The sequence below is a fragment of the Cynocephalus volans genome, chromosome 2 (assembly GCF_027409185.1).
Source record: "Cynocephalus volans isolate mCynVol1 chromosome 2, mCynVol1.pri, whole genome shotgun sequence".
Lineage (NCBI taxonomy): Eukaryota > Metazoa > Chordata > Mammalia > Dermoptera > Cynocephalidae > Cynocephalus > Cynocephalus volans.
In genome coordinates this window covers 219693034-219765122 of record NC_084461.1, presented here as the reverse complement: position 1 = coordinate 219765122, position 72089 = coordinate 219693034, and the positions used below count along the sequence as shown (strand labels likewise).

Genomic DNA, 72089 nt, shown 5'->3' with positions numbered 1-72089 from the left:
CTATAACATTCTACTTCTCTTTTGGTTAATGTTAACATGCTATACATTTGTTCTCATCATTTTACATTTAATCTATTTGTGTTTGTATACTTAAAGAGTGTTTCTTGTAAGGCATCCATAGTCTTTTATTCTTATCCACTCTGGCCATATCTGCCTTTTAACTGAAGTGTTTAGGTCATTTACATTTTATGTGTATATTGTTGTGGTTAAGTATGACTACATCATCTTGCCAAATATGTGTTGGCTCATCTGTTCTTTTATCCCATTGTTGTCTTTTTCTGCCTTCTTTTAAATTAATTGAAATTTTTTTAGTAATTTTATTTTTATTACTTTATTGGTTTATTAGCTATCACTATTTGTTTTGTTATTTCATTTTCCACTTAAAGGTTAATACGTTAAACTTATCACACCTAGCATCAAGTGATATTATATAACTTCACATGATATATGAACCTTATAATATCTCTCTCCGGCTTTATGCTATTATTGTCAATCATTCTATTTTATGCATGTTATAAACCTCAATATACATTGCTATTATTTTTATTTAAACAACCAATCATCTTTTAAGTGAATTATTCAAATAATGTGGTAGGCTGAGTAATGGCCTCCTATCTTAGTCATTTTTGTGCTGCTATATTCTCAGGACACCTGAGAATTGATCATTCGTAACGAACAGAAATGTATTGGCTCACAGTTCTTGAGGCTGAGAAATCTGATATCAAGGTGCCTGCATCTGACAAGGGTCTTTTTGCTGCATCATTACATGGTACAAGGCAGGAGGGTGAGAGAAAGCAAGAGAGTGCCAAAATTGACCTTTTACAATGGTACCAATCCCACCCATGAGGGTGAAACACTCGTGACCAATCACCTCTCAAAGGCCCCACTTCAAACATTCAAAACATAGCACCTCTCAAAGATTTCCACATCCTAATCCCCCAAATCTATAAACATATAACCTTACATAATAAAAGAAAATTTGCAGAAGTGATTAAGTTAAGAATCTCTAGATGGAGAAATTATCTTAAATTATCTAGGCGGGCCCAATGCAACTATAAGGGTCCTGATGAGAGGGAGGTAGGGATATTAAAGTAAGCAGTAGGAGAAGTAAGGAGTGAGGCAGAGGTCAGGCGAACAGATACTATTTCGCTGACTTTCAACATGATGCAAGAGGCCACAAGCCCAGAAGTGCAAGCAGCTTCTAGGAGTTGGAAAAGGCAAGGAGACAGATTCTCTCCTAGAACTTAGAGGGGAAACAGACCAGTAGACCCATTTTAGACTTCTGACTTCAAGAACTATAATACATTCATTTTAAGCCACTAAGTTCAATGGATATGAATAATCTAAAGGAAGAAAAATCCTATATATTTAATCATATAGTTGCCCTTTCCAGTGGTCTCTATTCCTTTCTGGTGATCCGGATTTACATCAGGTAATATTTTTCCGCTGTCTGAAGAACACCCTGCAACATTTCACATAGTGTGGGTCCACCGCTGATGAATTCTCTCAGCCATTCTTAAAGTCTAAAAATGTCTTTATTTCACCTTCATTTCAAAAGCTATCTTGTAGGGTATGAAATTTTAGGTTAAAACATTTTTTCTTTCAGTACTTTAAAGATGTTGCTTCACTGTTCTCCAATAAAAAGTCCTTAGCCCCCCTACGCTTTTCTTGGTATATAGCATGCCATCGTTACTGGATACTTTTAATATTTTCTCTTTATCACTGTTTTTAAGCAATTTGATTGCGACATGCCTTGGTGTAGATTTATTCATGTTTCTTATACTTTGTGGTCATTGAGCATTTTGGATCTGTGGGTTTATAGTTTTCATTAAGTCTGACTCTTCTTAACTTTTTGAACATAACACAGTTATAATAACTTTTAATTTTATCTTTTTCTAATTCTGCCACTGACGTCAGTTCTGGGCTAATTTTGATTGATTGGCTGTTCTCTTTGTCTCTTCACATGTTTACTAATTTTGCCTAGGAATTATAAATTTTATCAGTTTGGCTGGTAAGAACAGGCAGTATTCCAGGCCCTGTGTTAGTGCCAGGCACTTTTACTGCTAATAGTTTCTGATGATCCTTTCCTTGGCCTTAGATAGTTTATTCACACATATGTGCTTTTGTTGTATCTACAAGTCTCTGAGTCTCTTTTCATTCTTCTGTTTTTCATATTGATTAAATTCTATTAACATTTATTTAAGCTCAGTAACCTTTTTTCCTTCTATTTCCAGTATGAGGTTGTAGAGTCCTAAGTTCCATTTAGTTGCTTATTATTGTTATATTCCTCTGCTTATTTCCCTGTATATTTATTATGCCTATGCATTATAGTTTTTACCTTAGGTATACTTTTAATAGTTTTTTAGAAGTCCTTTTCTGCTTATTTCAACATCTGGATCATCTAGTGTTTGACTTTTGTTGACTGCTTTTTCTTTTGACAATTGATTATAGACTCTTTACTTTTCTAGTGATTTTTATTCGGTACTGAATATTTGTGGATTACACATTGGCGAGACCGTGGATTCCACTGTTTTCTACTGAAAAGTGTTGGCTTTTATTCTAGTATGGAATTAATTTGGTTTGACTGTAACTCTAATATCTCTTTCATGATGGGCAACAGCCGAATTGCTTCAGTTTCTTATCCTTCTGTTTGGGACTTTATTCCCTGTATGTGCTGTATAGGGGTCAACCAAATATTTTGGTGGAGTTAATATGCAGATTTTGGGATTCCCCTGTGACATCATCTTTTCAGGAATTTCTGCCATAATTTTCCTGCCATCCTGGTAGCCCTAATCTTTGTTCTCTGACTCCTCAAATCAGTACAACAAAGATTTTTTATAAAATTTCTTGTTGACCTAGTGGGGAGAACTGGAATGTGCCATGTGTGCCATCTGGTAAATATATACCTAATGTATATAAATGTATATATGTATATATCTGTATCTATGTCTGTATAAAATTCTCAGTGCCATTCCTTTAAGTTTCTACTTCCCTTCAGTTTCTACACACATTGGTAGGATTAATCCAACTTAATCTCTATTACCATTACCAAAAGTAGAATGCCATTCTGCCAAAACTGAGAAATCCAGTTTCAATTTTCAGCTAGTCTGTTCTGTGTTCTTTTCTGCTACACTTTCTTACATATCTTGCACAACATCTCAAATTTCTATGAGATTGTTTATTTATTAACCTATTTTTTCCTGATTTTAGACATTCAACTGAACAATAAGTTCTCTGTAATTTACTAGCCAGATTCACACACAGAACAATCAGTCAGAACTTTAAACAGTATAAATAGGAGTGATAATGCTTCTTTTACCCTACCTGGATCCAACTACTCTGCTATCCTCTGCAGATTGCTTTACACTTTTGAACAGCTGCTTGAGATATACAAACTAACCCTCCTACCCAATTTGTGTGATTAATGTGTAAAGCAACGACCCCAAATAAAATAATAAATACATACAAATGCTATATCACTCATTTTCCTTATGTTATTAATGACATTCAATTCGTGACATTATATAATGTGCAAATTAATTTCAGGAAGTTTTCACGAGATACCATTTACTGCATGTGGAAAAAGTATAAAGAAATCCATATTTGTTGTTATACTAATACAATTCATGGCTGCACTGTACTTTTATTATATATGCAGCATATTGATCCAATTATAATCTCAGGAATTTAACAGAGCTAACATACCTAAAAATATGGCACAGTAAAATTGTCAAGGTGTGATACATTTCAAGTTATTTTGTAGTTCTGTGAATAGACCGCAATCTTAAATGGAGTTGAAACCCAATATTGGAATATGAGGTGCTATAATAGTCACATTCCTATGTCTTTTGATCTTATTGTGTGATAAAAAATTTTAGAAATAGAAGGGGTCCCTTCTACAGACTGACAGCATCTGAAAAGAGGATTAATGGCAGAGTTTTTTCTGCTCTCTAAAGTAGACTCAGCTGTTGTTCAAACAAAGTTTTCACGTGCTTTATCTTTTCTGTTCTGTGATATTGGGGAATAGTTAATGAGTATGAAAAGAATAGAAAAGACTTCCTCAACTATATCAACGATGTCCAGTTCAGAGAGGATGTGTTCCTGTCCTTCCTGATCCTGTAAGCTGTCCTCAAAGCCACCTGAGCCAGATTTCACTGGGTGTAGTGAGTACAAACACTGAGCTTATAGTTTTTCCTTTATTTAGTAAAATAGGAGCATGACCAGACTGTGAAAATCTGCAAAACAGATGTTCATTTATGTTTATGAATTTTATTTCAGAATTTATGAGAATGGTTAATCTGCCCTGTTTATGAAATGAGGCTTAAAACATTTAATCCACCCAACAGCTGAAGCTGGACACCTACCCCCTTCTACTCACAGAAAAATAAAGAAACAGTTGGTTATTTTTAATAGTCTTATTGTCTCCAGTCTAGCATAACCAATAACCTTACTGATTGTTTTCATTCCGGGAAAAATAGCTAATAGTACACAGACACAGTGGGGAACAAGGATTAGTCAGGCAAACCCATCTTCTCAGAAGCTCTTGAGGGAATGAGTTTTGAAGTATCTCTCTGGATATTCCAGAGGTCAAACTCTTAGGTGTGCCTGTTACATCTCTTTTACTAAAATATTTTTGTTCAATTTCTATACTGGTTTTGACCATAGTACAATTGACTAAATATGTTGTAATACACTATTCAACATGATGCTTTCAAATACAGAGATGGATGCTGTTATAATTCTTAAATGTAGAATTAGTAAAATGTATTGAAATTATATATGACAATGTTTTCATTTTGTAGGATAATCCTTAATTCTTGTTTCTGTGAAATCCTTTTGTGACTTTGCAAACAAAACATGTTTCTTCTTCATTCTGGTTTCTTTGAATTTTCTACTTTTTTATGAACATGTAGTATAATATATCTCAATATGAGCCTTAATCTTCATGTCCAGAGTAGCATCTAGGCTTTCATTACCTTCTATCTTTTTGCATGTATTTAGTGTGACTTTGATATAATATGCCCTCTATTTTTGTTTCTAGCAAGTCATATTTAATTGTTCCAATTTTTTTTTGAGGGCATTTAAAAATCAATGCCTCCTCTATGATCCCTTCCTTCCTTCCTTCCTCTCTGTCTTCCTTCTCTCTCTCTCTTTTTATATTGAAGTCTTTATTTTCTTTTAAAAGAGATATAAATTTAAAGAAGGAGTGAAAGCAGCCCTGAACCACCTCCACAGGTAATCAAAGTTTTGAAACTTACACTCTTTAATACTTTTATAATGTTACCTCATATATAATATTTCACATTGTGTGTATGCTTGTGTATTTTCCTGTGCATAATACTGTATTGTATATTTTGAAAATTTATACAGATGTGGAATAGACGGTCCCCAGCGTCACTCTCTCCCACAGATCAACAAATTTACAACTATAAAAATGTAACAACAGCCAAGCTGGAGCCACTGGAGCTCAGGGGAAGAGGAGGAGCGACCTACAGACTTCATCAGGGTGGGAGAAACCACGAAGAGAGAAAGAAAAAAACTGCTCAGAGTGTTTCAGGCCATGGCCACTTTAAGGCTGGAGCTGCTGAGTGCATGGAGCAGGAGCCAGCTGAAGTGGCAGCTGTGCCCTTCAGATGGAGTTACTTGGAAGTGGCAGGAAAGAAGAGGGTCTTGGTGGCCCCCAGGAGAGCAAGACCACTAATAGGGTTCTTGTGGACCCATGCGGGAGTGAGGAGCCAGAAGAGCTGAAAAGGGGGAGCCTTTCAGAGGCCAGTGAGTCATCGCAAGGGACCAGTGCAGGGCCCATCCCATGCGAAATGTTTGGAGCACAGGTGGTAGGGGAAACAGGCCCACCAGGAGAACACTGGGGCACAGCAGGGACAGCCAATCCACCCGCCAATCAGCGAAGGACCACTCAGAGGAGACTGGTCAGGAATGCAGAATTGCATGGGGTGCAGTGAGATGAAAAAACTCAGGCCCTAGTGAGAGTTTCTATATAACCCAAGTGCACCGGGTCTCTGGAGAGCCGGAAGTACCTATAAGGTCAACCATTAAACCCTGAGCTGCACAAAAAGCCTTCCCTATGGAAACAGCAGCAAAGCAGCAATTTAGCTCAACAACACAGCTCAAGTACTGGTTCCCACAGGAAGTTCTCCTGCTTTAGAAGTAAGCAAAGGACAAAAAATTTGTTCTGGCCCAGGCACACAACCAGCACCTTGGGGCCCTGCCCAGAGGCCTGGGGCATAGATCTGGGGACAGACACCCTGCCCACAACCAGGCACACTGCCAGCACCAAGGAGCATGCCAAAAACATCACCTCCATGCGGGTGGCCCACCACAGGCACCACAGTAACCACAGCTACCTCAAAAGTGGCTTGATGTTACAACCACCGCACAGATGGTCCACCAGCCGCTGGAGTGCATTGACACAAGAAGAGTCACCAGCAGAGACCAAAGAAAAGAAGAGAATGTTTCTCTCCACAAAGCCCATTCCAGCGTGACAGAAGAAGTAGCTGCTCTATGATAATATTGGGGGACCTGAACACATTTCTCAGCATTGGACAGATCATCTAGGCAACAAATCAACAGAGTAACCATTACTCTTTCAGAAGGAGAGAAGAAATCTAGGGTTATCAGAGGTGGGAGTGGGGAGAGAGAGGGGTGTAGAGAGAGATTGGACAAGGGGCATAAAGAATAAGTACAATTCATAACAATATACATACTAGTAATATTGATTTGATCCACATATGTCAACATCGAATCCCCAAAATATGTATAATCAATTCTAATTCAATAAAAAAAAGAGAAAACACACACAAAAAAGAAAATTTATTTAAATGGTATGGCACAGTACATCACATTAGCAACTTGTAATTTGACAAAAGAAAAAAAAAAACATTTTTTTTTTGAGATTTATCTAGTATGAGTCCTGAAACTCTAGTCCTTTAATGCTCTCTAGCAGGAGTCTTCAAATTGTGATCCATAGATATTCTACCATCAATAACATTATTATGTTGTCTTTCCTAAACATAACCCTCCTGAGAATAAATCTTTGGTTAAGGTCAAAATATGTCTTTGTCAATCAACTTCCTCCTATTTTATAAAAGAATTACCGGCTATGGTGTAGAAAAACAATCCTGTTTTGAATCTTCTGGTTTCATTTCTTTCTTTTCAATAACTTTGAAGAAACTAATCAAGCTGTCAGCTATGAGATAACTAAAAGTAATGACTGATGACAAACTACTGTGTCATTTCTGGCATATGACTCAGAGGAATTCAAAGAATGAATTTTCTCCCCATTGCTATGTCATGCAGCCTTTGTAGGTAACTGAGCCTTAGTGCTCAACAGGCAACGAGCCCCAACAAGGTGGATCAAGTCAGGGCTAGAAAGCTCTCCAATCCCCTCTCCAATCCCACTTCTGATGTCAGTGAGTCCTGGGGAGAAGGTGAACCTCCCACACCCAGCCTACAGCAAGAAGACTGAAGGAAGCAGAATGGAACAGTGGTCACTGTCATTTTGTCCCCTCCTCCAACCACTGACCTCAGCAGGTACAACAAGAAAGCTGAGACCCCAATAAAACCTAGCATGAGCTGGAGGAAAGAGTTGGATTTGGAGGGGGAGTCAACACTCAGCTTATACCCTTCCTGTTGTAATGAGTTACCACTGCCAGCCTGTACCAGTAAGGCAGGAGGGTGGGAGGGAGCCACTTATCCCTCAGGGATTTTCCACTTCTTCTTTGGAGTCAGTAGAGCCCAATGGGTAGTTAACATCTGGTGCCACAGATAACAACAAATCGGCATGAGTCATTCCTCTGCATCGACCATCCCTGGTGACACAGGGACCCAGCAAGAACTGATCTTACAACCTCACATGGAGGTGAAGATGTGGTATAAGTCAGTGCTCCACATCTGAGGTAGTGGGTGGGGCCCAGAGAGAAGCTCATGCACACACACACCTGACCAAAGTGCTAAACCTCAACAGGAGAGATTTCCTTCCCAAAAGTTTGTATTAACTAGACTACAGAATTTCATAATATATTATCCAGGGGCTGGAGTGTTAGCTCAATTGGGTAGAGCATGGTGCTGATGACACCAAGTTCCAGGGTTCCATCGCTGTACCAACCAGCTGCCAGGAAAAAATAAAAAATGAAAAAACATAATATATTATCCAAAGTGTCCAAGATACAAGTGAAAGTTAATTGTCATATCAAGAACCAGAGAAATCACAAATGAATGAGAAATGATGACCAATAGATGTCAATACCAAGATCAATTAAATGTTGGAATTATCTGACAAGGATTTTACAGTAGTCATCATAAAAGTGATTTGACTAGTGATTATGAATTCTCTTGAAACATGAAGAATTAGAAAATCTAAAGAAAAGAATAGCAGTTGAAGCAAAAAACCAAGTGGAAATTATAGATTAAAAAATGCAGTGACCGAGGCGGCGGGATCCAGGCGCTGCGTTAGCTGCAGCCTGGCACCAAAGGGGTGGCCCTGGAGGAAAGCAGACGTAGTGGCCCTGGTGATTATGGACCCGGCCAAGGTGGTGCTGCAGGAGAAAGCACTTAAGTTTATACTGCCTGCCACTTTCTGCCTTGAATAGAAGCAGCCTGAGGCCTGTGCCAGATGCAGCTGTCCCAGAATCTTTTGGTGACCACATGAAAAGACCTGAAGGAGACTTCTGATGACACTGAGACCCCCTGAGGAACACAGGATGGTGCTACTGATTTTCTTCTTGGGGTCCTCTGTCTTCCTCATGGAGCCCTGAGAGTTGCATCTGAGTCACGAGTGGGCCTCCTCAGAGCACACAGAACAGGGAGAAGTCCTGCTCAGGAAGTGAAAGCTCAACAGAGATCACACACCCTGTGGTACGTGATCCACCAGCCCAGCAGAGTCCAAGCTGACCAGAAAGGTGGCTCCCCGGAGAGGCCCAAGACCCGAGGCAACCATACACACAAGGCACTAGAGGCCAACTGAGCAGTCACAGAGGTAGCCATACCAAATTGGCAACCACAGCAACATCTTAGTTAGTCATTAGTCTCAAACCGGTGTACTATAAAACCCCATGCCACAATGAATAAACATCAAAAAAAAGATACCAGAAATACAAAAAATCAAGAAAGTACACCACCAAAAGTGAATAAATCTCAAACTCTAGATCCTATAGAACAAGAAGCCCTTGAAATGACTGACAAGGAATTTCGAGTGATAATTCTAAGGAAACTGAATGAGATCCAAGAAAACTCAGCTAGACATCATGATGAAATGAGGAAAAGTATACAGGATCTGAAAGAGGAAATGTACAAGGAAATCAATGTCCTGAAAAAAAATGTAGCAGAACTTGCCGAACTGAAGAAGTTATTCAGCGAAATAAAAAATACAATAGAGAGTTTAACCAGCAGGCTTGTCGAAGTTGCAGAGAGAACCTCTGAACTTGAAGATGGGCTGTTTGAAATAACACAAGCAGACAAAAAGAAAGAAAAAAGAATCAAGGACATTGAAGAAAATCTGAGAGAGATATCAGACAACATTAAGCGCTCAAATATCCGAGTCATGGGTATTCCAGAAGGGGAGGAAAAGGGAGATTCCATTGAAAACATATTCAACAAAATAGTGGCAGAAAACTTCCCAGGTATAGGAAAAATCACAGGTCTTCAGATCCAGGAAGCTCAATGATCTCCAAACGTATTCAACCCAAAAAGGCCTTCTCCAAGACATGTTATAGTCAAATTGACAAAACTCAGAGACAAAGAGAGAATCTTAAAAGCTGCAAGAGAGAAGCGTCAAATCACCTATAAGGGAGCCCCAATCAGGCTAACATCAGACTTTTCATCACAAACCCTAAAAGCTAGAAAGGAATGGGATGATATATTCAAAATACTAAAAGACAAAGATTGCCAGCCAAGAATATTCTACCCTGCAAGGCTATGCTTCCGAAATGAAGGGCAAATAGTATATTTCTCAGACAAACAAAAACTGCGGGAGTTCACTACCACACGACCACCCTTACAAGAAATCCTCAAGGGAGTACTGGGTTTGGTTCCTGAAAAATAACTACCACTGCCATAAAAACCCAAGAAAAATCTAAACCCGCTAGTATAATAAAAATGGTATTCATTAAGAGAAAACAAGCTAACAAAAACACTATCTACAACCTAAGGAACCAACAAACACAGAAAACAAACAGTAAATCAGAAAGCAAGGAACAAAAGACACCTAAGACAACCAAACAACCAATAAAATGCTAGGAATAAATCAACACCTTTCAATAACAACTCTTAATCTAAAAGGCTTAAATTCCCCAATCAAAAGACACAAACTGGCTGACTGGATCAAAAAGGAGGACCCAACTATATGCTGCCTACAAGAGACCCACCTCACCCATAAAGATTCACACAGACTAAGAGTGAAAGGATGGAAAAAGATTTACCATGCAAACAGAAAAGAAAAACGAGCTGGAGTAGCTATTCTTATATCTGACAAAATAGACTTTAAACTAAAAACCATAAAAAGAGACAATGAGGGACACTACTTAATGATAAAAGGACTGATCCATCAAGAAGACATAACAATCATAAATATGTATGCACCCAATGTTGGAGCAGCCAGATTTATAAAACAAACTCTAGTAGACCTAAAGAAGGAAATAGACACTAATACCATAATAGCAGGGGACCTGAACATCCCACTGTCAATATTAGACAGATCATCTAGGCAAAGAAACAGTAGAGAAACACAAGATCTAAACAAGACTCTAGACCAATTGGAATTGGCAGATATCTACAGAACATTCCACCCAACAACCTCAGAATATTCATTCTTCTCATCAGCACATGGATCATTCTCCAGGATAGATCACATATTAGGTCACAAATCAAGTCTCAATAAATTCAAAAAAATTGGAATTATCTCATGTATCTTCTCAGACCACAACGGATTAAAACTAGAAATTAATAACAAACGAAACTCTGGAAACTATACAAACACATGGAAATTAAACAGCATTCTACTTAATGACATATGGGTCCAAGAAGAAATCAAGCATTGAAACTAATGAAAACAATGATACATCATACCAAAACCTGTGGGATACTGCAAAAGCAGTATTGAGGGGGAAATTTATTGCATTAAACGCTCACTTGAGAAGAATGGAAAGATGGCAAGTGAACAACCTAACACTTCACCTTAAAGAACTCGAAAAACAAGAACAATCCAAACCTAAAGTTAGCAGACGAAAAGAAATAATTAAGATCAGAGCAGAACTGAATGAAATTGAAAACCAAAAAATAATTCAAAAGATCAACGAATCAAAAAGTTGGTTTTTTGAAAAGATAAATAAAATTGACAAACCATTAGCATGGCTAACAAAAAAAAGAAGAGAGAAGATCCAAATAACAAAAATTAGAAATGAAAACGGCGATATTACAACTGATTCATCTGAAATACAAGGAATCATTGGAGACTACTATAAACAACTATACGCCAACAAATTTGAAAATCTGGAGGAAATGGATAAATTTCTGGACACACACAAGCTCCCAAAACTGAACCATGAAGACGTAGAAAAGTTGAACAGATCAATAACAATAAAGGAGATTGAAGCTGTTATCAGAAGGCTCCCAACAAAGAAAAGCCCAGGACCAGATGGATTCACAGCAGAATTTTACCAAACATTCAAAGAGGAATTGACACCGATTCTTTACAAAGTATTCCAAAAGATTGAAACAGATGCAAATCTCCGAAACTCATTCTATGAAGCAAACATCATCCTGATACCAAAACCAGGTAACGATGTAACCAAAAAAGAAAACAACAGGCCGATATCCTTGATGAATATAGATGCGAAAATCCTCACTAAGATACTAGCAAACAGAATACAGCAACACATACGTAAAATTATTCACCACGATCAAGTGGGATTCATCCCAGGGATGCAAGGTTGCTTCAACATACGCAAATCAATAAATGTGATACACCATATTAATAAACTCAAACACAAGGACCATATGATCATCTCTATAGATGCTGAAAAAGCATTTGATAAAGTTCAGCACTCATTCATGACAAAGACCGTCTATAAGTTAGGTATAGAGGGAAAGTATCTCAACATAATTAAAGCCATATATGACAAACCCACTGCCAATATCATCCTGAATGGGGAAAAGCTGAAAGCTTTTCCTTTAAGAACAGGAACTAGACAAGGATGCCCACTCTCACCACTCCTATTCAACATAGTGTTGGAAGTACTAGCCAGAGCAATCAGAGAAGAGAAGGAAATAGAGGGCATCCAAATTGGAAAAGATGAAGTCAAACTGTCCCTGTTTGCAGATGACATGATCCTATATATCGAACAGCCTAAAATCTCTACAAAAAAACTGTTGGAATTGATAAATGATTTCAGCACAGTAGCAGGATACAAAATCAACACACAAAAATCAGTAGCATTTCTTTTCTCCAATAGTGAACATGCAGAAGGAGAAATCAAGAAAGTCTGCCCATTTACAATAGCCACCAAAAAAATAAAATACTTAGGAATTGAGTTAACCAAGGAGGTAAAAAATCTCTATAATGAGAACTACAAACCACTGCTGAGAGAAATTAGAGAGGATGCAGGAAGATGGAAAGATATCCCATGCTCTTGGATTGGAAGAATCAAAATAGTGAAAATGTCCATACTACCCAAAGTGAATACAAATTCAGTGCAATCAAAATTCCAAAGACATTTTTCTCAGAAATGGAAAAAACTATCCAGACATTTATATGGAACAATAAAAGACCACGCATAGCCAAAGCAATGCTGAGCAAAAAAAATAAAGCTGGAGGCATAACACTACCTGACTTTAAGCTATACTACAAAGCTATAAATAACCAAAACAGTATGGTACTGGCATAAAAACAGACACACTGACCAATGGAATAGAAAAGAGAATCCAGAAATCAACCCACACACTTACTGCCATCTGATCTTTGACAAAGGCACCAAGCCTATTCACTGGGGAAGGGACTGCCTCTTTAGCAAATGGTGCTGAGATAACTGGATATCCATATGCAGGAGAATGAAACTAGACCCATACCTGTCACCGTATACTAAAATCAACTCAAAATGGATTAAGGATTTAAGTATACACCCTGAAACAATAAAACTTCTTAAAGAAAACATAGGAGAAACACTTCAGGAAATAGGACTGGACACAGACTTCATGAATACAACCCCAAAAGGACGGGCAACTAAAGGAAAAATAAACAAATGGGATTATATCAAACTAAAAACCTTCTGCACAGCAAAAGAAACAATTAGCAGAGTTAAAAGATAACCAACAGAGTGGGAGAAAATATTTGCAAAATATACATCTGACAAAGGATTAATATCCAGAATATACAAGGAACTCAAACAACTTTACAGAAAGAAAACAAGCAACCCAATTAAAAAATGGGCCAAAGAGCTAAGTAGGCATTTCTCTAAGGAAGATATACAAATGGCCAACAGACATATGAAAAAATGCTCAACATCCCTCAGCATCTGGGAAATGCAAAGCAAAACCACACTGAGATACCATCTAACCCCAGTTAGGATGGCTAAAATCCAAAAGACTCTGAATGATAAATGCTGGCGAGGTTGCGGAGAAAAAGGAACTCTCATACATTGTTGGTGGGACTGCAAAATGGTGCCGCCTCTATGGAAAATGGTATGGAGGTTCCTCAAACAATTGCAGATAGATCTACCATACGACCCAGCTATCCCACTGTTGGGAATATACCCAGAGGAATGGAAGTCATCAAGTCGAAGGTATACCTGTTCCCCAATGTTCATCGCAGTACTCTTTACAATAGCCAAGAGTTGGAACCAGCCCAAATGTTCATCATCAGATGCATGGATACGGAAAATGTGGTACATCTACACAATGGAATACTACTCAGCTATAAAATCGAATGAAATACTGCCATTTGCAACAACATGGATGGACCTTGAGAGAATTATATTAAGTGAAACAAGTCAGGCACAGAAAGAGAAATACCACATGTTCTCACTTATTGGTGGGAGCTAAAAATTAATATATAAATTCACACACACACACACACACACACACACACACACACAAACCGGGGGGGGGGGGAAGAAGATATAACAACCACAATTACTTGAAGTTGATACGACAAGCAAACAGAAAGGACATTGTTGGGGGGGAGGGGGTAGGGAGGAGGGAGGGAGGTTTTGGTGATGGGGAGCAATAATCAGCCACAATGTATATCGACAAAATAAAATTTAAAAAAACATTTATATGATGAAAGTCTTCCTAAAAAAGATTTTTTAAATGGTTATTTTGTTATTTTAAAAAAATTCTTATATAAAAAATAAAAAATGCAGTGACCAAAATAAAGCACTCATTAGAGAATATAATCAATGAACTGAGGACAGACATAGAATTAAACCAATCTGAATGAATAAATAAACGAACAAACAAAGTCACAGGGACATGTAGGACAAACCAAAGAGCTGACATTCATATTATCAAACATCCAAAAGGGGAGATGAGAGAGAATGGGACTGAAAAGTATGCAAAAAATAGTGGCTGAAACTCCTCAAATTTACCAGAAGTCATAAATCTACAAACTCAAGAAGTTAAGTAAAACCTAAAAAAGATAAACCCAGTGATATTTATACCATGCTACATCATAATTAAACCCATGAAAATTAAAGGCAGGGAAAAATCTTGAAAGCAGTCAGAAAGAATTGCTATATTATAGTAGAACATCATTTTGAATGACTGAGGTTTCTAATCCGAAACAGTGGAGTTGAAAAGACAGTGGCAAAGCACTTACAAGTACTAAAAGGATAGACTTGTTAAATGTGAATTTTGTACCTGACAAAAACATCCTTCAGGAAAGAAGAGGAAATAAACACACAGACAAAGGAAAAGTTAGAATATTTGTCACTAGTAAATTTACTCTGAAAAAACATGACTACAGAAAGATCATCAAAATGAAACAAGAAGGGTTGGAACTTCAGAAAGGAAAGGACATTAGCCATTCTACCTGGGGTGAGATGATGTCTCAGTGTGGTTTTGATTTGCAATTCCCTGATGCTGAATGATATTGAGCATTTTTCATTTGTATGTCTTCCTTTGAGAAACTTCTATTCTGCTCCTTTGCCCATTTTTCAATCAAGTTACTTGTTTTTTTTTTACTGTTAAGTTGTTTGAGTTCCTTTTATATCCTGGATATTAACTGTTTGTTGGATGTATGGTTTGCAGACATGTTCTCCCATGCTGGATGTTGTCTTTTCACTCTGTTGATTGTTTCCAATGCTGTGTGGAAGGTTTTTAGTTTGATGTAATCCCATTTGTTTATTTTTTCTTTTGTTGTTTGTGCTTTTTGAGTCTCATTCATAAAATTTTTGCACAGTCTTACATCCTGAAGTGTTTCCCCTATGTTTTCTTCTTAGAATTTTATAGGTTGAGGTCTTATTTTTAAGTCTTTAAACCATTTTGAGTTGATTTTGGTACATGATGAGATGTATAGGTCTAGTTTTATTCTTCTATACATGAGTATCCAGTTTTCCCACTACCATTTACTGAACAAGCTGCTGTTTCCACAATGTATGTTCTTGGTCCCTTTGTAGAAGATCAGTTGGATGTAAGTATGTGGATTTATTTCTGAGTTCTATATTGGTCAAAGTGTCTGTATTTATGCCAGTACCATGCTGTTTTGGTTACTATAGCTCTGTAGCATAATTTCAAGTCAGGTAGTGATAATTCTCTGACTTTATGTTTTTTCCTTTGGCTATTCAGGGTCTTTTGTTGCTCCATATGATTGCTAGTGTTGCTTTTCTATTTCCGTGAAGAGTGTCATTGGTATTTTGATAGGATTACGTTCAACCTGTAGATCACTTTGGGTTGTATGGACATTTTCACAATGTTAATTCTTCCAATCCAAGAGCATGGAATATCTTTCCACCTTTTTGTGTCCTCTTTAATTTCTTTCTGTAGTGATTTGTATTTCTTGTTGTAGAGATCTTTTACCTCCTTGGTTAGATTGATTCCTAGGCATTTTTTGGTTTTGGTGACTATTGTAAGTGGTCATGCTTTCTTGATTTCTGTTTCTGCTACTTTGTTATTGGGGTGTAAAAATGCTACTGGTTTTTGCATGTTGGTATTGTATCCTGCAACGTTACTGAAATTGTTCATTAGCTCTAGTAGTTTTTTGGTAGAGTCTTTTGATTTTTTTTCTATATATAGGATCATGTCATCTGCAAACAGGGACAGTTTGACTTCATCGTTTCCAATCTGGATGCCCTTTATTTCTTTCTCTTGCCTGATTGCTCGGGCTAATACTTCCAATACTGTTTTAAATAGGAGTGAGGAGAGTGGGCATCCTCGTCTTGTTCCTGTTCATTCAGAAAAGCATTGGCAGTGGGTTTCTGGTATATGGCTTCTATTGTGTTGAGATTCTTTTTTCTTTTTTTTTTTTTTAATTTTATTTTGTCGATATACATTGTGGCTGATTATTGCTCCCCATCACCAAAACCTCCCTCCCTTCTCCCTCCCCCCCTCCCCCCCAACAATGTCCTTTCTATTTGCTTGTCATATCAACTTCAAATAATTGTGGTTGTTATATCTTCTTCCCCCCCACCCCGGTTTGTGTGCGTGCGTGTGTGTGTGTGTGTGTCTGTGTGTGTGTGTGTGTGTGTGAATTTATATATTAATTTTTAGCTCCCACCAATAAGTGAGAACATGTGGTATTTCTCTTTCTGTGCCTGACTTGTTTCACTTAATATAATTCTCTCAAGGTCCATCCATGTTGTTGCAAATGGCAGTATTTCATTCGTTTTTATAGCTGAGTAGTATTCCATTGTGTAGATGTACCACATTTTCCGTATCCACTCATCCGATGATGGGCATTTGGGCTGGTTCCAACTCTTGGCTATTGTAAAGAGGGCTGCGATGAACATTGGGAAACAGGTATACCTTCGACTTGATGATTTCCATTCTTCTGGGTATATTCCCAACAGTGGGATAGCTGGGTCGTATTGTAGATCTATCTGCAATTGTTTGAGGAACCTCCATACCATTTTCCATAGAGGCTGCACCATTTTGCAGTCCCACCAACAATGTACGAGAGTTCCTTTTTCTCCGCAGCCTCGCCAGCATTTATCATTCAGAGTCTTTTGGATTTTAGCCATCCTAACTGGGGTTAGATGGTATCTCAGTGTGGTTTTGATTTGCATTTCCCGGATGCTGAGTGATGTTGAGCATTTTTTCATATGTCTGTTGGCCAATTGGATATCTTCCTTAGAGAAATGCCTACTTAGCTCTTTTGCCCATTTTTTAATTGGGTTGCTTGTTTTCTTCTTGTACAGTTGTTTGAGTTCCTTATATATTCTGGATATTAATCCTTTGTCAGATGTATATTTTGCAAATATTTTCTCCCACTCTGTTGGTTGTCTTTTAACTCTTTTAATTGTTTCTTTTGCTGTGCAGAAGCTTTTTAGTTTGATATAATCCCATTTGTTTATTTTTCCTTTGGTTGCCCGTGCTTTTGGGGTCGTATTCATGAAGTCTGTGCCCAGTCCTATTTCCTGAAGTGTTTCTCCTATGTTTTCTTTAAGAAGTTTTATTGTTTCAGGGTGTATATTTAAATCCTTAATCCATTTTGAGTTGATTTTAGTATACGGCGAGAGGTATGGATCAAGTTTCATTCTCCTGCATATGGATATCCAGTTGTCCCAGCACCATTTGCTGAAGAGGCAGTCCCTTCACCACTGAATAGGCTTGATGCCTTTGTCAAAGATCAGCTGACAGTAAGTGTGTGGGTTGATTTCTGGATTCTCTATTCTATTCCATTGGTCAGTGTGTCTGTTTTTATGCCAGTACCATACTGTTTTGGTTATTATAGCTTTGTAGTATAGCTTAAAGTCAGGTAGTGTTATGCCTCCAGCTTTATTTTTTTTGCTCAGCATTGCTTTGGCTATGCGTGGTCTTTTATTGTTCCATATAAATGTCTGGATAGTTCTTTCCATTTCTGAGAAAAATGTCTTTGGAATTTTGATGGGGATTGCATTGAATTTCTATATCACTTTGGGTAGTATGGACATTTTCACTATGTTGATTCTTCCAATCCAAGAGCATGGGATATCTTTCCATCTTCTTGTATCCTCTCTAATTTCTCTCAGCAGTGGTTTGTAGTTCTCATTATAGAGATTTTTCACCTCCTTGGTTAACTCAATTCCTAAGTATTTTATTTTTTTGGTGGCTATTGTAAATGGGCAGGCTTTCTTGATTTCTCTTTCTGCATGCTCACTATTGGAGAAAAGAAATGCTACTGATTTTTGAGTGCTGATTTTGTATCCTGCTACTGTGCTGAAATCATTTATCAATTCTAGCAGTTTTTTTGTAGAGGTTTTAGGCTGTTCGACATATAGGATCATGTCATCTGCAAACAGGCACTGTTTGACTTCATCTTTTCCAATCTGGATGCCCTTTATTTCCTTCTCTTCTCTGATTGCTCTGGCTAGTACTTCCAACACTATGTTGAATAGGAGTGGTGAGAGTGGGCATCCTTGTCTAGTTCCTGTTCTTAAAGGAAAAGCTTTCAGCTTTTCCCCATTCAGGATGATATTGGCTGTGGGTTTGGCATATATGGCTTTAATTATGTTGAGATACTTTCCCTCTATACCTAACTTATAGAGGGTCTTTGTCATGAATGAGTGCTGAACTTTATCAAATGCTTTTTCAGCATCTATAGAGATGATCATATGGTCCTTGTGTTTGAGTTTATTAATATGGTGTATCACATTTATTGATTTGCGTATGTTGAAGCAACCTTGCATAACTGGGATGAATCCCACTTGATCGTGATGAATAATTTTTCGTATGTGTTGCTGTATTCTGTTTGCTAGTAATTTAGTGCGGATTTTTGCATCTATATTCATCAGGGATATTGGCCTGTAGTTTTCTTTTTTGGTTATATCTTTACCTGGTTTTGGTATCAGGATGATGTTTGCTTCATAGAATGAGTTTGGGAGATTTGCGTCCGTTTCAATCTTTTGGAATAGTTTGTAAAGAATCGGTGTCAATTCCTGTTTGAATGTTTGGTAAAATTCTGCTGTGAATCCATCTGGTCCTGGGCTTTTCTTTGTTGGGAGCCTTCTGATAACAGCTTCAATCTCCTTTATTGTTATTGGTCTGTTCAAATTTTCTACGTCTTCACGGTTCAGTTTTGGGAGCTTGTGTGTGTCCAGAAATTTATCCATTTCCTCCAGATTTTCAAATTTGTTGGCGTATAGTTGTTTATAGTAGTCTCCAATGATTCCTTGTATTTCAGATGCATCAGTTGTAATATCGCCTTTTTCATTTCTAATTTTTGTTATTTGAGTCTTCTCTCTTCTTTTTTTTGTTAGCCATGCTAATGGTTTGTCAATTTTATTTATCTTTTCAAAAAACCAACTTTTTGATTCGTTGATCTTTTGAATTGTTTTTTCGTTTTCAATTTCATTCAGTTCTGCTCTGATCTTAATGATTTCTTTCCGTCTGCTAACTTTAGGTTTGGATTGTTCTTGTTTTTCTAGTTCTTTAAGGTGAAGTGTTAGGTTGTTCACTTGCCATCTTTCTATTCTTCTGAAGTGAGCGTTTAATGCAATAAATTTTCCCCTCTGTACTGCTTTTGCAGTATCCCACAGGATTTGGTATGATGTATCATTGTTTTCATTAGTTTCAAGAAATTTTTTGATTTCCTGCTTGATTTCTTCTTGGACCCATATGTCATTAAGTAGAATGCTGTTTAATTTCCATGTGTTTGTATAGTTTCCAGAGTTTCGTTTGTTATTAATTTCTAGTTTTAATGCATTGTGGTGTGAGAAGATACATGGGATAATTCCAATTTTTTTGAATTTATTGAGACTTGATTTGTGACCTAATATGTGATCTATCCTGGAGAATGATCCATGTGCTGATGAGAAGAATGAATATTCTGAGGTCGTTGGGTGGAATGTTCTGTAGATATCTGCCAATTCCAATTGGTCTAGAGTCTTGTTTAGATCTTGTGTTTCTCTACTGATTCTTTGCCTAGATGATCTGTCTAATATTAACAGTGGGGTGTTCAGGTCCCCTGCTATTATGGTATTAGTGTCTATTTCCTTCTTTAGGTCTAATAGAGTTTGTTTTATAAATCTGGCTGCTCCAACATTGGGTGCATACATATTTATGATTGTTATGTCTTCTTGATGGATCAGTCCTTTTATCATTAAGTAGTGTCCCTCATTGTCTCTTTTTATGGTTTTTAGTTTAAAGTCTATTTTGTCAGATATAAGAATAGCTACTCCAGCTCGTTTTTCTTTTCTGTTTGCATGGTAAATCTTTTTCCATCCTTTCACTCTTAGTCTGTGTGAATCTTTATGGGTGAGGTGGGTCTCTTGTAGACAGCATATAGTTGGGTCCTGCTTTTTGATCCAGTCAGCCAGTCTGTGTCTTTTAATTGGGGAATTTAAGCCTTTAACATTAAGAGTTGTTATTGAAAGGTGTTGATTTATTCCTAGCATTTTATTGGTTGTTTGGTTGTCTTAGGTGTCTTTTGTTCCTTGCTTTCTGATTTACTGTTTGTTTTCTGTGTTTGTTGGTTCCTTAGGTTGTAGATAGTGTTTTTGTTAGCTTGTTTTCTCTTAATGAATGCCATTTTTATTATACTAGCGGGTTTAGATTTTTCTTGGGTTTTTATGGCAGTGGTAGTTATTTTTCAGGAACCAAACCCAGTACTCCCTTGAGGATTTCTTGTAAGGGTGGTCTTGTGGTAGTGAACTCCCGCAGTTTTTGTTTGTCTGAGAAATATACTATTTGCCCCTCATTTTGGAAGGATAGCCTTGCAGGGTAGAGTATTCTTGGCTGGCAATCTTTGTCTTTTAGTATTTTGAAAATATCATCCCATTCCTTTCTAGCTTTTAGGGTTTGTGATGAAAAGTCTGATGTTAACCTGATTGGGGCTCCCTTATAGGTGATTTGACGCTTCTCTCTTGTAGCTTTTAAGATTCTCTCTTTGTCTCTGAGTTTTGCCAATTTGACTATGACATGTCTTGGAGAAGGCCTTTTTGGGTTGAATACGTTTGGAGATCGTTGAGCTTCCTGGATCTGAAGATCTGTGATTTTTCCTATACCTGGGAAGTTTTCTGCCACTATTTTGTTGAATATGTTTTCAATGGAATCTCCATTTTCCTCCCCTTCTGGAATACCCATGACTCGGATATTTGATCGCTTATGGTTGTCTGATATCTCTCTCAGATTTTCTTCAATGTCCTTGATTCTTTTTTCTTTCTTTTTGTCTGCTTGTGTTATTTCAAACAGCCCATCTTCAAGTTCAGAGGTTCTCTCTGCAACTTCGACAAGCCTGCTGGTTAAACTCTCCATTGTGTTTTTTATTTCGCTGAATAACTTCTTCAGTTCAGCAAGTTCTGCTACATTTTTTTTCAGGACATTGATTTCCTTGTACATTTCCTCTTTCAGATCCTGTATACTTTTCCTCATTTCATCATGATGTCTAGCTGAGTTTTCTTGGATCTCATTCAGTTTCTTTAGAATTATCACTCGAAATTCCTTGTCAGTCATTTCAAGGGCTTCTTGTTCTATAGGATCTAGAGTTTGAGATTTATTCACTTTTGGTGGTGTACTTTCTTGATTTTTTGTATTTCTGGTATCTTTTTTTTGGTGTTTATTCATTGTGGCCCGGGGTTTCACAGTCCACCGGTTTGAGACTAATGACTAACTAGGATGTTGCTGTGGTTGCCAATTTCGTATGGCTCCCTCCGTGACTGCTCAGTTGGCCTCTAGTGCCTTGTGTGTGTGGTTGCCTCGGGTCTTGGGCTTCTCCAGGGAGCCACCTTTCTGGTCAGCTTGGACTCTGCTGGGCTGGTGGGTCACGTACCACAGGGTGTGTGATCTCTGTTGAGCTTTCACTTCCTGTGCAGGACTTCTCCCTGTTCCGTGTGCTCTGGCCCAGGCTGTTAGATCGTGCAGTAGTGACCCCACCGGGTGTGTGGTTTTTGTCGAGTCTCCGCCTCTCTGGCCGCATGTCTCCCCACTCTGTGCGCACTGTGCTGGGCTGGGGTGTGTCTTCTGCACCCCTCATCTAACAGCTGGGCCTTCAAGACCCTGCTCGGCACCGCCTCGCCCAGGAGGTCTACCTGGTTTCTGCTGGGCACAGACGACCGGTCTCTCTGGGTGCCTTTGTGGCACTATGTAGATCTTTCTCGGGTCTTGTTCACCTTTGTATCCCCCCAGTATAAACCGAGTCTAGCGCCCACCTGCAGCCTGGTCTCCGGCAGGTTCAAGCGGACCTGGGAACTCTCCTACCACACTATTCCCAACCAGAAATTCGTTAGGCTTTTTTCCAAACTGGTGGCCGCACAGATGGTATCTGCCTCCCAGTAACAGGGAGTTTACCTGGGGCCAGTGTCCAGGGTATGGTGGAGTGACAGTCGGCCCGCCCGTACTTCCTTGCCCTCCCGAAACTGGCCCGGGACACCCTCCGCCACCAGCCCCGCCAGAGAACCGCGGAGGGAGTGGGAGCCAAGGCCGGTCCGCAGGCTCCGGAAAGCCTGGCGCCAGGCCAGCAAGTGGGAGGGCTCAGTGATGGCCGAGCAGGGCGGAGCTGCCCGCACCTGGGAAAATGGAGGCAGCACCGGCGGTGAGTGGGCTGGTGGTGCAGGTGGGAGCCGCGTGGGCATCCACCCCCGAACAGAGCTATGCCAGGGATCACTCACAGTGCTGTGCCAGGTCGGGTGCTCGCTCTCTGTCTCTGGTTTGCCGCCTTTCCCAGTTCTCGGCCGCTGCCGCCTCGGGCTGTTCAGTCGCGGCGCGGCTCGGGCGCTCCCAGGAATCTTCTTTAATGCTGGCCTGAAACCTCGAATCCTGAATAGGGCAGCTGGCCGCCTTCAGCGCGGCCCCGGCCTCCGGGATCCTGGCTGCATCCACAGCAGCCCTGGCGCCGTGTTCCCTGTTTCGAGACTCGCTTTTGCAGCTAAGAAACAGTTCTTTTCCTGCTCCACACTTTAAAGCTGTTGTCTGTAAATGAGGCAGCCTCTCCTGCCGGGGGCAAAGTGGCGGTCACCCCCCACGACCGGTCAGCAGCAGCAGTCCTCCCTTAAGAGATGGCGAGAGGAAGGACCACAAGTTTTCCGGCTGCCTGAGTCCCAGTGGCCGCCTTTTCCACCTCAGCTACTCCACGCCAGCCGCCGCAGCCGCCGCCATCTTGAAAAACTCAAACCAAACACATGTCCTTTCTAAGCATTCCTGTATTAGTCCGTTTTTGTGTTGCTATAACAGAATACCTTAAATTGGGTAATTTATAAAGAAAAGAGGTTTATTTGGTTCACGATTCTGGGACAGGTGCATCTGCTGTTGGCCTCAGTCTGCTTCTACTCATGGCGGAAAGCGGCAGGCAGCAGGGGGTACAAGCAGATCACATGGCTAGAGGAAGCAAGAGAGAGAGGGGAGATGCCAGGGTCTTTTTTGAGATTCTTTTTTCTATACCTAATTTGTTGAGAGCCTTTATCATGAAAGGATGTTCAAATTTGTCAGATGCTTTTTCTGCATCTGTTGGGATAATCAGATGGTTTTTGTCCTTGATTCCGTTGATGTGGTGTATCTTATTTGATGACTTGTGTATGTTGAACCATCCTTGTCCCCCTGGGATGAATCCCAAGATGGTTTTTGTCCTTGATTCCGTTGATGTGGTGTATCTTATTTGATGACTTGTGTATGTTGAACCATCCTTGTCCCCCTGGGATGAATCCCAATTGATCACAGTGTATAATCTTTTTGATGTGTTGCTGTACTCTGATTGGTAATATTTTGCTGAGGATTTTTGTGTCTATGTTCTTCAGAGATATTAGCATGTAGTTTTTTTATGTTGCTATTGTATCTTTGTCTGGTTTTGGTATCAGGGTGATGCTGGCCTCATAGAATGAGATTGAAACAGTGGCCTCTGTTTCAATTTTTTGGAATAGTTTGAAGAGACTTGTTATTAATTTCTCTTTAAAGGTTTAGTAGAATTCAGCAACACCATCTGATCCTGGGCTTTTCTTTGGTGGGAGACTGCTGATTACTGCTTCAATCTCATTGCTTGTTATTGGTCTGTCAAGGTTTTCTGTTTCTTCTTGGTTCAGTCATAGTAGCTTGTACGTGTCCAGAAATTCATCCTTTTCCTCCAGGTTTTCATATTTGTTGTCGTATAGTTGTTTATAACAATCTCTAATGATTCTTCACATTTCTGTGGCATCAGTTCTAATGTTTCCTTTTTCATTTCTGGTTTTTGTTATTTGGGTCTTCTCTTCTACCTCCTCCTCTTCCCCCTCTTCTTCTTTATTGTTAACCTAGCTAATAGTTTGTCTATTTTGTTTATCTTCTCAAAAAACCAACTTTTTGTTTCATCGATCTTTTGTATCATTTTTTGGGTCTCTATTTCATTTAGTTCTGCTCTGATCTTAGTTATTTCTTTCTGCCTACAACTTTTAGGCTCAGATTGTTCTTGTTTTTGTAGTTCTTTGAGGTGTAATGTTGGGTTGTTTATTTGAAATCTTTTTATTCTTTTAATGTAAGTGTTTATTGCAATAGACTTCCGTCTTGCTGCTTTTGCAGTGTCCCACAGGGTTTGGTAAGATGTGTCTTCATTTTTGTTAGTTTCAGGAAATTTTTTGATTTCCTGTTAATTTCTTCTTGGACCTATAGGTCATTCAGGAGCCTGTTGTTTAATTTCCACGTATTTGCATAACTTGCAGAGTTTCACTTGTAATTGATGTCCAGTTTTGATCTGTTGTGGTCTGAAAAGATTCTTGAAATGATTTAGAATTTTTTTTAACTTGCTGAGACTTGATTTGTGACCTAAAATGTGTTCTATCCTAGAGAATGTTCCATTTGCTGGTGAGAAGAATGTATATTCTTTAGTTGTTGGATGAAATGTCCTGTAGATATCTGCCAGGTCTAGTTGGTTTAAAGTGTAGTTTAAATCCTGTGTTTCTCTGTTGATTTGTTGCCTAGACAATCTGTGCAATGCCGAGACAGGGGTGTTCAGGTCTCTCCCTCTTATCATATTGAGGTCTATTTCTTTCTTTAGGTCTAATAGTGTTTTCCTTGCATATCTGGGTGCTCCAGTGTTGGGTACATACATATTTATGACTGTTATGTCTTTTGCTAGATAGATCCCTTTATCATTATAAGTGGCCTTCATTGTCTCTTTTTATGGTTTTTGGTTGAAAGTTAATTTTACCAATATAAGAACAGCTACTCCTGCTTGCTTTTGGTTTCTACTTGAATAGTATATCTTTTTCCATCCCTTCACTTTTAATCTTTACAGGAAAGGCGAGTCCCTTGAAGATAGCATATAGTTGGGTCTAGCTTTCTAATCTGATTGGTCTATCTTTGTCTTTTGACTGGGGTGTTTAATCCATTTCCATTTAGGGTTGTTATGGACAGGTATTGTCTTACTCCTGGTATTTTATCACTTTTTGTTTAGCTGTTTTAAATATCTTTTGTTCCTTTCTTTTGCTCCTTTCATCTTGAATGTTTGTTGGGTTTTGAGGTGATAAGATTTATTTATTTTCTCTTTCTCATTTGCATTTTTGTTTTATCGCTTGGTTTTGTTTTTTCTTTTTTATTCATTGTAGTGGTTATCATTTTTTGTATTCCAGATGCAGGACTCCCTTGAGAATTTCGTGGTCTGGTTGTGTGGTGCTGAACTTCTGCAGTTTTTGTTTGTCTGGGAAATACACTTTTTCTCCCTCATTTCTGAAGGATAGCTTTGCTAGATACAGTATTCTTGGCTGGCAATTTTTTTATTTTAGTACTTTGAAAATATCATCCCATTTTCTTCTGTCCTGTAGGGTTTAAGTTGAGAAGTCTGCTGTTAGTCTGATGGGGGCTCTGTTATAGGTGACTTGATGCTTTTCTCTTGCTGCTTTTAGAATTCTCTCTTGGTCTTTGAGTTTTGCCAGTTTGACTACAATGTGTCTTGGTGAGGGTCCTTTTTGATTGAATCTGTTTGGGGATCTTTGGGTTTACTGGATCTGAAGGTTTGTTTCTCTCCCTATACCTGGGAAGTTTTCTGTTATTATTTTCTTGAATAGGTTTTCAGTGCCTTTTCCTGGCTACTCCCCTTCTGGAATACCCATGATTTGCACTTAAGGTTGTTTGCTAGCTTTCTTAGATTTTCTTCATTTAAAAAAAATTTTTTTTTGGTCCACCTGGGTTATTTCTAAAAGACCATCTTTGAGATCTGAAATTCTTCTGTTTACTCTAGCCTGCTGTTCAAGCTCTCTGTTGTGATTTTATTTCATTGAGTGAATCCTTCAGTTCTAGGAGTTCTGTTACATTCTTTTTTAAGATATTAATCTGTTTGTAAATTTCCTCCTTTATATTCTGGATACTCTGTAATTGAGTCTTCTCTTATTTCTTTGAGTTTTCTTAAGACCATTGCTCAGAATTCCTTTTTAGTCATTTCAAGTGTTTCCTTCTCTAAGGGATCTGGTACTTGAGAATTACTGTATTCCTTTGGTGGTGCCATATTTTCTTGTTTGTTTGTATTTCTAGTATCTGTATATTGATGTCTGGTCACCTGATAGAGCAGGTTCTGCTTCTATTATTCTGGAGTGGAATAATACAGGCTCTTTTTACAGGCTCCACTGGTGACTCTCCTTGTGTCAGTGCAGCCAAGTGTGTGGCAGGCTGCCTACTGGGTGGTCCTGGCTGCTACTGTGGCAGTGAACTGTCCTTGTGGCACCAGGAGCTGTGGGAGTGGCTGTGGTAGATCACCAGCACAGAAGCAGTGTTTTTGCTCCTGTCATGGATCACTCTCCTCCTTCTACTTGGATGAAGGGATGGCGGCCCAGGAGCCTCTGTCTGGATCCCAGGTCCTGGGTCCTGTGAGGATGTTTTTGGATGATATTTGTACTTAAATTGGGGGGCTTTGTATAAAGCAGATTGCCCTGCATAACGTAGATTGCCTTCATCTGATCAGTTGAAGGCCTGAATAGAATAAAAAAGCCATGCTTGCTTAATTGATGTAGCTTTTTAAAAATTAAAATGTTTATTTTGATATAATTGATGATTCACATTTGATTATAAAAAATGAGAAAGAAAGATCCCTTGTACCACTTATTTATGCAATTTCCTCCAAAAAATCAGATCTTGCTATAGTACTATAGGACAACCAGGGATATTTATGTTTATACAGTGAAGATACGGAACAGTGAAGATACAGAACATTTCCAGTATTACATGTTCACTTCTAAGTGGCAAAGATTTTGTCAGCATCAGTGTTTGCCTGTGATTTTTTTTAGTTAAATTTGTCATGCCTTTATGGAAAATTTTTCAGAGTTTAGTTGACAGCTACTTACTTTTGTTGTTATGACTATTCATCCCCCTACCCAATTTTTATGGATGTTTTAGTAGGAAATTAGGAAGAGATAAACCAAGGATTAACTTAGATATCATCTTAAACAGAAAGTCTGTACTGATATTTTAGTTCAAAATAAGCAAATTATTAGCATACAGAAGGATCCTTTAAATTTCTGTAATATTTCTAATGTTTAACAGTTTAATATAATAAGAGGTTAAAATAATTTTATATATTATTCCAGTAATTTTTAAAGGCATTGTAGGCATTTAAAAAATCTCTAAGACAATTGAAGGCTGTTATTTTTATTTCTGCAGTGAATATAACATCTTTATCTTTTGTGTGAACAATCTAGTTAATTATATGGTTTTCCATCCTTAAATGCTACCATTATTATTATATTTTTATTAATGTAGAGCAAATTGCTCAGCTTAGATTGTAATGAGTTGAATTATTATTGGAGCCATAGAGAATTGGACAGTCGGAAGTCATAAGCTAAATGACTGTGGGGAAAAATAATGTCATGTTGCTTAATGAGCTCATGTTACAAAGTGGTTTCTTTAGCTTCATGATATACAAAGATACACACCACACAAATTTGTTTAATTTTCTGCAAGACAGATTTCTAAAGAGAAATGTTTAAAAGTGCTTTACCAGTAGCATAGCTGGTGAGGCACAAAATGGATTCCATAAAACAAACAAAACAAATTGGAGTAACTGGGAAACTTATCCAGAGGTCAGTGCTGGCAAGTGGCAATCAGGCATTGCTAAGATTCTCAAAGAGTATAGGAGGTTTAAGGAAATAGAGAAGGCCATAATGACATTTTTAGAAGTAAAATATATTTCATAAAGAAGTAGCTATCCAATTGAATGTCTAAAATGGTTTTAAACTCTTTTATTTTTAAAACATTGTAGATTTTCAAGCAGTTGTAAGAAATAATACAGAGATAGGCAGTGTAACATTTATCCATTTTATTTCATAGGTAGCATCTCGCAAAGCTACCTTACAATACCACAGCCAGGATACTGATATTTACGCAATGAAGATGCAAAACATTTCCATCACTGGAGGATTCCTCATGTTGCCCACTTAGAGTCTTGCCCACCTCACTTTGCTCATCCCATTTTTGATCCCTGGTTAATGTTCTCTGCAGTTTTGACACTTTCGGAACTTTACATAAATGGAATCATTCAGTATGTGACATTTTTTGATTGGTTTTCTTTCACTCGCATGATTCTCTGGAGATTTATTGAGGTTGTTGTATGTATCGATAATCTGTTACTTTGTATTGCTGAATGGTATTTCACTGCATGAATGTACCAGTCTGTTTAACCATTCACCAGGTGATGGACATTTAGATTGTGTCCAGCTTTTGACCATTACAGAAACAAAGTTGTTATAAACATCTATGTATAGGTTTTTGTGTGAACATACATTTTCATTTCTCAGGAATAACTGCCCAGTAGTGCAATGTTTTCAGACGTACTGTTGTTACATGTTTCATTTTATAGGAAACTGCCAAGATGTTTCCTAGAGTGCCTGTACCATTTTATATCCCACCAGCAAAGTGTGAGTGATCTGGTTTCTCTGCATCATTACCTGCATTTAGTGCTGCCACCGATGATTCTATTATCCATCCTGATTGGTTTATTATAGTGATATTACATCGTGGTTGTAATTTGTATTTCTCTAATGGCGAATGATGCTGAACATTTTTTAACAAGCTTATTTATGTTCTTTTAATGTCTTAATGAAATGCCTGATCATCTCTTTTGTCCTTTTTGTAACTTTATTTTACTTTTTTACTCGAGTTTTGAGAGTTTTTAATGTATGGTTAAGTACTAGTCATTTGTCAAATAAGTGGCTTGCAAATATTTTCTCTCAGTCTATAGCTTGCCTTTTCATCTTCTTAATAGGATATTTTGCAGAGAAAAAGTTTGAAATTTTTATGAGGTCCAATTTATCAAATTTTCCTTTTATTGTTCATACTATTGGTATCAGGTCTATGAACTCTTTGACTGGTCCTAGATCCTGAAGATTTTCTTCAACGTTTATTATTCAAAGTGTTTTAGAAATTAAGTTTTTCCATTAAGCACATGCATGATGCATTTTCAGTTTAATTTTTGTATAAAGTGTGAAGTTTAGGTCAAGGTTCTTTTTTTTTTTTTTTTTTTGGTTTATCAATATTTCTTTTGTATAGCACCATTGTTGAAAAGGCTGTCCTTTCATTTAATTGCTTTTGCATCTTAGTCAAAAATCAATTGGGCATGTTTGTCTGTGTCTGTTTATGGGTTCTCTAGTCTCTTCCATTGATCTAGTGTCTTACACGCTATATTTCACACAATCTTGATTGTGCAGTTATATAGTGAAAGACTCCCGCAGTGGGTAGTCAGTCAGTTCAGGGAGACCCTCCCAAGGAACAGCGAGACCACGGCTTCGGATGCAAAAACAAGAGGTTTATTGAACACACAGGTACCCGGGCGACTCAGTCTTTCGAAAGACTGGCGCGCCGAGTAGAGCTCCTGGGTCCTTTTTATAGCAAAAAGCGCGGGTACAGAAGCGAGAAGCAAGGTAATTGGTTAGTTTAAATCAAGCCAGGGGTGAACTTCGGTCAAGTGGGAGTCCTTGAAACAGCTGAGGGGCACTCTTGAAACTTTAACTGACTTGTCTATTTCTGGGAACTATCCGCCCTTTGCCTCGGGCCGGGGCCCAGGTGCATAACCACAGATATCCTGTTTGACTCTGTTCCCCTTGTTTCTTAACTTGACTTTTTGGCTGTATTTTCCCTATACCCTTGTAAAAAGCACTTCCTTCATTCCCCCATTTCTCTTGTGGATCGCTCTAATCTTAGAGCGGAATTAAAAGTTATCTTCGCCATTTAAGGTTTGGTATTTTTGCCTAAGGACCAGAATCTTAACTGCACTTACCCTATCATTGATGAATTGGACTAGTCTATTGATGACGTAGGGCCCAAGGGTGAACAACAGAAGGAGGAGTAATAGGGGCCCGGCGATGGTTGACAGTAGGGTGGTCAACCAAGGGGAGTTATTTGATCTGGTTATAAGCATTTTCATAGTTTGAGTCAGGAGGCCTGACTCTTTTAGAGGCCGGTGCATCAATTTCTGGAATATCCCAAGCCTCGAGACCCGCCGCCAGGGCACATATATCAGGGGTAAGGGAGGGCCACCAAGTCCAAAGGGGGTGGACTTCTGTCTTGAACCAGACAACCTTTCCAGTTTGGGACAGTACCTGCCAGGTGAGGGTGTTGGGCTGGTTAGGGTTATTACTTGGTAGGCTTGCTCCGCCGCCGCCGAATGCGCAACTTAAGAGGATTATCAGTCCTCTCCAGCTCCCAGGATTCATCTGGTACGGAGGGTGGCGCAGGCTTGAGGTGAGAAGCATGTACCCAGGCTGCAATGCCATCAACTTTTACTGCGGTCGGGGTGGTCAGCAATACCAGATACGGGCCTTTCCACCGAGGCTCAAGGTTGCTGGGTCGATGGCGTCTGACCAGCACTTGGTCTCCGACCTGGAACGGATGAGGGATGGCCACGGCACCTGGCTCGTATACCTCCTTGATCTGGTCCCAGATCTGGGTTTTTACAACTTCTAAAGCCTTTAAGTGAGTAAATAAGACAGGAAGAAAGTTATCATCGGGACCCAGTGTTCCTCCCAACTCAAGTATGGGGGGGGGTCCCCCGTGGAGGATTTCATAAGGGGTCAGACCAAGCTGGCCAGGGGTATTCCTGGCTCTGAACAGCGCTAAGGGAAGGAGGGCCACCCAGTCTTTTCCACCGGTCTCTAAGGCCAATTTAGTTAAGGTCTCTTTGATGGTTCTATTCATTCTCTCTACTTGACCTGAGCTCTGGGGCCTATACGCACAATGTAATTTCCAATTTATTCCCAGTTGTGTGGCCAGTCCCTGGCTTACCTGAGCAACAAAGGCTGGGCCATTATCTGACCCGATCACCTTAGGGATCCCGAAACGGGGCAGGATTTCTTCTAGTATCTTTTTACATACAGTCAGGGCCGTTTCAGTTTTGGTAGGGAAAGCTTCTACCCATCCAGAGAAAGTATCTACAAATACTAGCAGATACCTGTTCCCATACCGGCCAGGCTTTACCTCTGTAAAGTCTACTTCCCAGTATACGCCGGGTCGATCTCCCCGTTGTCTTTTTCCGGTCTCTCGGTAGGTGGTAGTCGCATTAGTCATGGCACAAGCCGGACACCGATTGGCGACTTCTTGAACGGTGGACCGGAGATTCGGGATGGAGAGGCTGGTGCGGCTCGTTAGTTGAAGGAGCTTTTCTGGTCCTAAGTGTGTTAGCTGATGTAACCGCTAAATGAATTCTTTTCCCTGGTCAGGAGTGAGCTCTCTTGGCTTGGTCCTAGCTTGAGCAGGCTCGATTGGCTCTTGAAGCTTTATAGTTTCTGCTAGCACCCTGACCGACAGGGCGGCTTGTTTTGCAGCCTCGTCGGCCCTCCGGTTCCCGGCCGCCACAGGGTTATTTCCTCTCTGGTGGCCCGGGCAGTGGATAATGGCGACCTACTGTCCGTGTAGATGTTGATGTTTTTTCCTTCGGCTAGGCGTAATGCCTGCGTCAAGGCGATTAGCTCGGCCTTCTGGGCTGATGTCCCTTCTGGCAGGCTGCTTGCCCATACCGTCCGTTTGCCATCTACGATGGCGGCCCCTGCTCTCCGCTTACCTTCCACAATGAAGCTGCTACCGTCTGTATACCAGGCAGGCACTCCGGGCAATGGCTGGTCCTTCAGGTCCCGTCGAGTCCCAGCTTCTTCAGCAAGGATTTCTGAGCATTGGTGTACTGGGGTGGATTCTGACTCGACTGGTAGTAGGGTAGCTGGGTTCAGGACAGCAGGGGGCGCGAAAGATATCCTTTCGTTTAGCAGCAAACTCTGGTAATGAGTCATTCTGGCATTGGTCATCCACCGATTGGGGGGCTGCCGCACAATACTTTCGAGGCTGTGGGAAGCAATCACAGTCACATTTTGCCCCAAGGTTAACTTATCAGCGTCTTTGAGGAGGAGTGCCACTGCAGCAACCGCTTTTAGGCAGGTTGGCCACCCACTGGCCACTGGATCCAGTTTTTTTGATAGATAAGCTACTGGCCGTCGCCATGGTCCTAGGGTCTGAGTAAGCACTCCTCGGGCTACACCGGCTCTTTCATCTACGTATAGAGTAAATGGTTTGGTGAGGTCTGGGAGAGCCAAGGCGGGGGCAGACAGCAAGGCTTTTTTTATGTGGTCAAAAGCCTTTTGATGCTCCTCAGTCCAGGTAAAAGGAATGTTTTCCCTTGTCAGGGGGTACAAGGGTGCAGCCAGGGAAGCAAACCCAGGAATCCAGAGCCTGCAGAATCCGGCAGTACCCAGAAATTCGCGGACCTGCCTGGGGGTTGTGGGAGTAGGGATCTTCATAACTGTAGCTTTCCGGGCCGGGGTCAGCCATCTTTTTCCCTCCTTGAGCAGGTACCCCAAATAGGTGACCTCTTTCTGGCATAACTGGGCCTTTTTAGCTGATACCCGGTACCCCAACTTACTCAGTTCCTGCAAGAGCTTTTGTGTCCCTCTTTTGCAGCCTTCATATGTGGGAGCTGCCACTAGGAGGTCGTCCACATATTGGAGTAATATGACCTGGGGGTTGAGAGCCCTAAAAGGAGTTAAATCCCGGTGGAGGGCCTCGTCGAAGAGAGTGGGTGAGTTCTTGAACCCCTGTGGCAGCCGTGTCCAGGTCAGCTGACCAGCGTTACCTTTTTCTGGGTCTCTCCACTCGAACGCGAACAGTGGCTGGCTGTTGGGGTGTAGTTTGAGGCAAAAAAAAGGCATCCTTGAGATCCAAGACTGAGTACCAAGTGTGACTAGGCGGAAGGGAACTCAGGAGGCTGTATGGGTTTGGGACTGAGGGATGAATGTCTTGCACCCTTTTGTTAATTTCTCTCAAGTCTTGGACTGGCCGATAGTCATTGGTCCCTGGCTTTTTTACTGGTAGCAGAGGGGTGTTCCAGGGCGACTGGCAGGGCACTAAGACCCCTAGGTCTAAGAACCTTTGGATGTGGGGTCTGATGCCTTCCCGGGCTTCTTTAGTCATTGGATACTGTCGGACGGCCACCGGTGAGGCACCCGATTTCAGCTCTACTACTACTGGTGGGACGTTATTGGCCAGTCCCATACCTGTCTTTTCTGCCCATACGGTGGGAAAAAGTTGGAGCCAGGATGGGTCGATGGAGGGAGAGGCCGGCTTTTCATACAGCCGGTATTCTTCTTCTAGGTTTAGGACCAAGCACATGGTAGAGTGATCTCCCCATGTTACTTGTGGGCCCTCTGTAGAAAACTGGATTTGGGCCTTTAGTTTGGTCAGAATGTCCCGGCCCAACAGAGGAGCAGGGCACTCAGGTATGACCAAAAAGGAATGGGTCACTTGTTTATGTCCAACCTTTAAAAGTCTTTGTGTGGTCCAGGGGTAGACTTTGCTGCCGGTTGCTCCTACTACGACTGTCCGCCTGGACCCTACCTTCCCCATGGGTTGGGTCAACACCGAATGTTCAGCCCCGGTATCGACCAGAAACTCGATGGGGGTCCCCTCCACAGTCAGTGTTACCCTAGGTTCGGGGAGGGGGTCCGAACCCCGACTCCCCTAGTCATCTAGGGATAGAACCTTGGCTTCTCTGATGTTCTTTTTCCGGGGACATTCTCTTGCCCAGTGACCCTTCTCTTTACAGTACGCGCATTGGTCTTTGTCTAGAGGGGGTCTTCCATCCCTAGGTGTTTTCTTTCTTGCCCGGTTGCTCAGATTCCCTGTCTGCCTATCCCTAAAACCTTTTTCACTTACTACTGCGGCCAAAATCCTAGTCAAGTTTTTCTCTTGGCGCTTATCGCGCCGCCTTTCTCTCTCTTCTGCCTCCTTTTTTTCTCTTTCCTCTCTTTCTTCTTCTGTCTCCCTTTTGTGGTACACCTTTTCTGCCTCCCTCACTAAATCTTGCAAGGAATAATCTTGGAGCCCCTCTAGCCTCTGTAACTTTTTTCTAATATCTGGGGCTGACTGTCCGATGAAGGCCATGGTAACTGCAGCCTGCTGCCCCTCAGAAGAGGGCTCAAACGGAGTGTATCTCCTATAGGCCTCCATTAGGCGTTCTAAGAAAACCGAAGGGGGTTCTGCCGGTCCTTGTAAGACCTCTCTTACCTTAGCCAAATTGGTGGGGCGCCGAGCTGCCCCTTTGAGACCTGCCACTAGAGTCCGGCGGTAGACCAGGAGACGCTCCCTACCTTCGGCCGTGTTGTAATCCCATTGAGGTCGATTGAGGGGGAAGGCCTCATTAATGAGGTTCTCGAGTTGTGTAGGGGCCCCGTTGTCCCCGAGAACGTTCTTGCGGGCCTCCAGGAGAATCCTTTCTCGCTCTTCAGTGGTGAAGAGGATCTGGAGTAGCTGTTGGCAATCGTCCCAAGTGGGCTGATGAGAAAACATAAGAGACTCAAGGAGTCCCGTGAGTCCTGCTGGATTTTCAGAAAAAGACGGGTGGTTAGACTTCCAATTGTAAAGATCTGCTGAGGAAAAAGGCCAATACTGTAGAGGGACCAAGCCATTAGGCTCAGCTGGGGGCCCTATGGCTCGGAGGGGCAAAGCTACGGTGGAGTCAGGACCGGAGCCGTCTCTCGGACTGCGAGGTTGGCGGCTCCTAGTCCCCGCAGCCGGTCCCTCAGGGCTAGGATCACCGGGCGCTCGGCCTGGTGCCGATCTGTTTCCCTGAGGGGCCAGAGGGGGCAGCGGAGCCGCCGGGTAAGGTGGGGTTTCAGAGAGAGAAAATAGGTCATCTGGTGTCGGGAGGACGGGGGGTTGGGGAGGGGCGGAAGGCTTCCTTGTAGGTGGCCTTTGAGTATTTTCTGATCCCGAAACAACAGCGACTTTGCTGGAGGGTGGCACCCAGGGAGGGGGATTCTGGGCGAGGTCTTGCCATACCACGACACAGGCAACCTGGTCCGGGTGTCCTCCGGTCTCCTGAAAAACAATCTTTTTAACTGCAAAAATGACAGTAAGATCAAAGGTTCCCTCTGGTGGCCAACCTACGCCGAATGTGGGCCACTCAGACGAACAGAAAGTCTGCCATTTTCCTTTTTTGATCTCCATGGACAGATTGTGAGCCCTGGCTTTGACATCTTTCCAATGATCTAGAGTAAGGGAGAGGGGCGTAAGGGCACTTTGCCCCATCTCGAAAATTTCCAATAGGGGAACGACGACGCAAAGACCTATCACAACTAAGACAAAAAGAAACCAGAAACGGCGACGAGACCGAGTGCCGTAGAAATAGAAGAAAGAGTCCGATGGCAGAGCGCGCCTCCCGAGACGCGGTGAGACCAAAACAGGTGGCGAGCCCCCGAACACGTCTGTTCGCTACCCGCACTTCGCTCCCAGAGCGACTAACCCGGAACAAACTGAAACCAAAATGCGCGCGCTCAGAAAAGACAGTCGAAATCACTGAGTCAGACACAGAGACGAGACACAGAAACGAGACACAGAACGACTGCTGGCCAGCTTACCTCCCGTTGGTGGGTCGGTGGTCCCTGGGTGGGGGTCTCCGATCCCGGACGAGCCCCCAAGCTGAAAGACTCCCGCAGTGGGTAGTCAGTCAGTTCAGGGAGACCCTCCCAAGGAACAGCGAGACCACGGCTTCGGATGCAAAAACAAGAGGTTTATTGAACACACAGGTACCCGGGCGACTCAGTCTTTCGAAAGACTGGCGCGCCGAGTAGAGCTCCTGGGTCCTTTTTATAGCAAAAAGCGCGGGTACAGAAGCGAGAAGCAAGGTAATTGGTTAGTTTAAATCAAGCCAGGGGTGAACTTCGGTCAAGTGGGAGTCCTTGAAACAGCTGAGGGGCACTCTTGAAACTTTAACTGACTTGTCTATTTCTGGGAACTATCCGCCCTTTGCCTCGGGCCGGGGCCCAGGTGCATAACCACAGATATCCTGTTTGACTCTGTTCCCCTTGTTTCTTAACTTGACTTTTTGGCTGTATTTTCCCTATACCCTTGTAAAAAGCACTTCCTTCAATAGTAGGTCTAGAAATTTGGTAGATTGATTGTTCCCACTGTATTTTTCTTTCACAAAACTTGTTTTAGCTATCATTTCTCTGCACTTTTAGAATAATCTTCTCTATATGGACAAAAAAATCTTTCTAAGATTTTGATAGAAATTTTTTAAACCTGTATATCAACTTGGGGTGTATTGACATTTTTACTGTTTAGATTTAATACATGAGCATTTAGATCATGTTTGATTTCTTTTATTTTTGAAATAGTTTTTAATGTACAAGAACTGCTCATGTCTTCTTAGATTTACACACAAGTGTTTTACTTTTTGAGTGATTTAAAATGGTATCATGTTTTTTATTTCTGTGCTTATACATCCATTGATAATGTATAGAAATGTACTAATGTATGCTTATCTTGTATCCTGCAGACTTTTGAACTTATTAGTTCTAGAGGATTTTTTTGTAGTTTCCTTTTGTTTTCTACATGAACAATCATGCCATTTTCAAATAGGGACAATTTTTATTTCTTTTTTAAAAAAATTGTGTGATTTTTATTTCTGTTTCTTTCTTTATTGCACTGCCTAGAATGCCCAACGCTATGTTGACATCCCTCTTTTTTTTCTCAGTTTTAGAGGAATGCATTCAGTCTTTCGCCATTAAGTATACAGTTAGCTGTAGGTTTTTCCTCTAGTCTACTGTATGCATTTAGTGCTAGAAATTTTCCTCTCAAACTGCTTTAGCTGAGTCTCATCAATTTGGATATGTTGTATTTTCTTTTGCATTCTGCAGTACAATGTACATTTTGATTTTCCTTGAGACTTCCTTTTTAACACGCGGATTATTTGGAATTTTGCTGTTTAGTTTCTGCTTGGAGATTTTCCTTTTATCGTTCTGTTATTAATTTTTAATTTGGATTAATTGTGATGAGAAAACACATTCTTTATTATTTCAATTTTTAAAAATTTGTTGGGGTTTGTTTTATGGCCCAGAATATGGTATATCTTTGTATATGTTCTGGGATTCCAATGGCCTTAATGTTACATATTTGTAGTCCCACAGGTCTGCTTTGCTGTTGAGACCGAGACATCTCACTTGTTCTGTCTTCTGTTCCACTCAATTTTTTTTTCTGTTCTCCAGTCTGCTCTTAAGACCATATTTTGAAGTTTTATTTTAGTTATTATATTTTCACTGAAATTTCTATTTTGTTCTTAATATCTTCTATTTTTTTGCTAAAAATTTCTGTGGACTTGATAGGACTTTATATTTTTTTCATTTTTTAAAGTATATTTATAATTTATTACCAAAGATTTTATAATGTCTGTTTAAAAATTTTCAAGAGGTATTTCTATCATTTTCATACTTTTGGTGCTGGCAACTATCGACTGACATTTTTCATTCCATTTAAGGTCATTCTGTCCTTGGTATGATGAGTAATTTCCTGTTGAGACCATGATTTAATAACTTAGTCTATTTCTGTCAAACTCATGAGTATAACGAGATTGGTTAGTTGTTCTTATTTATGCTGAACAAAGTTGGAGAAGAAAAAGGTGAACTCAGAGATTCAAATTCCTAGCTCAACAGCTGCATAAATGACCTGAAAGTTTCTATATATGCTCTGGAAAACAAAACAAAACAAAACAAAACAAAAAACTCTTTATCTTCTGTAATCACAGAGCTGAGATCTATGAAAACCAAAGCCTGAGTCTCAGCCTGTGAGCGACAGAATTACAACAGAAATAGAATTCACGACCTCTCAGAGTGTCTCCTCTTGAGGTGGGGGCATTGACTGGGCAGGAACAGGATCCTGAAAATTGGCATGAATACATACAGGCAAATCCTAAAAAGGTGGGGACAATGATTCTCTAAATTCCGCTGAGTGATTTTTGCCAGTAGAAGCAACCCTCTAGCCCTAGGAGGTTAGCTCTGCTTTGCCTGAGGAGCCTGCAGTGGCCTCCAGTGACACGGCTGCCAAGCAAGACAATGCTGATTCTTTTCAGGACCCACACCACCACCCTTCTTTGCTTCTAGACCTATAACTACACTCGGGTCCCAGCAAGCCCCGAAAGATAAGTTATAATGTTTGACCCATACAGAGTTCTGCTACAATCAAAATGAACTACGTGGTTTTTCCAATTTATACAAGCAGAAATCTCAGGAATAGGTGTGGGCAGGGAGAGTAAGGGTGTAGGATAGTGGTAGAAAGAACACAATGTTGAATTGGGTCAAATTTATTGATATGAGCCCACGAAGCAAAGATTCTGGATTTAATGTTGTAGCTTGAGAGGTCAGAAATGGCTCTGTCACTTTGTTTGGTTTGTTGGCTGAAACGTGGAACCAAAGGTGGCCAACACTACCTGACACTGAATGCAAGAATTGTCTCGAAATACTGTAGAGGAAGGCATCCAAAGACTCAGGGAGGTGGAATGTTAGAGTGAATGTACTATGTGATGCCTTGTCACCCACCCTGGGAACGCACTTTTCACCATGGCTGTGAGGGTTAAGGATGTCCTGGGAGCGTCAGCATCCTCAAGGAGCTCTTTGGTCACTCTTCTCTGTAGGTCAGAAATTGCAGTGGGAATTGCTGTTTGCTGAACTGAGATCCATAAGTGCAATGGGGATAATTGGCCTTCAGGGTGGCTGGGGCCAAGAGGCGGCATTTAATCACCAAAGATAGGGTGGGGGTGGTCACCGTAATGGACCTCAGGGTCAAAGCAGCAATCAGAGAAGTTTGACTTGCAGAAACCTGTCGTGTTGGCTAGTTGATCACGGTGTTCTATAAGAAATAGATGGGAAGCCTACTGAATTCATACTTGATCGGTATAAGCACAAGAGTTATATAGGCCAAGTGAAAACAAGTCTAGCTTGAATTTTCAAAACAGAGAGTGTGACCCCTCAATAAATCCTCAGATTTGAGCCAATTTGCAGGCTCAGGATCCCCTGAATGAGGAAGAGTATGGATCCTTTTGAGGAAAGACTCTGCTAGACCCCAGAATTTATAGTGTTAATCTTTCTTCCAGCCTTTCCTAAGGGAACCTATGGTCTTTTACTAGGGTAGCTATGAACTGGAGATAGGAAAATAATCAGACTTTTCAAGAACTACTGGATACTGGCTCTAACTGACCTACACTAATTTCAGAAGACCCAAGATACCACAATTGCATCAGAGTAGGGGTTTATGAAGGTGGAGTAATAAATGGAGTTTTAGCTTGGGTTCATCTCACAGTGGTCCCAGTAGGTCCCCAAACCCATCCTATGGCTATTTCTCTATTTCCAGCATGCAAAATTAGAATAGATATTCTCAGCATGTGGCAGAGTCCCGTCACAGGTTCCCTGATCTGTGAAGTGAAGACTATTATGGTGGGAAAAGACAAGTGGAAACCCAATCTGCCTCTACCTAGGAAAATAATAAACCAAAAGCGATATCACATTCCTGGAGTACCCATACTTTTGATGTACTAACCCAGAAATTTTTTTCCAAATCTAATGCCATGAAGTCCCCCCACCATGTTTTCCTCTAAGAGTTTTATAATTTTAGTTCTTAAGTTTAGGTCTTTGATCCACTTTGAGTACACGTTACTTTTAATTTCAATGGTTTGCAAAATTTGAAATTCTTGAATGACTGAAACCTGTAAAAATTTTCTTTGATTATTCAATATAAAAATTTGCCAGACATATGAAGATATTTGCAGTAAGCATAATACCAAAAAGCATTAAAATTTTAATTCTAAAGGACTACTTATAAATTACTTTAAAAAGAAGCAATTTACAAAAAGATAATATAAACACCCAATAAACCCACGAGCAAACTGGATTAAATAAAGAGATACCAATTCAGCTTTCTTATTATTTAGTGGAAAAACTCTTCCCTTCTCTTTTCCTGAAATGGACCTATCTCTCCATGTAAGGCCAAGCTAGTCACCTGGGCACATGCATGTGTTGAGGAAACTACCAGTTCTTGAAAAGTGTAAGCAAGCCCACTGGACAAAATCTAAAGACCCTAATATGATGCAGCATTAGCCCAGAGAAGAGGATTTCTGGAAGCCCAGAAAAGAGGATTGTGCACAGAATAGATATTTAATATTTGCTTAATGAATAACAAAGTACTTTAGAAGGAATTCTGATTAAAACTTGTCCAGTTTTAAGCTAAGAACATGAGAAAAATACAGACAAACAGATTTTGGTTTTATTCACAGAAATTCTGCCAGCCTCAACTGGTATACCTCACCAAAAGCAACAGGGTCTCACTTTCTTCTCCTCTAATACTCTTGCCCACAGCAACAATATTAAGAAATGAAATAAAGAACAAAATGCAGATAAAGCCATACTAAATCAGTGACTGCCAAATATGTGCAGGATCAGCCCAAATGATTAATGGTGCATGTAAAACAGCACGGTAGACACGTGAGCCGTGGAGGGTTTTAGCAGTAATGCAAGAAATGCTATCGCTTCAAGTACTGGGCTCTGACGGAATCTGTTAATACTCCTCCCGATGGCTGATGGCTCGGCAGGAGCTCGAGCCGCAGGCAGGTGATTGCGTCTCGGGAGCGCGTGTCCTTAGAGAACAGGAGCAACCGCGCCTGTGCAAGAGCACGGAGCTTTAATCTTGGGTAACCGGTGGTGAAATATTTGCAGGATATATGAAGGAAAGGAAAGACTCTTTCAAATAAAATTGATCAATTTTTAGCATATAAATTGTTTGTCTAAGCATATAAGCAGAGTTTGAGAACAGCACCCAGATATATGGTGAGACAATACCCCAGCTTAGAATGGCAGAAAAAAAAAAAAAAAAAGGCAGAAAAATATCAGATAATTATTAATATCTTGAAAAATATCAAGCTAAATATTTTTAAAACATTAAGTATTAGATAGTATTATTACAATCCCACTATGCATTACTTACGTAATTATGGTTGGCTTTAGCAAACTAGATATAATTCTTATGTTAAGTGCATGCATGCTCAGCCACTCAAATAATCCTTTTCAGTGTCTATGATATCCAGCGTGGAGCTCTAGAAACAGCTCCGGTAATTCCAGAAATGACCGCAACACATTTACTCACAACCCACCCATCTCTCTCCGTTGCTTCCTCTCCCACTTCTTTTAGTTGGGATTTTCTGGATGCAGGGCTTATTACCACATTTAGGGGTGGGGGTGGTGGGCAAGGCACTTCACGATTCAACTTCAGAACAAAATCTCTTATCATGACGGAGTTTTTCAACTTCTTTGAAGAAAGAATTGGTGACATTCTAACTTCTGATTTCTTAGATCCATTCAATTTGCTTTACTGTGGGCCTTCATGACGACAACTTTTATATTTTCCTCACTAGGAATTGCTATAACCCTGAAAATTAATTCTGAAATATTCAGTTCTTTTAGCATTGCACCTCCCTTTCTCTGAATCCTTCTATTTTGTAGATACCAATGTTTCCTTCTGTTTGCCAAGTACGATACCCTAATTGTGACTCTACTTTCACTCTTAGGCAGCTTTGAGCCAATAGCCTGATGATTCAGAACCTGCTAACATTCAAAACTCCCACAACTCAAAGTAAGATACATGCGACCCGCTATCTGCCTTTTGAGTTCTGCACCTGCAAACCTGGGGGCTGAGAAGAGCTCACACTGCTTAAGAGCAAGGCATTTTCAGATTTATGGCATTTCATCTCAGCTTGGTTCTCAGTCCCAACCAGCAAAAGTGTGATGTAAGCTTACCTAGAAACTCCTTTTACACTCTACAGCAGTTATCCCATATCTTCCTCTTCTCTTCAAATCCAAGTCCATTCCCATACCTTTTCACTCAGTAAATCATTGAAAACAGAAAATAATAAAGAAGACTCATCATACAAGCTAATCAAGTTAGTTATTGTACAGAGCATATAAAATGGAAGGAATTAAGCTAAGAAACAAAATGGAATTGGTCCCACTAAGGAAACTGAAACCAGTAGTGAACAGCTTGTATTGAACCAAGCTGATAAGCAGACACTCTAAGACATCAGCCAGTTGATACGACGAGCAAACAGAAAGGACATTGTTGGGGGGGGGGAGGAAGGAGGGAGGGAGGTTTTGGTGATGGGGAGCAATAATCAGCCACAATGTATATCGACAAAGAAAATTAAAAAAAAAAAAAAAAAGAGATCAGCCAACAGACACATGACACTGATAAACCAGATAGGTGGTACAGATAGGAGGTGTAAAAAGGGTATAAAACCCTAAGCTTTTGCTCAGTTGAATGCGGATTGTCTGGTCAAGAGCTACTCTTGCTCTTGACCATCTCACAACCCTAACACTAACCCAGTGAAGGCTCTGCCCAAAGCTAGAACTGAGACTTCCTTGCATGATGCTGACCTTCCCGGTGAGACTGGACATCCAAGGAGACAAACTGACCTCTCTGCACATCAGCCAGTTCATTAACTCAGACTCCTGCTTTCTGTCTTCCTCTATACCCTCACTTAATTGTATTGTTATTAGTATTTTGAATAAGTGAATGCAGTGGTGGATAGCTTGAGCCTGTGCCCTTGCGTCTCTGACTACTGAAGGAACTAGTTAGTTCCTAGGGAACTGCTCCCTACGGGCATGCCATAGTAGCCTGTGGCTGGTATTAATGATCCTTGTGTTAATAAAAGTCTGACCTTGTGGAAAGACACAAACGTGTTCAGCCTTGGTTCCTTGTGACCTCCGACCACTCACGACAATTTTAAAGCTAGAGGAATTAATATGTATACCATAGCATAGGAATAGATAAATTAACTGAGTTTAATACAAAGTCTAAAATATAGAACCAAATACATACAAATTTAATGCAAAATACAGTTAGCATTTCACGGCAGTGCGGACAGAGACAGATTGCATAATGCATGCTATAAGGACAACTAACCAGCTAATATTTCCACGCCACACTCCTGTCTACACCCAAGTACACTCCCCTTGAATTTATATCTTTGGGAATGCTAAATTACTTTTGTTTCTTGGAAACCTACTGCTTATGTCACGACTCCAGGTCATTGAACGTTGTAGTTCCTCTGCCTCAAATTCCCTCTCATGGCTGCACTATAAATTTCATCTTGCTTTTTTATCTTTCAAGTTGTTTCCAACTCTGGGGCTTGAGGGTTCTTTTTCCCTCCTGGAGTACAACCGGGACTTGTATATTATTCCATTATCTCATTTATCATTTTGTTTATAAACGTGTTCTGTCCATGTCTGAAACCTCTTCAGCTGCAAAGATGATGTTAAATCATGTCTACCTCTAATAACTTTTCCAGTACGTGATAGGGGCTAAGCAATGTACCAAGTTTGATATGGAAATCTTTCATTCTACATATATTTATCGAGTATTTATTATAAACGTAGAGGGTGGTGTGAGTTATGAGAGACATAGTGATGATAAATAAGACCTGGTCCCTGCCCTGGAGTGGTTCCATGGCCCAGTGGTTGAGGCAGTTGGACCTGCAGGAAAAATTGATTGTAGAAAAAGGATCTGCAATGCACTTAGCCTAAAAACAGAGCCATTAGGGATGATTTAATAACAGAGTGTGATCATCTTAAGGTTAGAAAAGGAGATGCATTAAACTGCTCTCAATCTTTCAGAAGACCAAAAAAGACTATTAAGCAATATATGAAGAATATGTTTCTATAATAGTTGTTATTTAAAAATAGATTAACATAGGGTTCACAATTGTTATTTCTGGTGCTATTTCAAAATAAAGATGAATCAACTTGTATATAATTTTTTCCTTCCAGAGATTGTGTAGAAATACTCTTTTCCTTGGATATTATTTTATTCATATTTTGTAATTTTACTTTTATTAGTGCTTGACAATAAGTTCAAAGAGATATTTATTTGGCTTAATCTTGATATTTATGATATCAATTTGAAAGTGAATAATCACACATATTGTAAGGCTCTCTTGTATAAAGTATTTATGGAATTAGTAAGTAGATTTTATACATTTATAAGTATTCAAATATTCTAGCGCAGTTCATCTACTAAAGATAACTAGAGAAAGTCATTCCTGTTCCAGGGGATTATATGCATACTACCTGTGATGCAAAGTCACACTTCAACAAATGAGATGAATTCAGGCCTTCGGAAGCTGTGACATTTGCATATAAATTTAAACTCTGCCCTTGAGCTGTAAGAATAAATTAATAATCCAATTTAAATATTTGAAAGATATGTCTTATAAGAAATATGGCATCAAAAGACATATTATAGTGAAAATATAGTAAGAAAGATGTTATTTCTAATAACATTTAATTTTGCTACCACAAAAAAAGGCAGGTGGATTCTATGCAAATTGTATAATATATCTAAAGTACATATCTCTAATAAGAAACCTTCCCTAAGGCAGTAGCAATACTTTCATGACGATTAAAGTGAATTTGTGAATTTAGTGAGAAAGAAGGACAGCTATGCTATTTTAAAGAGAAAAATCAAAATATAAGTCAAATTCAAAGATAAAATCTACTATCCATGATGCCTCTTTAGATAGTAAACTTCATAAATATACATGCTTTCTTACATTAAATCTAAATTTGGTAGAAACCTAGATAGGTCTGGAAGTTAAAGATGAATGTTCAAATTTACTAATCATCTAGAACAAGAGAGCCCCCAAACCTCCACAGCTTTCTTACTATCTTCATGTAAAGTTTTCCAAAATGAATCTGGTTGCATATAAGAAAATAGTATGTTTTATTGATTATATCCAAAGATATGTCCAAGACTATGTTGGCTACATGCATAACAAGCAGTACTTAACCCATATATCAATATGGTGGCAAATCAATTCCCATATCAGTAAATTTACTCACATTGAAATTTAGTGCATTCAGTTAATGAGCCACTAAAGAACCCCAATTGTATAACTATACTGATATATAATTGTAATTATGTTACTGTACTGTGATTTGACTTGTATTTACCTGACAAATCATTATCCAGGTTTGCACAATCATATTCATACCACCTAATTTAGAAGAGAAAAGAAGAGAAAATGTTTACATAATGTACTGGAATATAATTTGAAATTCTCCCCTATTTTTATGTTTATAATTCTTCTGTATACCTTCCCTCATGTTAACTCTACTTGTTTATTCAGCATTGTATAACAGTGCTTTTCATGTTTGTTATTTTGCATTTATTGAGAGGAGAACTTGCCTGTGTGAGGATAGAGCTAATTATTTGTTTGGCTATAACGCTTGTTCCAGGTTTTTCTGTATTTAGACAAACTTGCTATAAGATTTTTTTTATAAAAAGAAGGGTTTATTGGCATAGATTCATCCTGGAGTAAAGGAAATGACTATTCAAAATTATTCCCCAATGGCTTCTATTTAATACTTGGGTTAATAAGTTTCCTATGAACACAAAGTGAAAGAATAAGACTCATTTTCTTTTACCATGAATTAAACTTACCAAAGCAATCATATTGACCACACTTCAGAGCACCTAGTGAATACATCACTGGAAGTATGGGCTTTGATTAATTGAGCTGAGACGTCAGGATCAGTATGAAGTCAGTGATGTGTGTGGCTGATTCACATGGGCTCACAGGAACAACAGTTACATTTTCAGGAACATTATGAGCTGTTTTTAAACATAACAATTATAGAAGATTGAATTAAAGAAACATAATTAAATACATAACAAAACAAATTAATACGTATTCAATCTCTTCCCTTCCTAGTTATATTTTAGTATTATTTATGCTCTTGTGGTTATATCTGTCTATTGAACCTGTGTGTTGGAAAAAATGTCCAATTGCGTAGCCCTGCATGTCACATTACAGCTTGAAATTAGCCATGGCAGGAGTAGTTACACCACAGAAGTCAGAAAACTCCCCAAATCAGGGCAGGATATATTGTTTTATTGACTATCTAGACTTAAGAAAGTGATGGAGAAATGTAATCATACATATTAAGCTAAAAAATGTGGTATGTCTGCAGTCATTACATCATAAATAGCACAAGAATATTGAGGAATGTTTTTAGTATTAGAAAACTAATATCCAGGTCAATAAAGTCACTCCCATCAATGACAAAAGAGTGAAGCCCCAACATATGCATATCTTTGTTGTATGTTCATCTTTTTCATTAGTGTATTAAAAAAAGAATCAACCAACATTCACGTGGGAACTACACTCAAGTTTCAGTTTCAACCATAAGTTGGTTACAAATGCAAGAACTTGGCAAAAATCAGTGAAAGCATTTTGTGAGACTAAAGGACTAAATTGAATTGATAAAAGTATTTTATTGTTATTTGTAAATTGTGTTACACATCCTTCATATTAGTAAAGTTTATAATAAACTTTAGTCTATCTATCTATCTGTGCTTTTTTCAACAACTGATTGCTAAATATTGGCCAGTGTACTTTGTACAGAATGCAAAAATCATTCATATGTAGCAATTTATGTCAGTCTCCTCAGTCCAGACAAGGATGTCCAATATTATTTGTTCAGAATTCTTATCTCAATGTGTACAATTGATGCTTGCGAACAAACTATCCAGAACATATCTGGAATGCAATTTTGGCTAATGACATGGCACCAATTCATCCTTTTAAATCTCCCTGTTAAAATTAGCTGGCCTAACAGAAAATAAGAAAAGAAATATGTTGAAATAGCATTGCCATTGTTTGACGATGTACCAAATCTCATGAAGAATTACTACTAATTATAGAGGAATGGACCATAGAAGGTGGTATCTGGCAGCCAACTCACTCATAAAGGTTTGGAAGAAAGGGAAAATATTATGTAGCTTCTACCCATACCCACTCTCAACCTTACATCAGAGAATCAGGCCTGGCAATGAAGCTGGAAGCATTATGTCTATCCCCCACAGAGTTCATTCTGCAGGAGCCTAATGATCTGTCTCATTTTCTACATCCACTTGCTAGGTCGTAGCTTCTGTTAACACAATCATTCCAAAGGGAAAAGGGAGCAGGAAGAACCATATTAAGTATAGTGGTGTGTTGAATACGATCAGAAACACAAGAACTGCTAGAGCCTTCCGGGCACAATCGATGGCAAAATCAGTAATGCAGTCTGTGTAGTACTATCATGAACAAACAATACTCTTGATATTCAGTGGACAAGTTCGAATAAAATGTGAAAAGTGGTATTCAGCCAAAAGTATAGAAAAGGAATGCTTATAACACAAATGGCTTTCACATTTAAAAATGAAAGAAAACAACTGAATTATACGTTCAACTAAGAGGGTTTGAAAATCTAAAATAAAACAAATGTGGAAAGTGAGAAAAAATAAGAAAAATAAAAGTAATTGTTTTAAATTAGAAAACTGAAACCCGGTTTAAACTAATGATGAAATCAAAGACTATTTTAAAATAAATAAATAAAATGGGCAAAGTCAAAACATTATATAAAGGAAGAAAATAGAGTACATGAAAATAACCCTAATGAGTTCAAGCCTACAAAATTTTAATTGTACATTGTTATGCTTCTAGATTTTAATTTTCTGTAGTAAGTCCCCCTAAAAACTAATAATTCCTAAATTTATCTCAAAATGTTAGAAAAATTGAACAGAGACACAAAAAAAGATAGTTGTAAAATTGTCTCTTAGAAAAGTATCAACCAGATAGTTACATACGGCAGCAAAACATTGAAGTTTTTTATGGTTAGATGATTTTCATTATGATAAATTTTAGTTGATTTGCTTGGATTTTCTGGACATATAAGGTAGAAATTTTTTTCAATTCATTTTATGAGACCAGCCACAGTCCTGATAGTAACAGATGTATAAAACTGCCTTCAGTTGTGATCTTACCCTATAGCGAAAGATTCTGTTTATGTAAATAAATAATACACCATGACAATAAAATTCATTAATAGACTACAAGAGTAATCATACAATTTTAATTTATTAATACATTTTCAACATTAAAAACTTCTTAGTATTTTACTATGCATAGAAATATCATTAAAAATTTAACACCCTCTCATTATAAGAAAGTAAATCATTACGAAAAATAATAATAGAAATTTACTGCCTTAGAATAATATATTGTCAATAGCAAGCATCATAAAAATGGTGAAGCATTTCAGGTTTTACCAGTAAAAACTTTAAGAAAACAAGGTTATTCATTTTCACCATTACAATTGATTTTTTTTCTTGGATCTTAGCATTAGGACAGGGTATGAAAATAGTAATTAAATGTACTCATAAAAATTTGAGTGAGCACTATTATCATTATTTGCCAGTGGAGAGATTTTGTAACTAACATTCCAGTCAAATTTACTGAAACACATTCGAACTAAAAAGAAACAAATTGGAAAATGACACAATGAAAAGTGGAAAGTAACATCCTACGTATATGTGGAAAAACAGGCTGCAATATTAAAAATGTCATTATTAATAGTATACGAATATGTCAGAAAAACTAGGAACAGCTGTTTATTATGCAGGACCTCTAAGAAAATATTGCAAAATGCTACTGGGAAACATCAATACATATTGAGCAGAAAGAGAGACTTCCCTACTTTCTATGGGAAGAATGGATCTTGAGATTGGGTAAGTTATCCCCAAATTAATCTTTAAATAGAATACATATTCAATCAAAACTTTAGTGGTATTTTTATGTGATTAAATGATTTTTAATCACATAAAAGACAGACAACATCATAACATAAATAAGACAGACAACATCATAACATAAATATCATGAGGGGAATGAAAGAAAAGCTCTTGTCCTAACAAGCACCGACATAGAGTCTAAGTTTATTCTCACCTGTTTCCCCAATTTTTCTAGCCATTGGAGCAACATCCTGCTTGACTGCTAAATAATCCAGTTCCTTTCAGTGTGTTTTAGGAGATTTCCAAAGAACACTTAGGTATCCATGTTATTGCATGTGACCTCTGGCCCAGACCGTGGCTTTGGACTTCTCCGGCTCCTCTCTGATGTTCTCAGCACTGCACTTCAGCTGCTACACCCTGCGTGCACACGTGCGTTCATCACCTGAGCAAGAATTAATGAAATTGCTGGCACTGAGTGCATACAGGATAATACACTTGACAGAAGAAGTGAAGGCATTGTAAGGGATTTATAATACAATAAAGGAAACTTGAAATATATTTTCCACCACCCCCTGAATATTGCTGCTGTTTCAGTAAGTGGAGTCCCCATCAGAAGCTTGCTTTTCTTAGAACCCACAGAACCTGCCAACCCAGCTGTCCTGTGGGGGCCTTTGCTCAGGTTAGAGTCTGCACCATCAGCTCCTTCTCCCTTATCATTTTTGAGCATAAACTCTCCACTGAATGTCTCACCAGAATTAACTGTAAACACAAAATACTCTCTTTACGCAGGTGATATTCCTCTCCTTTTATTTAAAAGTAATTCTTCATGTGAATTATGTCTCGTGCTTCCTCAAGCTACTCCTCCAGGTTAAAAGCACAGTATTTCCATAACTACCAAATCTATTGTTATCCCATAAAATGCAGCAAATGCTATAGCATGGTGCTTTCAAACAAATCAAGAAGTAAGGTGTAAAAATATAAAACCTAGAATAAAATATAGATGAACATTTATATATTTTATCATGATTTAGGACTTTGTAAGCTTAACTCCAAGAGTAAAATTTATAAATTAAAGTACGGATAGACTTGACAATCTAAAATATTACACCTCTAAGAGAAAGAAGCAAGATGAAAAGAAACAAAGAAAAGTAGAAAAAGAACAAAAGGGGTAGTGAAGGTAGGAAGAAAGAAAATAAAAAATATGTATAAGGAAAAGAAAAGAAAGGATAGCAGTTATGATAAAAAAGTTATTAAAAATGTGAATTCAAAAAAATACTTGAAAAATGTATAAAAAACCAAGGACTAATATCTGTACTTATATAAATAGCCCTTAGAACTTAATTAACAAAAACAGAATCTGTGATGTGGTGAAAAAACAATTCACAAAAGAAGAAATATGTGGACAATAAATATACAAAATAATTATTTGAGAAAATACATGACACAAATTCATTCTATTCCTTTTATCAGATTGATAATGATGAAAAAGAATAAATCCCATTATAAGTCTGGAGAAGAATACACAGTCAAATATTCTAGAAACAATGTAAATTTTATATTTTTCATTGGCAAAAATTTAGCAAAGGAATTAGGTATGTGTGTTATCTTTGATACAAATATTGTGTGGAAATAATTTAAACTATGTCTTCATTTTATCACAAAAAATTTTCAAAATCATTGTTTAGAACAATCAAATACAAATCACTTAAATGCCCCACAATTACAAATCATATTCTGCATTACGAATATTTGAAGTATTTGTATGTACTTCCAATATAGTTTAAGTAGAAAAAAGGTTACAATATAATATGCATGTTATCCTATTTTTACATGTAGCTATTTTTGCTTTTTGATTACAAATTTTCTACAGTGAAAATTAGTTTTGAAAATAAAACTAATTATTTTAATTCAGGGCTATTTATATGAGGGCACTTCAAAAAGTTTGTGGAAAGAGAATTAAAAGATAGTATAAATCTTCCCACAAACGTTTTGAAGACTGCTTTTATATCTGTGTGTGTGGTATGCTTGTGACTACTACTTTTAATTTGATTAATGTCAGTAAATATGTGAAACTTTACATAAATGTTTATGTACACTTTATTTAAGGTGTGTTTTGCTTTAGGTTCAGGTGACAGTGTGTGTAGCCTAGAGATGGTAGTGGTAGTTTGTAGAGGGTTAGAAATCTTGATTCTCATTTGATTTTTAGAATAGAGTTTTTAGGTAGATGCATGGATAGGACAAAAGTCTTTTGTTAAGGAGACAATGGTCTACAGATAGTGTGGCAACAGTCCATTTGATCAATTCTAATTAAATAATGTTGACTCTCATTTGATTTTTAGAATAGGGTTTTTAGGTAAATATGTGTATAGGGCAAAGGCCTCAGTTTAGGAGATGGCGGTCTATAGATAGTGTGACAACAGCCCATCTAATAAACTCTAATCACTGTTTAGGTATGGGATTGTATACTTTAATGATTTTAGAGCTAACAGGTGGTTGTCATACCAATCCTGTTAAGAGATTTTTAAGAATTGCTGAAGCGAAAAATTTGAAAAAATGTTTGCTAGGGGCAAGCTGTCTGTTGGTGGAAATTTTAGAGATAATTATACTTAGATTTATATCATTTAAGGAGAGGTTATATTTTAGATAATGATCGCAGTTTGACCAACTTAGCTTTTCACAAATTTTACTTTTGAATGTCATGTTGTTAATTTTACTGGTGTTACTAGTTTCCATTGTTTAAGCTATACTTAGCCATAGATAACTTTTGTCACACTGCCCATGTCTTTGTATCCTTTTGTAATAATTGAATGAACTGATTTTTCTTGTGAAACTTCCTTGTCTTTACAATAAAAAGCGGAAGCTAACTTTGAATAGGGGCTGTACCCAGTTTTCTCCTTCTAACAGAGGAGTTGCTGAGGTGCAGTCCCTTCGGACTTCTCATCACATTCATGGTGCTGTGAGTAATCCTTTTTTCATCTCCATTACACAAGGAGAAGTGTAATAATAGTTGATTATTTAAACACATTTTTCTAAGGAATTCCTGCTTGACATAAGACCCCTCAAGTCATGCTAGATAAGCCCAGAGTATCAAGCATTCCATTGTATCGTGGTAACTAACACTGACACGTAGCTGCCTTGTTACCAGCAATGCCTAGAATATCCTTCAGTACCATAGTTTTCCATAAGAAGACTCTGAGACAAAAATTTAAGGGTAAATAATTTATCTAAGAGGTGAAGAAGTTAGGAAGTGGGACAGAGAAAGGAAGGCAGCCAAAAAAGTTCTGTTATCAAGGCAGCTGCCCTGGTGGCCACTAACATCTGCCATCTTGCTATCTTACCTCTGTGTCTCCCACGAAGATCCATTGGCCAGAACCAAGACTAATTTCTCAGACTCTAGTCTCTCTGTCAATTGTTAAATGCCTCTGGGGATAGCAGAAGATCCTCAGCTCACCTATAAAAGATTCTCTTTTTCTTTAGTTTCTTCTGAAGTTCTCTGATGACTTTAAGCCTATGATTTTCATAATTTACCCAGCTTTTCTTGCTTATTTTAGTGACAACATTAGCCTGCCATAGACTACTCTTCTCTACCTATGCACAGAAGCTTCATCAGTGTTTTTCTGCTACTCATGTCAGTTGAGAAGTTGCATCAGTCTTCCAATTTAATAAGATGTACTGCAGTTGTGTTTATCTTTTTCTGTGATACTTTCCTTAAACTAGGCTAACCATTTTTATTACACTTATGACCATAGGTTAACTTTATCAATTTTTAATTAGTTTACAGACAGTAAGGATATTAAATGGATTTGTAGATCATGTTTACTTTTTTTCCTAGCAATCTTTTTAAAGATGTTAAATTTCTATCTCTAAGATAAAACAATTTAAAGCCTATTATTTTACTTATATGCATGTCTTATCCCCATTTTTACTTGCTGAGGAGGGGATGTCCCTCCTTATTTTCACCACTTTGCCTCAAATCGTTTTTCATTAGCCAAAGGCAGTGGTGTGCCATGGGTCATCACATGAGGGCCTTTATCTGTCTTTCAATATATAGATCTGGAAACCCTGCTGCTGCTCATGCAGTTTAACAGTTGAATCATGTAGCAATCTAGCTACCTGTACCTTTAGATTTTCCTACATTAAGACCCCCACCTTTACAAATGCTAACCTTTCTTTTCTGCTCTTTTGTAAACACACCCCAAGTCTCTGTTTTGTTCTACCACATCTTTCCAAGTCATGCTATGCACTCTTTAGAAATCCCTCTTGTGAATTGCTCACCATTCTATCAGTTCAAAGGTGTTCCCTCCACAATTCTGAAAAAAGAAAAAAAATAATTTTGCCACCACAATAATCATGAAGGGTGTGAGAACATGAAATTTTACCCTACAGCTCAGCCAACAAGCTAGCCTACCATACATAGTTTCATAAAGACACAAGATTCCTGAATCAGAGGCAAAGACTTCACTACTCACAGTTAAAGCAGTAGCTGGAGCACAGGCATGATGCACATTCTCGGTCCTCTTTTCTGAAGTGTAACACAAAGGCCCATCCTGGGCACATAGTCTCCTGGAGAGGAGCACTGAGCTGGAAGATTAACCACTTTTATAGCAAGTGAAAACAAGCCTTCTCGTAGTAGCCTACTCCTTAATGTTCGCTCGGTGGAAACACAACCCTGAGAAATAGTCCAGATAAAAAATAAATAAATAAATAAATAAATAAATAAATAAATAAATAGCAGTCGGATCTTGCTTTCTTGAAATGCTGAGCAAGAATGTAAAGGAACAGGGGGACACTGAAGGCTCATGGAAGATTGCATCTCCAAGTGATGTCCTTCTAGTCCCATAGGTTGGAGAAAGGAAAAATAAGAGAGAAGTGTCACCCTTTGAGTTACAGTTGGCTTTTCTCTTACACTTTCAGGGTGAGCAATCAAGGTGTTAAAGGAGAAACCCACATGTAATGACAGATTAAGTTGTTTGCCTGTGATTACAAAGCAACAGGTTGTCACGTTAGGAAGAAATTCAGGCATTTCTTAAATTTTATTCTCCACTCTCTCTAAAAATAAATCTAGATGATAGAATAGAATAAATATAGGAAAAAAAGGTGGAGAAGCCACATTAAATCATTTCTTTTAGTCTTGATTTTTACTCCAACATTACGTTCACTTTCCATATTTTCTCAAGTTCTTGACAACTTTTGACCTTGGTTGGCTGACTGCTCTCCCAACAGAGAAAATTGTATACGGCCCCAAAACATTTGTTGACACCCTAAAGTCACTCATAATCTGCTTAGTAACTGGTATTAACCATTGATAATCTACTATGTGTACAGCTTCGGATTTGCCAGGAACATATCTATCATTAAGCTTTCAGGAATTTCAAAATGATCTTACCATTGATATGACAAATATACTTGTTTCGTTGTTGTGCAGCTTACAAACATATTGAAAACCATTTTTTTTTCTGATATGATGTTAACTTTTAACTCCTTAAAGCAAGGTTTCTGATATTTTCTAAAAGAATCCTTAAGGGAAGTAACCAGTTATTTAGTTCAATTACCGTCAATGTCAGCACATGCTCCTATAGCACATAATAATTATCATGTTTATTATGATATCTTAAGTAAGCAAGAAAAAGTGCACTACATTTAGAGATACATTAATACTCAAAATTTAACATAATTATGTTGACATTGTTTTCATGGGAATTTGATAATGCAGCAATGGAGTTCTGAACACATCTTTTGTGTGGTCATTAGCACCACGTTTTATTGAAAGTTTAATACTCCCCTTCATGTGGAAATTACTCTTCTAGCAGTTTCATCCTAGTGGCTCTGATGTCAACTGACTGCAGCTTTAAGCTTGTGGTTCCTGTTATTGAGGCTCCTGGAAGTTACAATAATTCTTATAACTATTGCCCTCCTTCTGTTATCTGAACATCTAATGGAACACCTGTCCCATTTGTAATCTTTTGGTAGTTTGATATGGATTTCTAGTATGTGCAACTGAAAGCATTCTGAGCTGTTAGACCTTTGAGCCAGAAGTGGGTATTGTTAAGTAGAAACCCTAAAATGCAAAACAGGATGAATTGAGTTTTCCTCTGGAGTGTCCCCTTGAACCTTTAACTGCAGTCCTCATCACATATCTGCAGTATGCTTTTACATCTCAATAACTGGAGCTCCCTGGTGCAATGATGCTGCTATTCTCAACCATATCAAGAGACCCTTTAAAGCATACCCTTCATGCTTCTGCAAAATGAGAAAGAAATTCTCTCCATTGCCAGGGCCAGTGTGATTTGGCAGCTGGCCTCTTTCTTAGGGTGGGAGAGGAATGGCTCTGGTCATTCCTTTTCCACTCACATTCTTCTCAATGGTGTGCAAGTTTAACATTCCTTCTGTCAGAATCTTTGAATGATATGGATTAAAAGTTGCTTTATCCTGGAAACACAAATGTGAAATTTCTAAGCTTCATATAAAAATTTGAAAGAAAAGAAATTCAGTCTTTTATTTTGAGAAAATAGAAGTCTTCTGTTTTTTACAGAGGGAAATAAATCTTATAAGTTAATTAAACACAATTGTTTAGCAAAAAGAATAGACTTTTGTAGAAAAACATTAAATATGGCAGTGTAATACAATTTTCTCTGATTAAAGATTTTAGTCAATTAATAATTATAAGCACAATTAGGTTTACAGAAGTGGTTATATGGTGTATTCTGGAGAGATATTCAACCACTGAAAATTTCCTTCGGTTATTCACTTCTATAAAACTAGGAGAATTAGGTCAACCAGATGTCAATGAGCATCTCTTTTTCTACAATCACTCTTGTAGCCACAGGCAACTCTGTCCTGGAATCTGTATTTATTAATAGCCTTAGTAGGTAGTAAGCCAAGAGACTCCCCTGGGATTTGTTTTACTCTTGAACAAATAAGGTACCTTAAAATATTAAACCGAATGTATTTCAGGGTAGTAGTTTTCCTGTTGCCTACTTGACATGCCACCATTACCAAAAGTGTGGTACAATTTGGGCATGCTTTAACCTGTCATAAATCTGTGGACGCACCTTGGATCAGTTAGTGACTTGTTATTAGAAAGCCTGTCCATCCCAAAGCTGAAATAGTGCTAAGAGTCCTTTCATGTCTTCTACTTAAAGTTGACACAATAAGAGGATTATTTTCTCTCTCCTTGGACTCTAACCCAAAATATCAAAAGTAGTAAAAACAAACAACTTCCGTAAAATTAGGAAACATAGCCTGTTATCAAAAATAGTGAAACAAACCCTACTAAATACTGATCAATTTTGTCTCGAGTCCAAGAGGAACCATGAGCTTACACATAGCATCTTAAGTGGCTGGAAAGTGAAGGGATGAAAGAAGATATTCCTCACAAATAGTAAACAAAGGAAAGTATGTCTTATATCAGACAAAATAAATTTTATGTGAAAACTGTCTCTAGAGACAAAGTAGATAATTATATAATGATGAAAGAATCAATTCATTAGAAAAATATAACAGTGGTAAATACATATGCATCTGACATTGGAGCATCTAAAAGTATAAAATGCTACAGGAACAAGAATAGTATTTCAGAAGCCTAGATTTTAATGCAAGTTAAAAAACAAAATTCTGAATTATGAAAATAAACAGTGAAATATGAAAAGTATTATTATATTAAGATTATATTTTTCTCAGAATTTTACATTTCTTTGTTAACCTTTTTAGTAACCATTAATTTGATAGAAACACTTGATAAGTATGTTTTTTATATACTATGACACTGGCTCTGGGAAGTTGGCCAAATTCTTACCAACAGAAAGAATGTCTTATACTATAAGATGTTACCACTATTTAGCTAATTAATGTTCATGACATTAAAGATCAAAACCCTGTAACCACAAGAACTGATTGTGCTTAATGCCACAATCAGACAAAAAGCATCTTTTTAAAAGATAGCTCCAGGAAAAGCAGTATCCAACTAGAAGGGCACTATTCCCTGAAATGTAGAAAGAACTTAGCAGTGAGAGATTCTTGGTTTGCCTCACCATGCATTTGTTGTTAGGAAAGACTTACAAATTTATTGGGAAAAAAGAGACACATTTTGTCTAATAGTCCAACGAGTAGTACCAGTATAAGTGCTACAAGAGCTGAGAAACGTTGGTCACCAAGATGAGCATATCTCAGGGAAAGTTAATGGCAGAGGAAGAATAGGTGGGGAGAGACTGCTAGTCAGCCTTAAATCACAGGAAATGAGAAATGAAGAAACACATGAGTTACAGAGGGGAGGAAGGAAAATAATAATCTTAATATTTGAATCCCAGAATATGTTTCTTAATCGCTATAATGGGTCTAATATGATTTTTATTTTACATGCAATGATCACTGAAATAGAGAAAACCTTTTTATTTTTCATTATTAGCATCATTATAACAGAATAACATTATTACAAGGGATGACAAGATTTGAAAACACCTGTGTGGAAAGTGAGTACAAATTCACACTCTTGCAAGATGAAAATTTAAAAGAATAAGGTTTCAATAGAACTGATTATTCAGGTATGATTCTCTGCAGAAGACAAAAATAAAAATAAAGAAAAAAATTGTCCCAAATCTTGGTCCCCTGATGAGAGGAATTTCTGATAGGTATGGGTAATTGGACAGTAACATGGACCACAGACCTTCAAAACCAGCAAGAAAAGAAAAATCTGGTTTAACAAGTGTAACACCAAAACAGGGACTCTCGTGCAAACCACGGGAAGGCATATGAAAACATCTGAAGAGATATTGCTCTGGGAAAGTCCCGTATATTTATAATAAAAAGTAGCCTCTTCTTTCTCATCAGGGCAATCTGAGACCTCTGATAATCTGTCATCACATGAGATTAATATAGAAATGAATGTTGTGTATGCTGTGTGTGCCTGCACCTGTGTATGTGTATATTTTACAGCACGAGTGTGGGTGTCTTTATAAGTGTCTTATGATTCATATCTTTGTTACAAAGATTTAGCTGACTAAAATTTCACCGAGAGACATCAATGCAAAAATATATCCATTATTTACTTGGATACCTATAGGCACCATCTAAAGTTCCTTCCACCTGCCTTAATAAGGGAAGTGGGGTGAAGAAAATTGAGAGGTTCATACCAAGGGCTTTGGAGTCAGAAAAGCTTGGCTGGAATTCAGCTTTGCTAAGAGTGGCATTAAGTAAATTATTTAATTTGTTAAATCCCAGAATATGTTTCTTAATCTCTGTAATGGGGCTAATATTACCTCTTTAGTATAACTGTAATGATAGATGCATTAAAAACACCTGGCACTGTAGCTGGCATTGCAGCAAGGGCTTCACAAAGCTATTTATATAAATTTAAGCTAATTTTAGTTGAAGTGTCCACTGATTTGTCAAAATGCTTACTGTAACAACTCCTTTTTCATCCTGTTTTGTAAATTCAATACTGTTATGAAAAGAGAAGCTTTTAGTTTAGGGACAGTGATAATAATGTGATCCTTAAAAAGAGGTCTGCTCTGAAAGTCCATTATATTTAATTTTAAATTTTCTCATTTCTTGTAAAGGATTTTATCCCCTACTCCATGAACATCAATCTCAAAAATCAACTGGATGCTTCATCACTATGTCAACAAACAAAATGTGCCAACACATGACTTAATAGTGTTTTTCAATTTTTATTACCTATTACATTTCAGAAGCTCACAGTTAATCTTAATATTCATGGATAAATTTATAGTCATGGGTATAAGTATAAATGGATGGATAGTTATGCTCATTTTCTAATTTGGGGTTATCATCTTTTTAAAAATCAATTATGTCTAAATCAGGGAATTTGGAAAAAAATGTTTTTGTAGAACTCTGAACGTTTGATAAGCAAGGAATTGATTAAAATCTGTTAAATCACGGCACCTTTCATCTATTTCTGTAATCCCGTGGTCAGCGCTTGACTTGTTCTGGTGACAGCCTTCCGCCGCTCGGACCTTGTCCCCACCAGGCCATGGAATTATTTCTGTCCCTTATCTCTACTTTCGTCTCCTTCCTTTTCTTAAACCATGCCTCCTATTATTAATAGAAGTGTAAGACAGATTGAAAAATATCAAGGATGGAGGGATTCATAAACGAGACCGAACCTGAAAACCACCTGCCTAGGGGGTCCCGCCCCAGGTCGTGGACCCGCAGCTGCTGGGGTCCCCCGCTGTACGTGGTCAGTGAGCAGAACTGCGCTGGCATCTCTTCCAATGCTGCACTGTTTTAGTCGCCAATAAGTAGAATTTAGACCATTGTACATGTTTTCTTGGAGACCCTGCAAAGCTAGACGTGAGGACGGACACGGGTCCCAAGATGCCCGTTCCTGTCTCGCTTCCTCCCCGGGGTGGGTGATCTGAACAGCAGCAGGTAGCGGCTGGCTGCGAGACCAGCGGCGGAGGACAACCGCGGGGTCACTGACGCTCTCTCGCTGCTCACAGTATCGGAGCGCTCTGTTCTCAAGTCAGGGCTGAGTCTGGGCATTCCTAAGTGCATGAGAGATCGGTAGCAGAAGACTTTAGGTCCTTCTCTCCAGAGGACGGGAAAGGCGAGCTGGGCTACCGTAATCCCCAGGGACGTGAGTTTCCCTTGCATTTGCAGAAACACTTCTGCACCGGCCTCATGGTAATCTTAAAAAAGCAAGTTTATTATTATTTTTTTTAAAAGGCATAGATTATTTGTTTATGTATGAACAGTTTGGGAAATAAAGTGAAACAAATTTTTAAGATATTTTATTAGAGTATACTCACAGTATTCTTAAGGATATCGTGACCTTTGATATTCTACTGTTGTCAACTAATGGTATTTGCCATTTTATACACTCTGCAGAGGTATTTCCCAATGCCAGGTCATTATTATTTGTATTTGAAAGTCATTTTTCCCCAGATCAATTTACAAAAAATATTAGATGTGTAAACTTTTGAATTTTAAGTATCATTCTACTTAAGCAATGCCTTTTCATGGGTGTTTAGGGATACAAATTAAAAACAAAAAAAGGATAAAGTTTTAATTCTAACAATGAACTTTTTAACCTGTCCACCCATTCTTCATCTCTGCCCCTCATTTAACCCACTCTGCTCATAGGAGGGTGCTTCAAAAAGTTTGTGGAAAGATTCATTTTTTATTTAATTCTATTTTTCCATGAACTTTCTGAAGTGTCCAGGTTCAGTTATGACACTGAGATGCTCAGGCCCTTGGTCACACCCATTTGTCTCTATTTCTTCAACCCTTTTATAGCATAACTCTTAATCAAGTTTTAACCCCTTGGAATGTCAATTTAACTATTCTTTTGCTAAGACTCTTAAAACACCTGGCCTGCTCCTCTTTTTCTTGCTCTCATAGCATAAATTGACATTACAGTACTGACCAACATCTGCCTTTCTTGCTGTTATAATTTAGCAGCCGTGTATGAACAAAGAAAATCCCACAGCCAAGATGATTAGAGATCTTAAGGCACTCAGGGATCCATTAATTCATTGTGGCTCTCCTCAATGTCATTGTCATCTCTTATCCTCAGTTATGATTAGAAATGTTCCACATTCTCTAAAGACTCCAGCAGGGATACCAACCTGGGTTCTGCTGTTGGATGTTGTTACTGGGAGAAAAAATGTCATCGCCAGGATCTCAGGTTTCCAGACTGCCCCTTGCTCTTTGACTTCTGGTGTCTTACCACATAAGCCCTTTCTTTGTTCAGCTCCCAGAACAAAAACTCTTCTGTGAAGCATTTTCTGTCCTCCGCAAACACATGTTTTTTTTTTTGTTTTTTTTTTTTTTTTTTTTTTTTTTTGTCGTTTTTTCATGACCGGCACTCAGCCAGTGAGTGCACCGGTCCGTCCTATATAGGATCCGAACCCGCGGCGGGAGCGTCGCCGCGCTCCCAGCGCAGCACTCTACCAAGAGCGCCACGGGCTCGGCCCAACACATGTTAATACTTTAACTCTTTGCCAGTCTTCTATGGTGTACATATCATATGGCATTTGCCAAAATTTATTACAATTATTTCTTATATTCCCTCCTTCTACAATCTGGTCATTCCAAGAGAACAAAAACTATTTCTTAATCGTCTTTGTTTCCTTACTGCTTAAGCACAAATCACTTAATGTTTGCTGAAAAAGTATAGTGATCACATTTTTAAAAATGATTATTCAAATTAAAGCATTCCAAACAAGGTGAGGCATTGAGTTTTACTTGGATTGATTTCAGTTGAATATTTAATTTGTTGAAATGTGTATACTTTTTTCTTTAAGATCAGAAATTATCCAGAGACTCTTGAACATTTTATTTAATAGTAGACCTGAACAAATTTAGTATCAGGAGATAGTCTGTGTGGGGAAAATAGAATAATTTAGTCAGGCTCCCTCACTCAGGTCTTGTTGCTTTGCCTCCCACAGATTTGTCCCCCTTTTCCCCTGGGTGATGGAGCTGTCAAAGATTACTCAAAGCCCATCTCTTCTGAGTAGTGAGAAGCCCTGAAAAGAGGTTAATCTCTCAGAACCCTCAAGATAGAGGTATTCCTTCCATTTGAAATTAACTACGAATTGGGGTTCTCTTCCCACATTAATTCTCCAGACCAGGAAGTTACAGGAAGAGAACACAGGTGGGGTTTTTGCTAAGTGTAGTTTAACAAGTTTAATGATAGAAGCTGGTAACATTCAGTAAGACAAGCAAGGTGACCTTCCATAATGCAATTTTCAAGAAGTTAAGTCATCCACCAACAAAAGCTTGATCTTAGCAAACATTCTCTTCTTACAGCAATTTCCCAGTATCTTTACATATCAATCAGTAACCTGTCTGTCTTTGAGCCAACAACCTTGCTGTGTTACAATTCTTTATCTTACAACAGAGACTATAGCCTGGGGAAAATTTCCTGTCCTTTGCAAGGTCAATATTTGAAACTGCAAGGCTTTGGAAAACCAGACTCTGTCCTTTATGCATACTCCACAAAGTCTGGCTGGGGAATCAAGCAGCACATTTCTTGTAAACAAGTTGTGTGGGTGGAGTTAGTGCACATGTGTACCAATGTATCTTTTTTGTTTTGTAGCTATGGTGTGTTCTGCAGTTTGAAGCAGACTGGCCGGCAGAGCTTGCATCTAAAAATAGAGCATGTCTACTCTGCTGGCAGCTGCTCAGTTTCAGTTTTACTTTGGACTTTCCTGGTATCAGTTGAGTCTCTGGGTTTCTCTGTGGACTGCTCAGCTCATAGTGTTGTGTGTGCTGAATAAAGACTATTCCTACAACAGCCAAGGCTCCAATGACCATTTTGTCTGGTTATCTAGCTCATAGACCTGCGTGTTAAGGGTTTGTGAATGGGCTCAAGAGGTCTGTGAGCTCCAGACCCCAGGCCTAGCTCTACAGTCTGAAATCTCAATAAAGGCATTTATGGATTTGGAGACCTGTTGAGCCTTTCCATAATTTTTTTGAGAAAAATATTTAGCTATTCATTTCCCAGGTATTGTTCTTTTGTACTCCTGAACCAGGTGCAGTAAGCACTTGGAGAAACCTATGGCACTGAGACCAGAATAGAACTCCATTCAAATCCCAGTTCCACTACCTAAATTGAGACTTTGGACAAGTAACTGAACATCTGGAGGCATAAGTTTTGTCATGTGTGAAATGAAGCTAATATTACCAAGTTCACAACTGTGCTTTGAGAATTAAATCTAAGATTTAAATAGGAATTGGAGAAGGATTTGTGTCTGGGCTAATGATATAAATTTTATAATTGAAACTTCATGACCTGTTTAGCTTTAATTTAATGTCTTTTTTCTCTGTGTCAGTTTCCCAGTTTTACTCATACCCTGCCCTGAAGATTACACCCTAATAAGTACCCTAAAACCAGAGATGGACCATTAAGCATGGACGTGCTGAGACAGATCTGCACTCCTGCCGACATAGCCAACCCCAGTACTTAGCCAATATTGAAAAGCCTGGGTGATAATAGTAGCCTAAGAACATCCAGAGTGTAGCAGGATCCCCAGAGCGGTTACACATAACAGAAACACGATGCTAGCCATGGACACAATTCTGTGTTTTCTAATAGGCGCATTTTAGGAAGTGAAGAGAAGCAGATAAAATTAAATAATTAAGTATTATCATTTCAATATATAAATAATGTTAAATAATAAATAACATTAAAATTGTTAATGAGATACTTTACATTCTTTTTCTACATGCCAAATCTTCTAACTAATGTGTGTACTTTACACTTAGAACATATCCTTTTTTGGATTCATTACTTTGAAATGCTTACTAGACACCGTGGCTTGTGCCTCTCAGGTTGGGTACTGCAGCTGTAGAGAAAGTCCCTGAATCAGGGAATCAGGCCTCACCCCATCTAGGATAAAGAGCATGAGAAAAATGATTGTGCTATGCTGTGAACATTTGTGTGCCTCCAAAATTCATATACTAAAACCTAATCACCAAGACAATGGTAATAGAAGGTGGAGCCTTTGTGAGATGATTAGGTCATGAGGGCCCTCATGAATGGGCTTGGTGCCCTTACAAAAGAGACCAGAGGGAACTTGTTATCCCCTGTGCCCTTCTGCATGTGTGGACACATAGTTCATGAGAAGGGGCCCTTACCAGACACTGAATTTGTTGGCACCTTGATCTTGCCCTTCCCAGCTCAGACTGTGAACAACACGTTCCTGTTGTTCATAAATTACTCAGTCTAAGGTATTCTGTTATAGCAGCCCAAACAAACCTGGGGTGCTTCCTACTCTACGACAAATATCATGCCATAGTGTGTACAGAAAAGCAGTTCCCAAGGAGGGCATGGGTCTCGATTCTCCTTACTGCCATTCCTGGGTTTCTGGCTTTGGCAAGCTCTTTGCCCTGACGTTAATGCTCTCTTCAATGACACCCGTGGGCTCAGTCTGAAGTACTGTTTTGGTTTTTCTTTAAATCTCACTTGTTCTTTTCTCAGCGTTATTATATATTGTTGAGAGTGTTTTGACAATGGATTTGTCCTTCTCTTCACAAATTGACGTACCCTGGTCTTGGCTCTATAGTGGCCTGATTTGTCCATAACCACGGGAGACTCAGCGTTGCAGCACAGGCAGGATTCCAGCAGCTGAATGTTCCCTGGATCTGCATCATATCTTCCCCCACCGGGAATCAGACAAAAGCTTTTAGCATCTTGACCACACTAATGTCCCAAAGAGGGGAGAAGTAAAGGGCAGGGATAAAATGGAACGAGAATGGAAGGATAACTGAAGAAAAGGCCAAGACAGTTACAAATTGTGATGCACATGGTGATGATAATCACAGTCAGCAACTCAGTATCTGTCAGCATCGGGTGCTAATCGTGTAACAGGCAGTGCGCCAACCTTTATCACCTCATTTGTTTCATCTCCATAGTAACCCTTTGAAGTAATATTTGACTTTCTACTTCTTGGGTTGACCCTGCTTATTTTTCTTCAGATCGGGCATGCAATTTGAGGGAACCGAACCACTTTCCCTTCTTTTTTTCTTTTTTTCTTTTTCCCTCTTTAGTATTGTTTAAAAAACTCTTAGAATTAAAGCTTTCAGTCTTCTGTAAAAATTTCTTCCAGGTGCCATCAGGAGACTTTATTCACATCCCACATCTGCTGACGTGGTAGAAAATGCTGACAGGCTCCCACGCCCAGCTCCCTGCTACAGATCCCACTCCCTGACAGTGAGGTCCCCGCGGGCAGCGTCCCCTCCATCTCTGCTGGGGTCCCTTTGCCTTAGCAACTTATTTCTTTGGGTCACGGCGTCAGCCCTCTCCTTCACCAGCCCTTTTCAAGTTTTTCTCTCTCTTTCTCTCCCTCTCTCACTAATTTTACTTTTTACTCCAAAAGTTAAAAATAAAGTAGAAACCAAAATGAAAACAGCAAACTATCTGAGAGCTGTGCCTAATGTTATAAAATGAAGCTAAACTGCATCTTGATTGTAAAAGAGAAATCGGTTTAGGGAGTATTGACTTGGAAGAACTTAATTGCTCATAAAATTAATTTATGGATGACTTTATTTGACGTTTGGAAAAAGGAATACAAATGAACCAACTTTGATGTTTATGAATTGCCATGGGTAGTCAAGAAAAGGTAAATGACAGGAATAGAAAATTGAAACAGATGAGAGGGTAAATGGTTGTTTACTCTCCCCTGGAAACGTTCCACATTAGCTGATAAGCAGTGGGCAGTTATAGAACTGATCAACAGTAGAATTGTAGACAAGTTTAAAATTACTAAGAAAGCCATTTAAATTGAATCATATTTTAAAACTTTTCACTACTGAGATGTCTTAAAATTGATATAGGTACGTGTGAGTTTTTAACCAAAATTAAAAAAAGTCTTCTAAAGAAGTTATAGGATAAATAATTTGAACTCTGCTGAGCTCCCAAGAGCCATCAAAGCAGAATCTTCCTGCTGAGATAGCAGAATTGTATTCTGAATTATTGTGAAGGCAGAGAAGCAAATACACACACACACACACACACACACACACACACACAGATAAAATCTTTTTTTGGCACAGGCCACAAAAAGATGTCATAATGACAGGACTACAGGAACAAAAAGGAGATAAAAAAGCCTTGTATCATATATATGTCATCATTTCTTATTTACATTTTTATAATTTATATAATAAAAGGTAGCTTGACATGTTACTCATCTTACGTAAGTGAAACAATGATTTAATTGAAGAGTATCTTGAAAGCTTAGAGTCACGCATACCTCTGTATTTGCAGGAAAATGAATGTCATGCAGTCACTTCTTACCTTGTGCAGGTATCCATGACATGGTTATTATTAATATTATCCTTGTACACCATTGATACCTACTTGATGGGTTGGTTTAATTTTTGTAGAGTCTTCTTCTACTTATCCTGGCTTAAGACATTCTTTTCATGCTTAATTCAGCCCCACAATGTGAGTGGCACCCTTTCTCCAAGACCCCCTGGGCACAAGGCCCCTTTGGCTTGGTGTCCTGGCAGGTGAAGGTTTGTGCTCCGGACTTCCTCCCTTACAGGTAATCGCCATGTAGTCAGCAGGTTTTCCCAGTGCAGGTGACGTAAGGTTCAGAACCACGCCTTGATGGCCTGGGTAGCAGGCACGTGCTCTGTGAGGGCCCTGGGCATTCCCCAGGCACCTCGGCCCTATTGCTCTAGGTGGCCATACTTTCCCTGGCAACTCTTCGGTGACAGAATTCCTCTTGGGATGTGTCCGGGATAATGCCAGTCACCACCCCTGATCCTTTCCCCTCCTATCATGAAGGCTTGATGTTCCTTTAGGAAGGCTTCCCCCTCTTTTCATATGGAAACTCAACCACTCAGTTATACGTACCTTGCCTTTCCATTACTAAACCATAGAGAAACCTTGATTTTTCAAGAAAACAAAAGCCCTATGTTATAATACAATACAAATAAACAATTATAATAGCAACGTGTGTGCACACAGACATAATTAAAAGCACACTTCAGAAAAGGTTAAAAAATACCATAGATAAATAAGATTTACACTGCAAAATTGAATCCTCATGACAGTCCTGTGTTGCAAGTGTTATACCTTCTATTTTAAAAATGAGAAAAATAAGATTTCGGAAGTTAAGTTGTCTAAAGTGAGCAGCACAGTCAGGCTATGTACATGTCGTGCCTGACTGCATAGTCCGCGGTGCACATGTGCATGTCTACGCTTATCACAGGCTCCCCGTGTTGGGGAACTGAGCCTCAGGATGAAACATGAGCCTCAGTGGTCATAAGCAAATCCCCTGTCCTTTCAGTTACTCTGAATTTGAGCAAGTGGGACATAGCACTTTGTGCATATAAATGAGGCAGCACCTGTGGGCGTGGGTGTGGTTGTGGTGTGTGCACACATGTTCATGCCCACCATAGATAGATCAGGGCAGGAAGTGAGGGCAGATGGAAGGTCTGCGTTTACTTAAATTACTTTAAAAGAGGTTGGCTGTCCATTCTGATTTTGCCAATTGGGCATATCCAGGACTTCAGGTATTTTTTTACCATTAGAGTCTTAATACCCATATTTTGTTAGAAATCTGTATAATATTTAAAACGATATTCAGGAATAGGACATTTTCTGTTTTCCAAAATAATGAAAAAAAGTACTTTTTTAAGTATAGATATTTATAAGTTATTGTGTTAGTTATCTTAATAATGCTCAGAAAATAGAAAGCGAATTTAAAACACACCATACAGACTTCCCAAATGAACCAAAGTGATTTAAGATACACTGAATATTTCATATAATTAAAAACAATAAATCTAAGAATAAAATTAAAAGATTCAAGTAGTAAAGAGGAGATTGTGAGATAATTATATTTAAAACCAAACCTAAAAATTGTTTCTACAATTAAGTGGAATTATGTTTGAATTCCTTAGCAAGTAAGTCAAAAAGAGCAACATTCTATTGATACAGTTTTCAGAGATTAACTAAAGGCCAAATTTTCCTAACCAAAGACTTTACAAAACCGGGGGAGGTGGGAAATCCTTGACATGTGCCACTCTTGGTTAGTAACATTGCAAGATATATGTGATTGTACCTCATATGGAATGTTCGAAATTAAAAGTTTTGAAGTTTGGTTATTTATACAATCCAAGGAAATATCCTTATTAAACTCCATCATGCATAGTATAAAACTTTAAATAAATATTTAACATTTAATGACATAAATTCATGTCTTTATTTTGAAAGAAGTCTCTGATACTCTTCTTGTGTGTGTCAGTGGCTTTGGTTATGGGAACCCAGGGCCAAGAACATGGAATCAGGAGGAAGCACACAGAGAAATGAAATACATTTAATGCCCTGGGCTTGTTCTAAGGTTCAAGGATGAATAAGAATAGACTTAGATTAAAATTTTTATTTTTTAATTATCTAAAAACTACTGTATCTCTCATTCTTTTTTGATATATAATACAGTGGTTTGCAACAATTTCAATCATGTAAGCATTTAGACAGACAGGTGTTATGGGCTGAATGCTTGTGTCCACCCAAATTTGTATGTTGGAGTCTTAACCTTCAGTGTGATGGTATTAGGAAGTGGAGAGGTAGTTAGTTTTAGATGAGATCATGAGTACGGGGCCCTCACGATGAGATAAGTGCCCTTGTAAGAAGAGGAAGAGACACCTGTACCAAGCAAGGAGACAGGAGGAGGCAGCTACCTGCAAGCCAGAAGAGATGGCTCGCCAGGAGCCTAATCAGCCAGCACCTACACCTTGAACTTCCCAGCCTCTAGAACTATGAGAAATAAATGTCTGCTGTGTAAGCCATCCAGTCTGTGGTATTATTTTGTTATAGAAATCCATCCTGACTAAGACAAAATGATTGAACATACAAACATTAAATTAATTTACCCAGTCACTGGATTTGTAAATTATTTATTTCTCTACTTTATCATAAATATATATTTTTAATATCCTGGATTCAGTAGACTGAGTCTATAATACAAACTCTGCTTCTGACACCTCTATTGCCTTGGGCAGGCAGGTTGGCCTCCCTCAACTCCAGACTCCTCTGTAAAATAAGAAAAATTACAGTAAATAGCCAGGAGAAGCACGCGACACTCAGGAAGAGCTCATTCAGTGTTAGTTTTGTTTTATTTTTACAGAAATAAAATATTTACTGGTTACATCTCATCAGGTTCACAAAACTTAATTTCTGTAACCACTTTCTCACAAAGAATACATGATTTGTTTTTGATTTTATTAATTTTGTACTTATATGGTACAGTTGGTATAATTGTAAATATAGGTATTTTAAATATCACATTATATCCTTAAAAAAATTCTTAAGAATGAAATTGCTTGGAGAAAGTACATTTAAAAATATTTATTGGCAAATTTTCTCCTGAAAGAAAACAGTTATGGTTGAATATTTGTTTTTATTTACCAAAAATTTGTATGCAACAGTAATATACTTTTAGTATTTTTTCCTAAGTAGTGGGCATGAAAGTGCTAGATTCTTTTTTAAATTTTATGTTTGCTAATTAATGAGGTGGAATGATTTTAAGCTTTTCTTTTCCCTTTATTTTTGAACATTACGTTAATAGTGCACTTCATCGTAAAATAGTCAACAATACAGATGTAAATGGAGTAAAGATAATGAATGCCCCTCACTTTACTTACCCATCTACTCAGAGTTAACTGCTCTTAGCAGCTTTTTCAGCATGATAGCTCAACATTTCAAATTTAGATAATTTGATAAAATATGGTACATTATGCTAAAATAATCAGAAATTATACAACAGTCACAAGGAAATAAAATCATGGAATCCATGTTCTACAACATGCTTTTTCCGTAAGTGATATAACATGAACTAGTTTCATGTTCAGCTTATTTTTAACACCTGCTTATATTTACAGACTATTACTGTTCCATAATTTACTTAATATTATTGGCGATTTAATTTGCATAGTTGGTAGGAATACATTTGACTGCAAGAAACAGAACAACAATCTTGATGACTTAAAACAATGATGTATTGTTTTTGAAGGTTGTCCAGAGGTGAGGAATCCAAGGGTTTCTACAGAGACTCACTGGTGGTGCATGAATTCTGGAAGCAGCTACCTCCTGCCATGGGCCCCATAGGAAATGAAGTGTGACTCCTTCACCCTCTGCACTTGAGGGATTATGTGGGTCCTTCCTCTTCCTTTTATCCTTTAGCAGTCTTCAGGCTCCTCTCTCCTGATGCCTGTGTGCTCATCTGATCACATACTAAGCAGATTCATTTGACAATCTGGCTACTTACACAGTGGGTGAAAACTACAAGAAGCCATTAGAAATAGCTGGGTGATGTTTTCCTTTCTAGGTCTGGGTTTGGAGTGAGGGTTGATCATTCCCGCAGCCGTGTGTGCTGGGTAGGTCTAGAGCTGTGTTCCAGAATGTGCACTCTAGGATGCTGTAGAGCTGGGCCCCCTTGGCAAACTCTTTGTACAGTTTCTGCCCTGGCCTCCCTATAGCTTTTTTTTTCTTCCTTGTTAAGAAATGAGCATTAATACTAGTTTATTTTACACCAGCTGCTGGGCCAAAAAGAGTAATGAATTGGATCATAATAGATTAACCGTACTAACTCAGAATCGTGGGTTATGACCCAAAGGGAGGTCAGAAACCAAAGATAAACCCAATGGATGTGCTCTTCAAATATAAGAGTTGGCATTTAACTATTTTTTTTTTCAATAATGAAACTAAAGGAACAAATTGAAAATTACATAACTGGACTCCTCTGGCATCAAAGCGGCCTGTATTTTCATGTGAGGGCTTATTGACAGAAGAATGTCAGGCAATTTTATGGCTGTATTTTGAGAAAAATAAACCTGTAGCAATTTGTGCTTAATCAATTACCAGATTAACAATCTTTAATTCCTCTGGAAATCACACTGACTAGTGCCCAGCAAGTGAATAACTATGAGGATATTCTGTAAATTTTCTACGTATTTTCTAGCAACTGAGCTGTTTACTTAGTAGAAGTCAGGTGTATTTATTCCTAAAACTGTTATACCACTCGTATTTTTTAGGATAATTATACAAATTAAACTACTAAATGATAAAGGACAAATAAAGAGTTATAATTTTATTAAGATTAATTTAAATAGTGTAGAAGGACCTGATAAATGTGACACACCAAAAAGTAAATGTAACAAAATTGTAATAAATGAGTTAGATACATTAAAATTTAGTCTGATTCTTCATTTAAATTATCTCAAAAGTGTCAATGGGTTCCGGACAGATCTTTTTTAAAAACTGTTTTTATTAAGAAAAATATCAAACCTTTATCAAAGTAGAGAAATAACATAGTAAATAGCTGTTTACCCATATTCAATTGTTATAATTTTATAAGAAATACAAATCATGAGCAATCTCATTTCGACGCTTTTTCTACAAACTTCCTCTCTCTTCTCGGATTATTTTAACTCAAGCACCATATTGTTTCATCAGTAAATATTTCAAAACATATCTCAAAATATGACTTCATATTTAAACTTAACTAAAATGCCTGTATCCCACCTAAAAATTGACAGTAAGTGCTTACATTTTGTTCAGGTTTTTTTTATTTCTATTCACAGCTTTTTTATTTGAATCCAAAAACTATCAAAATAAGGTAGATATATTGAAATTGGTTGATATGTATTTTAAATCTTTTCTAATATGTGAATTTATCTCTTTTCAAATTATGCCTCAAGGCCCTGAGTTTGGGGCTCTGCAGCTTTTTTTGCGGGTGACCTCGTCACCGTAGTGCTTTTTCCTGTGTTCCTCTCTCCACTGTAATTATTAGAATTCATGATTGGTTCCAGCATCTTAATCAGATTTAGGTTTGATATTTTCACAAAAATACATCATAGACAGCACTCTTTACCTCTCTCAAGGAGGCAATTTGATCCCTTTTTGTTTATAAAAGATTCTATTGATGACCATTGACTAAGTCCATTAGTTCAATAGGAATTGCAAACAGGAATATTCTAGTTCTTTCGCTCATTCTTCATTTATGAACTGAAATCCTCCAGAAGACACATCTTTTCATCAACTCTTCGGTTACCCACATCTGTCCATCAACTACTTGGTTGCTCCGAGATAAAATTTGAACAGGAAACTCAAGATAAATACTTCTTTTATTTTATTTTATTTACTTAGATAATGAGTTGATCAATAAGTATCTTCTAAATGGGAAAAATTAGGTATGTGAGTGAGTCTGCATGAATGTTTATGGAATTTGTGTGTATGTTTTTGTATTCTGTATCCTTATAAATGTTTAAACAAATCTGATGTTTCAATGCATCATAGTTTTTTTATTGAAATATAGTTGATCACACGTATTTGTGGGGTACAGAGTTGAATATCAATACCTGGGTACAATGTGTGGTGATTAAATCGGGATAATTAGCATATTCACCATTACACAACATAATCATTTCTTTGTGTTGAGGACATTTATTCTCTTCTAGCCTTCTGATAACATGCAGTAAATTAATGTTAATTATAGATGCCTAGCTTGACTTTACATCAACAGAAATTATTTTTCCTAACTAGCTGTTTTGTGTCTATGAAGTAATTTCTCACTATCCACCTGTAGTAACCACAGTTCTGCTTTCTCCTTCTGAAAGTTCAACTTATAATTGTTGTTTGTTTGTTTCTTATTTATATATTTCTTTATTTTTTAGCTCAC

At 38.4% G+C, this 72089-nt stretch overlaps 1 protein-coding gene across 1 annotated transcript; it reads right to left on the bottom strand.

Moving 5' to 3' along the window:
- Nucleotides 1–33732: 33732 nt before the first annotated feature.
- LOC134370948 (RNA-binding protein 25-like) lies at nt 33733–35729 on the bottom strand (the record flags this gene model as incomplete). Its single annotated transcript, XM_063087896.1, is given in 1 exon segment — nt 33733–35729. A coding segment is annotated over 1 exon segment (1863 nt), but the record flags the coding sequence as incomplete, so codon positions are not given.
- Between the last annotated feature and the right edge of the window lie 36360 nt (nt 35730–72089).